Raw genomic sequence first — 72,089 nt, forward strand, 5'->3', positions numbered from 1 at the left:
ATGAGGGCTATCAGGTGCATTTTTTATATCAACATAGCCAGGAGAGGGGGAAAAAAATGTTTTCCATTTTCCAGGGAAACAGAATTATCTACTTATTCTGAAAAAAAAAGAATAAATATTAAAATTAGAAAAGGGACTTTGTGCTAGCTAGCAGATAATTGGAGATTGGTTCCTTTAGTTGATTAATGTATTCCAATAATCTATTCAAGTACTTGAGTTAATTGTGACATGGTTCTGGAGAAGTTAGCTGGTTTAGCCAAAGGTGTATAGCTAGTTGGTAACTCAGTGAAGACTAAAAACACTGCTATATTTAAAATACATAACCAACAAAGACCTACTATATAGCACATGGAACTCCACTCAACATCATGTGGCAGCCTGGATGGGAGGGGAGTTTGGAGGAGACTAGATCACAACATTGTTAATTGGCTACACCTCAAAACAAAATAAAAAGTTAAAAAATAAAATATGTAAGATTCATTAACATATGACAATCCCTTCAAATACCTTTATAAATCTGTTGAGTGTTATGAAGAGTTCTGCTCTGGGAGAGTATTCCACTGTCAACTGAAAAATAAAAATAAAAACAAGAAATACACAACCTAAAAGTTGCAAGCTATGATTTATTTGGTGACCTTATTGAGGACTATTGCCTGGGATGGTGATGGACAGGGAGGCCTGGCGTGCTGTGATTCATGGGGTCGCAAAGAGTCGGACACGACTGAGCAACTGAACTGAACTGAACTGATTGCCTGGGAAGGCAACCTCTCAAACAGTTCCTTGGAATTGTTCCAAAGAGGTAAGAGTGAAAATGAAAGTGAAGTCGCTCAGTCCTGTCCGACTCTTTGTGACCCCATTGACTGTAGTCTACCAGGCTCCTCTATCCATGGGATTTTCCAGGCAAGAATACTGGAGTGGGTTGCCATTCCCTTCTCCAAGGGATCTTCCTGACCCAGGGGTCAAACCCGTATCTCCCACATTGCAGGCAGATGCTTTACTGCGTGAGCCACCAGGGAAACCCAAGAGGTAAGACAGGAGTCTCCGTTTATGAGTTTTTGCTGTGGAGGGGAAAAAGTAGTAGGACATCAAAAGATTACTGCTAATCACAAAACCAAACAACAAACAAAAGCACACATCTCAAGTTAATGATTCTAGTGCTTTTCTACCCACGGGAAGATGCAAGAGTCTGTAGTCATTGAAATTATTTCTTTATTATGCATCTTAATTATCTAGAGCCAGTATCCTGTTTTTCTCCATCCTGAATTCCCCTCAGGACACACCAATGGGCAGACTCCCGTGACTGACGGAGTGCAATATTGTTTACTAAAATGGCAGGCAATTTTTTTTGGTCACACAACAATAAAAATAAGTGGTGCTAATCTACAAGGTTTAAAAGAAATAAGGAAGGGTTAATCGCATACCATGAAAGAAAACCAGAAGGAAGTAAATAAAATTTGCTTCAAACTTCTATTCTTGCTCTTAAATATATGTTACTTTTTTTTTCTTTTCCCCCTCCTGATAATAAGATCAATAGTAGAGAACAAGAGTTAATACCTAAAAGGGGATACTTCTTGCTGGTATAGCTGGTTGGAGCTTTATTTTCTCTCAATTCCTTTGACTTTTCATTGTCTTCTCTGTCTTATCCACATTGATGCAGTTATACCTAGGACATTGTATGAAAATACAGTGTTTGATGCTGCTTAAGAATAGATGCTTCAGAAAATCTTCAGTTAAACTGATCTCACTGCTGCTCTGGGAATTTCTGTATTGTTCTCTTGGGGTATCTTTATTGCTAAGAATAGCCATTTAAGGTCATAATTGCGCCTATTATGATATATCTCATATGTTTGTTGATGATTAATGGGACAGGCAATTAGTACCTTAATGAAATACTGCTTTTCCAATATTATAGAACAAACTACTGATTCTTATTATGATCTTTATCCTAATATTAAATGTAGGAATGGCTAAATGTGAGAATCTTTCCATTAAAGACTTCAACTGAAGCACTGCTTCTCTGTTAAACTGTAATCAGTGAGTTGGCACAATGACACTCATGCTGCTAGAGTATAGCCACATAGGAACTCAAAATATATATTAATTAGGAAGGAAGGAAGGGAGGGAGTGAGGGCAATCCTGCTTTTGCCATCCATCGTATAAGAGAAGGGTGAGTTATTTTTAGATTCAGGGATATCTCTCCAAAGCATCCCAAAGGCACTCAATCATGATGTTTGGATTCCTGATTGCTGAAGAGTCATAGAGGAGGTACCTAGGTCACTGAAAGGAAGCGAAGGAAGGTAGAGTCCTACAGACAAAATAGGAAACATGTCAATGGACAGAAGATAATATCCTGAAAGATGATGTTTACAGAAGGGGGGAGGTGTCAGCATGGGGGAGGGGGGTGGTGAACAGGGAGTAGGGAAGATAGAGCCCCATGGAGGCAATATAATTTGCACATCATAGATAAGAAAACTAAAATTTAGAAATATTAGATAATTTGTCTCAGACTACGGAGTTTCTTGGGTTTCCCTGGTGGTTCAGAATGTAAAGAATCTGCTCCAATGCAGGAGACCCAGGTTAGATCCTTGGATCTTCCTGATCCCCTGGAGAAGGGCATGGCAACCCAATCCAGTATTCTTGCCTGGAAAATCCCAAGGACAGGGGAGCGTGGAAGATTACAATCCACGGGGTCACAAAGAGTTGGACATGGCTTAGGGACTAAACTACCACCACCACAGAGTTTCTTAGTAGAAAAGCTGTTAATAGAACCCAGACTTTGCCCCAAAGTGCATATTCTTTCTACCACAACATTCTGGGCAGGTTTGGAGCTTGGGAAAATTCACATCTCAGGCTGTTAATTTTGGTCCCCTAGAAGTAAGACCATCCTCAGCAGATGTGTATAAGGCTGGATACCTGACGGCTGGTTATTTTCAGTGGATTCTCACATCAAGCCCTTTCTCCTTCCCGGTATTCTGAACTCCAGAGATCATTTCCAGATGATCTTTCTGGGTCATAAATAAGCTTTTACAAAGTGATCCTATTCCCTTCCCTGTAATTTCTGTCTTCAAACCTCCCAGGTAACCCGGAAGGCATAGAGTCGTTTAACTTTTATTACTTTATAAAGTTTTCTACTCTAGCACACATGTGCTCTTCAGTTATTCAACAACTGCTTCATGATAATCGTGATGAAAGGCCTGGTTCAAAATTCAGTTGATACAATTAGAATTACTTTATATTCTTATACTATTACATGCTAAACAATTTTGCCTACTTCTTCAAAACTTATTCCACTTTCCATAAGCTGTGGTACGACTTAACCATTTGTTACCTCACAATTTCTAGTTATCAGCACAAAGGAAGGCTCCTCCTTGAGGGCAAAAAACATTATCTGTTATTTTGTTTTTAATATCCTACTCACCTGTGGTTGTATACCATCTTTATTTTTTAATAAGGCTTATATTTTTGTTTCTTGATTTTTTTCTTTATCTTTTCAATAAATGTTTTTTCTTTTTTGATCAATTTGCCTTGCTTTTTATTTTTCTATTTTATTAATTTCTGTTTTTATTTTCAAGGAATTAACATAATTTTGTGCAGTTTCTTCTAAGTTTCTTGGTTTGTATGTTGTTTTGCAATAAATACATTGAAGATTGTAAAGCTTTTTTATACTCTCCTGATTTTACGTAGGATTTTTGTTTTTCTTCTGTTTCTAAAGAGTTTGTAGTTTCCCATTTGTGCTTCCCTTTAATCTAGGTTTAACACATTCTTAAATTTTTAATTGTGCTATATCAACCAAGGGGAAATGTGCTGTTTATAATCTCTGCCACTTAAAATGTGTCCATCTGGAGAAAACAGTGTTGACAATGGATAACCAGCAAGGACCTATTATATAGCACATGAATCTCTGCTCATTGTTATATGGCAGCTTGAATAGGAGAGGAGATTGGGGGAGAATGGATACATGTACATGTATGTCTCTTTGCTGTTCACCTGAAATTATCACAACAATGTTAACTGGCTATACTCCAATGCAAAATAAAAAGCTTAAAAAAATAAATGAAAAAGAAAAAAGAAAAGGGTGGATCTTTATTTGTGATCTAGTTAAGTTTTGAGAATGTTCTGTTTGTATTTAAAAAAAAAAACATTCTCCATTTGGGGGGGTGCAAAGATATGTGTGGTTATATTACATACATCATTTAAAATGATTTTTAATGGTATAGATGCTTCTGCAAGAGATACCAGTTTCTCCCCACCCACAGTTCAAATAATTGCAAGGTCTCATTGCCATTTCAAAAACCTTCGACAGAAAAAGAGAGACTTGTTTCTACATTTCCACAAATGTACAGTCACAGGGAGGATGCGGGGAAGCTGTCAGAATTTGATAAGAAAACTAAACAATAAATAATAAGACCTAAAAGCGAGTGTAAATAGTATTGATCCCACCACAAAATGGCTTGGTGACCTTAGACAAGTCACTCCTCAAGGTTTCTATTTTCTTATCTCTCAATGGGAATGGTCACACCTGTGCTCCCAACTTGATGAGGTTTGTCAGGAGAAGCCAAGAGGTAAGAAATATGAACATAAAGTAATAAATAAAAAATATTAGCAGAGGTTGCTAATATTTCGATACAAGATAGAAGATAACAAAATGTAAAACGGCCAACACAGACTCCAAGGTGCTCATTTTCTATTGGTTCCCTTCCCTGGCCCCAACACCTTCAGGTTCCTTTGAGGACACCTTCCTCCTGCCTGGAGAAACCCCCGCCCAATTGTGTGAGTCTCTCTGTTCGTTGCAAAGGCAGGCAGCTTGGAACCTACTGGAAGCGCTTTGTGGAAGGAGCAGAAACCTGCCCGCAGCTAAAATTCGCGCTTCAGCACAATGAGACCGAGCAAGTACGGTGTCTCTTCCTTAGGCTGTGGGGGTTGACTGGCAGCTGTTGCCCAAAGACTCGTCAATCAAAGGACGCTTTCGCCCCGGACTCCCCCAGGTCTTGGGCATAGTCTCAGCTACGGAGATATTTGGGCTGGAAGCTTCAAGGGCCTCTGAGATCTCATCCAGCAATCGCGGCATTCTGTCTAAGCACTATGGTGTTCGGCATGAGGGTTATCAGGGAAGATGCTCCTCACGGTCCCGCGCCTCCTGGGGAAGATAATTGAGCGCCGAGAGCACGAGCGCTGGGTTCGGTGGTGCCGGAGCCGCGGCAGCCTGTGCGGTGTGTGTGGGCACCCAGCCTCCTCCAAGCCCTCTCTCCCCAAACTGCCTTCCTGCCGCAGTCCGGGCCCAAATTAATTCTCTTCCCTGGGCACGATCCTTCCGTTTCCCGATGGGATCCAGCCTTTCAACCATTAACCTCCCAGCTACGGGGAGGAGGGGACGTGCAGGATGGACGGAGTGAAGGGTGGGAGGCATTTTGCACGTTCAGAGGCACCAAAATTAACTGCCAAAGCTAAAAGAGTCTGCTTTCTTCCGTTTCTGACAGACGAATGCAGTGGGATGCCTGCTGGGCCGACTGCCGCCCCGGCCCGGAGCCCTGGGTTCACTTCGCAGCCTGCTGCCGAGTTTCAGACCGCAGTACTCAGCATCCACCCGGCTTTGCCCCCTTGCCGAAGTCTGCAGATCGATAGATGCCGGGCGTAGGCTTTTCCCTAGGCTAAAGCCCCTAAGCTCCCACCTTCACCTTCTATTTATTTGCCCGCTCCCACCACTACCATCGAAGTACGTGCCCCTCTGGTAGTGCTGGCGCTGAAACCCGAGCGAGGGAAAGGGCGCCTCCCCATCCCCTCCTCCCCATCCCCGCCGCGACTCGGGGTTTTACTGCGGCAGCCGGAGGTGACAGCTACGCCTGAGCCTCCTCCGTTGCTCTCAGAGCCCCGGCTTCCCCAGCCTCCGGAAAGCGCCTCCTTCTGAGAGGCTGGCCCTAGAGAAGTGCTAACGTGCTGCAGGAAACCAAATTTAAAAATGTAGAAGTCGCTGGGCTACATTCCTCCGAGGACGAGCCTGATCGCCCAGGACCGAGAGTGGCAGCGTGTGGGAAGTTGGGACCGTAGGCAAGGGGGGAGGGGAGTGGTGCAGCCGGCATTCCCTCTGAAAGGAGTCGCTGGGAGCAGCGACCGGTTGGACACAAGTTTGCCTGGGAGTGTTTTCCTTTCGTCAATAATTAATCACCGGAATCAGGCTGACAGAATTGGAGTTTTAGCAATAGTGCAGAGGGCGGGGCCGAACACCTAACTCCCGGAGCTTTGAGGTGCCCAGCGCAGTAGGAAGCTCGCAGCAGTTGGGGAGGAGCCAAAGCGCTGGTGCTCACCTAAGCCGCAGGAGATATACCCAACCCAACCAGGAGGTAAGCATCTTCCAAATACATGCTTGAACGGTAACGTAGCTTTTAAAGGATAGAATTCCTGTCTTTAGAAGGAATAATAATACCAAGCCATAAAGCAATGTACCAGCTTATTATTTAACTGCACTAAAAATTTTAAGAATTGAATGGGTTTTTCCATTTGCCTTTAACTATGTTAGAAACTAAGATGTTTCAGTCAACAGAAGCCAAACTTTACTACTGAAACTTTCCCAGCCAAAAGAAGAGAAAATTACTTTGTTAATTACTTTTGTTTTTTATCTTTGTATAATGCAGTAATATAATTCAGAGAAATGTCATTGGGTTTTGCTTGATTTCATTCTTAAATATTTTGTTTATCTTGTTTTATGTTTTTATACAATACTTTTTGCCCATAAGCTACTTGAGGCAATAATACACACAAGTCAATTGCCCCCAAAGTAAAGAATTTCCAACAAGGGATACATTTTAACATTTTATCATGATTATTAAACTGTATTGCTGTTTGTTTTAGTGGACAAGTCTTGTCCGACTCTTTTGCAACCCCCTGGACTGTAGCCCACCAGGCTCCTCTGTCCATGGGATTTTTCCAGGCAAGAATGCTGGAGTAGGTTGCCACTTCCATCTCCAATTAAGCAGTATGTATTTTCTTTTCTTTTCTTTTTTTTTTTTTTTTGTCTTTTAAAGGGTTTTATTCTTTTTTTAATTTTATTTTTACTTTATTTTACTTTACAATACTGTATTGGTTTTGCCATACATTGACATGAATCCACCACGGGTGTATACAAGCTCCCAATTCTGAATCCCCCTCCCACCTCCCACCCCATATCATCTCTCTGAGATGATGAAGTGACCACTTATAAGTAACTAGACTTTTAAACCCAAGGAGAAAAGTACATATAGATAACTTTGACAAGGGGGTGAGGGTATGGCATAATGAATGGATGGAAAAGAGTTTAGATATGAGCAGAGATTCTAGATCTGTGTCAACTAAAATGACATTCAACTGATTGGCAATTAACATATGAACCCAGCCCTTGATCAAATAAAGAATTTGAAGAATTATTAACTTTAAATTTTAGCCCTAAAACTACAAATAAATGCACCAAGAAAGTTGGGGCAGTTGTTTTCCTATATGACTTTGTGGTCTGGTCGTTCTTTTGAATTAAATAAATGTTAAGAAATGAATGATTATTTTTGCTTGTGAGTTCTATAGATTAGTGTGTAAAATTAATGAAGTTTTAATAACTTAATTTTCACTTCTGAATTATTCCTATACTTTTTAAAAGACATCTTTTTATTGTTTTTTTTTAATTGGTTTTTATTGGAGGATAGTTGCTTTACAATGTTGTGTTAGTTTCTGTTGGAGAGCAAAGTGAATCAGCTATAACTCCTCTTTTTTGGATTTCCTTCCCATTTAGGTCCCCACAGAGCACTGAGTAGAGTTCCCTATGCTACCTGTGTTATCTATTTTATAAGTTGTTGTTTAGTTGCTCAGTCGTGTCTGATTCTTTGCTATCCCATATACTGCAACCCACCAGGCCCCTCTGTCCATAGGATTTCCAAGGCAAGAAGTAGTGTATATATGTCAGTCCCAATCTCTGGATTCATCCAATCCCCCTCTTCTACCCCTGGAATCCATAAGTCTATAAAACAGGCATCATTTTGATGATTGTTTCAATGGCTATTGATGGTTTTACACATCGATTACTAGAGCAACAGCAAACATGTGAAATGTACTATCACCCTCATTACCCAAAGATTTCTATACAACTATTTGATAACAACAAACTAACAATGGTTTGCCAGCCAAATTCATGGGCATTCTAGAAATGTAGTGGATATAAAATTGAAAGTCAACCAATCCTCAACTTCAATTAGCTTTCTTAATCCACTGTTTGTAAATTTGCAAATACGTAAAAACTGTCCTTTGTAATTCTATATCTACTGGGCTTTTATGTCAGCATAAACTATTTTACTACCAAGTATACAAGATGGAAAATCTTCATTAAAAAGTATCCAGATGGGACTCAACTTCCAGTATGGTGGTATGAGGAACTCTGTGAACCTACCCTCTCTAGCAAAACAACAATAACTTTAAAATTACTGTTGAAAATTGTACATAAACAACTATTTGGTCTCTAGAAATTGTCCTGAGGAAATAAAACAAATGAAGAAAACTTTGTTAAAGACAATCTGTTAAGTTTCAGTAAGAACAGCAAGAGCTTGGATTCTGAGCTACAACCCACTTCCTTCACCAACTCCACCTGGACATGATGGTGCTCTACTCTGAGGGGGAGTGCAGCCAAGAACACTGGGCTCACTTTCAACCTAGATCACAGTTGAGGGCTATGTTATGTCCCAAGAAAATAGGCCACCAGCATCTCATCCACCACCAGGGTTGCAGAAGCTCTATTTTAGTTAAGAGCAAGTGAACGGTCTGAGGCTCTCTTCTTCCAACCATCCCCCATTCTTAAGGCAAAAGAGAAAAAACTCAACAACTAAAATAGAACTAACGCATTTTACAATGGGCAAGGGACTTCAGGCATTTCTCTAAAGAAGGTGGGTAAACAACCAATCAACAAATGAAGAGGTGCTTACCATCATTAGGGAAATAAATATCAAAAACACATGATACCACTTTATACCGACCAAAAAGACTCTAATCAAAAAGAAAGATAATAACAATTGTTGGAGAGGGAGTGGAGAAATTAGAACCAGCATATATTGCTGGTGGGAATATAAAATGAGTGAGTTGCTGTGGAAGATAGGTTGTGAATTCCTCAAAAAACTGAAATTTGCCATTATAGTCTAGCCATATAACTCATATAATTTCACTAAGTATTATCCAAGAGAATTGAAAATCTAGGTCCATGTAAGAACTTGTGCACTGATGTTCACTTCAGCATTACTTATAATACACAAAAAGAGACCATAACTAAAGTATCCATTGACTGGTGAATGGATAGATAAAATGTGATATGGAACGGAATAATGGAATCTTATTCAGAAATGAAAAGGAAAAGATATGTACCACAACATGGATGAACATCTAAGACTATACTAAGTGAAAGACCATATATTGTATAATTCCATCTATATAATATGTCCACAACAGGCAAACCTAGAGACAGAAAGTAGATTTTTTGTGTGTGTGGTTAAGTATGACTGAAGGAGGGGAGGGGTGAAGTTGAGCAGGAATGGGGAGTTACTGCTAAAGGGTACAAGGTGTCTTTATGGGCTAACAAAAATGGTCTAAAACTGATTAGTAATGGCTGCATAACTGTGAGTATACTAAAAACCACTGAACTGTGTGCTTTGGGTGAACTGTATCATGTTTTAATTATATCTCTTTATTGAGCTGTTTTTAATAAATTATACAAGGTATTAAAAGAATATATAGGTTCAGAATTTGGAGTTCATGAATCTTCATGTACCACCAGACCAATAGTTTACATGAACCTCTTTCCTAAGGGCCACATTGAAATAGATGAAATAATTGAGTGATACACGTGATACAAATCTGATTTTCAGCCTTGGAGAAGGAAATGGCAACCCACTCCAGTGTTCTTGCCTGGAGAATCCCAGGGTCGGGGGAGCCTGGTGGACTGCTGTCTGTGGGATCACAGAGAGTCAGACACGACTGAAGTGACTTAGCAGCAGCAGCAGCAACACGCCTGCCCAAGCTTTTCTCTGTTTTGAAATGTCAAATGTCTTTAATGCAGTCCTATAGAGAACTGGTTTGCAATACCCTAACTTTTTTAACTCATGCACTCATTAGATTAATACAAGTTCAGTGAGACCAGTCCTTCTTCCTGTTTCTAGATAAATCTAGTCCTTTATCAGTTCTTCAGGCCAGTTGTTGAGAGAAGCCACAGTAGGTGAGAGAAGGAAGGAGGGTACCTGAATCTCAGCCCAAGTGTACTTGTCTGCCACTTAGACAACCCCAGTTTCACTTACACTAGAATGGCTCAGAAGTAGAAGTCTTCAGGAGAAAGGAAGAGCTGGAGCAGCCACGATAGTACTCAGAGCACACTGACATGTCACTGCTAGGAAGCATCTCTAGTGGTTTTAACAATCTCAAATATAGAAGATTCCAATAATTAATATTCTCCTCTACTCAACTTCTATATTTTGAGTTTCTATAAACTACCTGATCCTGTACTAAAAGCCATAGAATTGAGATAATGTTTTGTTTAAAAATGGAAAGATAAAATTAGTGAGTCTGAGTTTCAGAGGGGTAGTCGCTAACACCTGAACTTGTTGCCAGGAACAGGTATGAGCACACTGAGCCAAAGCATACCCTTAGCTTTAGGGATTCAAGCAAATCCACCTGCATCAGGAAACCTCAGGATTTTCCATTCTCACCAGGTCAAGCTTATCCTTCCATATATCTGTTTAGAAGAGCATACCATGCTGATGAAAATGGGTTCCACGCAATTTTTGACCATTGAAGGTTTTATAGAGATCATATTGTCATGTTTTGTCAGATTTCTATAAAATAGTTTTAAATGTCCAACCAAATGTCTATAAATTAAATCCATGAAAAATCTGATTGTAGTTATTATTTATTAATATTGCTTTGATCAGGATTAATGATTCTTTTATTCAGCATATTTATGGTGCATCTACTCTGTACCAGGACAATTCTAGGCCCTGGATGAGTAATAAAACAGACAAAATTCCTACTCTTAAGAAACTTAACATTCCAGAGGTGCTGTCATATAAATATGTAATTTTAAGTGAATTATACAGTGCATGAGTAGGAGATAAGGGCTCTGGAGAAAAATTAAACAGGGAAGGGAACAAGTTACAATTTTAAACTGTGGCATCAGGCTAGGAAGTACAGTTATGTAATTAGATAATATAAAGATCATGTATGGGATGGGCCATGAGGATTACCTGCTCCAAGTTAATTTTTTTCCCCCGGGAGCTTCATTTCCCCTTCCTGTCAGCATTGTTTTATTACCTTGAATTTACTGCTGTTTCACCAAAGAAAATATTACATTAGCCCTAACATTCCAAGCAAGCACAAGGAAGACAGAACTTCTTGCCTTTTTTAAAGAACTACAACCCAAATAAACACCGCCTTATGACAACAAAAATTCTTGTTAAGGAAAATCATTAGCCTGGTCTTTCAGTTTCTCCTGGCCTTTCTCTCTTGCTGTGCCCTGGATTCTTTTTTTTTTTTGGTCACCCTGCTTTTTTTTTTTTAATTTTTATTTTTACCTTATTTTACTTTACAATACTGTATTGGTTCTTATAGTCTGTAAGAGGATTGTGTGGTCAATGATTAAGAACCACTTTCCCAAAGTTAACACCTTTTGAAAGAGTGAAGAGACTACGGGAGAATTTGAGTGGAAGAAAAATTCCAGGCCTCTCTGGAAAGGTGAAAGGAGAAGGATCTTTCAGAACTACAGAACATAGGAACCCCACTGATCAACTGGAGAAAAGGGAAAAAGCAACCTGCTTTTCCAGACCAACCCACAGTCTCTCCTCAGGATTAAAGATACCTGAGATATCTGATATTTGATACTTAAAAGATACCTGAGAACACACTGTTCTAGTAAAATATAATGGGTGTGGCAGCTCGCCTGAAATAGGACTTTTAGAAAATGGCTTAAAAGGGATCAGGGACTTGATTATTTTTTTAAGTCAAAAGGGAACATTTATTTTAGGCTTGGATGAGAAGTGTTTAAGAGTCAAGTTAGAAATAAATCAAAAACCTCCTGTTGTAATGGAGTTGTTATGGAGCTTTAGAAGTCTCATTTATTTAGTAAATATATTTTAATTGAGCAGCCACCATGTGTCAAGTACTGGGGGAACAACACAGGCCTTGCTTCAAAGACCTTTCTTTCTGGTTCCCTTATATGCCCTTTGTTACAAAGTAGTCAGAGCACACAATGATGAGGACAAGAACTTTTTGACCTGCCTTTCCTGACACTGGCTCCTAGTTTAGATTAGAGCCTCCTTCCATGCCCCAGAGTACCCTCCACTTCCCTGTCTTAGCACCTATCTCAGTGCATGGGATGCCTGTGTAACTGTCTCTCCTCCTCTCTAAAAAGTGGTCTGAAGAGAGTATGTCAGTGTTATTCACAGTTTATATATCCCTAGTACATGCTTACTGAATATCTGTCTAGATGGACGGATGGATGGATGATTTACCAGAGGTCTCTGCCAAGAGAGGCAGTCTGGAAGAATAGTAATTAAGAGTGTGTTCTCAACATTAACTGTGAGACTTTGGGTCAATATTTAAGTTTCTCAGTGCCTCAGTTTCCTCATTTGTAAAATGGGTATAGAAATAGTACCTCTGCTACAGTGTTGTTTAAGTGAACTAAGGTAATACATATAAAATTCTGAGACATAAGTTGCTCAATAAATATCCACTATTATTACCAGTACAGAATGGTGGTTTCCTTGGTGACCATTGGCTATCCAAATATCACATCCCTGCCCTTTTGGCTCCATTATAAGCTCAAAGGATGTCCATTAGGGCTAAAGTTATCACTCTGGGTTCAAGATCTCAGAAAAGATTAAAAGGAGAATTTGGAAATGAATATAAGTAGAAATTGAACAAGAAAATTAAAAAAGGGAAAGTGCTCAAGATGGCATGTCCAAAGCAATTTTTCTGGGGCAGTAATACCTCTGCTTCTCTCACATCCACCAGCCAACATGCCAGTTCATCTCTGTTCTAGAACATACTTGTGCCTCATAGGATGTCATGCCCAATAAATATCAGTAAGTGTTTACTGATGCAGAAGAAGAAAGAAAAGGGGGAAAAATTTTTATTTGAAGTCAAGACTTATCTAAACCTAAGAGTGTTATATAATCGTTTTTGTTTCTTTTGAAAGTTTAATAATCTTTTTTGCGTGAGATCTGTAGTCAGGATTATCTTGGTACTTCTTCAAATACTGTGTTTATTACCTTCTAAATAAGGTGAAATGCCAACTTGTAACTGTCTGTGGAAACCTAGTAATTTTAATGTTTCCCTCTACTGCTATTAAAGAGAATTCTTTTGGCCTCTTCCCCAATCATAGGGGAAATCTCTCTCTCTCTCTCTTTTTTTTTTTTATCTTCTCCTAAGAGCAAACTGATTCTCCTTTATTAACTCATCCATTTAAGAGTAATTTTTAAGTAAAACTAGCTTAGAGTCATTTTATGGATAGAAAAAAATTAGAGTAAGAATTTGTAACAAACCCTGATACTTCAATTACCAACTCTTTATTCCTTGAGGCTGCAGATATTTTACTCCATAAGGGAAAGCTTGGTCATTAAATTTTTAATAGGATATCTTATTGCCTAAAACTTTAAACAAAGGAAAAATCAATCAGGTTGGCCTAGTTCTGATCTTGATGGGCAGGAAAATCATGTTATAATTCAGGACAAAAAAGTGGTTCTACAGGTTTCCTCCAGTTAGGAAACCCTGATGCAAATGTAAAATAAATGATATGGTACCCCTCCCCATGACGTACAGGGTGAATTCTTTCTCCCAGACTCATGAGAGTCACCATTTTACCCAGTTACATCATTTGTGCTTTATGAGTTCAAAAGAGTCACCTAAAAGGACTCTCTTGGGAGAAACAATAAAATGCATGTAGAAAATAAGAGGAACAAATAATATTCTGATAAAAGTTACCATCTTTGAGCCATTATTAAAACCAGGCTCCATTAAGTATCATTTACCAACATTGTGTAATCTTCACAACAACACAGAAATAACTAATCATCTCTGTGTTACCAACACTTAACTGATGTTTATAGAGGTTAATCAATATCCTGAATATCACATGACAGCAAACTCCAGTTTGCCAATTTCAAAATCCATATTCTCTTATTATGGAAAAAAATTAATGAAGCAAATCATTCTCCAATGGGATATTGAATTCTGTTATGGAAATAGCACCTTAGATTTGATGAGAGCTTAGTGATCTCTTCTTCAACCCTTCCTCCTGATTCTTAGCAACCCCCAGAAGGTATTATCCAGATTCTGTGAACAGTTCCCTAATGGAATTCTCACTACTTCAATCAGCTAGCCCTTTCCCCTTTAGATTACTCTTACTGTTTAAAGTTTTTCTTGAGTTTTTGTTTTTGTCTTTGGCCATGTCACACAGCTTATGGTATCTTAGTTCCCCAACCACGGATTGAACCCAGGCCGCCACAGTGAAAGGGCTGAGTCCTAACCACTGGACCACCAGGGAATTCCCCAGTTTTTCTGAGATTAACCTCTGAAAACAATAAAACAATTCCAAACCTTTCCCTCCATTATAGCTTATAACACCATTTAAAGTCTCTTAGATCTTTTAAGACTTCCATAATACGTTCCTTCCCCTCAAATCCTCTTGCAACCTTTCCTGTTGGAAGCCTTCCAGATTTTCTCCATCTGGCTTCCTGAGGACATGGTCAGCTTCCTGGAGTGACTGTTTTCATCAGATGGAAGAAGGATGCTAACCAAAGCCAAGAGCTGTGGCCCCCTTTTCTTATCTGTGGCACAACAATTCTATAAATATAAAGAATATTGGTGCTATGGTCTGAATTTTTCCCCTCAAAATTCATATGTCAAATCCTGACCCCCATAGGAGATAGTATTAGGAGGTGGGTCCTTTGAGAGGTGCTTTAGTTGTGAGAATGGGATCTTCATGATGATATTAGTGTTCTTTGGGCTCTGGAGTGATCCCTTGTCCCTTTGACCAGCCAGAAGGTAGCAACTAGGAATAGAAAGAAGACTTGGCCAGAACACAACCACACTGGTGCCTTGATCTTAGACTTCCTAGTCTCCAGAACCATGAGAAATGAATTTCTGTTATTTATAAGTCACCTAGTCTATGGTATTTTGTTATAATAAATCAAACAGACTAATTCAATTGGATCACTTCTTTGTAAACCATTTCACGACACTATTGGTTCATAATGAACTTGAAGTCAAATAAAATTCCTTAGTCTTTATTATTTGAATTAATTGTGGTCCACATTTTCCCCTATCTTATCCTTGGACAATTAACTTTTTGAACTGAAGAACAAGACTTTGTATTTTTCTCAAAGTTTTACCCTTGGTCATTCTTGGGACTCTGTAATCAACTAAGTCTTTTATAACTCCATCCCATAACTCTTATTCATCTGCAAATTTGACCACCTATACTTTCTCTGGGCTGGATGAAGTCTGGAATCAAGACTACATGGAAAAATATCAATAACCTCAGATATGTAGATGACACCACCCTTATGGCAGAAAGCAAAGAACTAAAGAGCCTCTTGATGAAAGTGAAAGAGGAGAGCGAAGAAGTTGGCTTAAGCTCAACGTTCAGAAAACTAAGATCATGGCATCCAGTCCCGTCACTTCGTGGCAAATAGATGGGGAAACAGTGGGAGACTTCATTTTTGGGGGCTCCAAACTCACTGCAGATGGCGACTGCAGCCATGAAATTAAAAGACGCTTACTCCTTGGAAGGAAAGTTATGACCAACCCAGACAACATATTAAAAAGCAGAGACATTACTTTGCCAGCAAAGGTATGACTACTGGTTTTTCCAGTAGTCATGTATGGAGGTGAGAGTTGGACTATAAAGAAAGCTGAGTGCCAAAGAATTGATGCTTTTGAACTGTGGTGTTGGAGAAGACTCTTGAGAATCTCTTGGACTGCAAGGAGATCCAACCAGTCCACCCTAAAGGAGATCAGTCCTGAATATTCATTGGAAGGACTGATGTTGAAGCTGAAACTCCAATCCTTTGGCAACCTGATGTGAAGAACTGACTCAGTGGAAAAGACCCTGATGCTGGGAAAGATTGAGGGTGGGAGGAGAAGGGGATGACAGAGGGTGAGGTGGTTGGATGTATCACCGACACAATAGACATGAGTTTGAGTAAACTCCGGGAGTTGGTGATAGACAGGGAGGCCTGGCATGCTGTAGTCCATGGGGTCACAAAGAGTCGGACATGACTGAAGTGATACTTTCCCTGACATAATTCAGATGGACAAAAATGCTACCATGGTCAGGACAAGATGCAGAGCCCTAGAGCTCATCACTAAAGTCCTACTCACCATCTTTATAAATGCTTCACCAATTATAATACAATTTCACAAATATCATTTCATTTAATTCTTATAATTCACCTGTGAAAAAATATTATCATCATTCTATTGTGCTTGTACTCAGTCATGCCTGACTCTCCATAGCCCCATGGACTGTAACCTGCCAGGCTCCTCTGTCCATGGAATTTTCCAGTCAAGAATACTGGAGCATGTTGCCAGGTCCTCCTGCAGGGGATTTCCCAACCAGGGATTGAACTCTTCTGTCCCTTCTGTCTCCTGCATTGGCAGGCAGATTCTTTACCTCTAGCACCACCATTCTGTACACGAGGACAGAGCTTCAGAAAGACTATCTGACTTGCCTGATGTTATACAGCTAATAAATAACAAAATAGGAAACAAGCCTTACAGCTTCTGTCTCTGCTTCTGGTGCTTTTTCAAAGATGAATGTTTAAATACAATGATTAACCTAATCTTTTTCCTTTTCCCCTCATATAGATATCAACAGAGACTAATTAAAATTATGAAATATTTCTATTTTCTATAAACAAAGTCTAGTGTTTTTGTTTATAGAAAATATAGAAAACCCAGAAACCTAGTGTTTAAAGCAGATTAAAAGCAGTCTACTCCAATATAAGTGAGGTGGGGGCTCTTAGATTCTCTCTCTTTGTCCCACCTGGGGCCTCCCTTTAACCCCACCATAGATAGTAATGTGGCACCTTATAGTCCTCAGAGTACATTTGGAAGTCACTAGTCAATGGCATGTCCTCAAACTGTAACCTCTAAAATAAATTTTAAAATAAGGCTAGTTTCTGATACCTTGTTTTTATTAATATAATACATTCTAGAATTCTATGGGAGATCATCTCTCTACGGTTTAAAGACCTTTTATATAGAATAGAATTGTTTTAAAGTTTGAAGTCATCTTTGAGTTTGTTTAATTCAAATCTTAATTTCACAGATGAAGAAACTGCAACCCAGAGAGGAGAAGTAATATACACAGAATCATTCCCCAGGGGAAGCAAGGACAAGAAACCAGACCTGGACTCTCCTAGGTAGGTAGATTCTTCTGGTTATATCATGGAGTATTGTTTTCAGAAATCTGCCTGTTTTCCTTACAAGATGACATCTTTAACAAGATGAAGTTTCTGGTTCTCTCTTAAGCAACCGTGAGACATTTACGATATATTTGATTTTACAAAGGCACTTAGATGATATATAGGACTGAAATGTGCAATTAGCTTTAATAATGAGGCTTTGAAACAGTGGTTCTTAACTTAGAGATATTACAGGCTCCTTTGAAGGGGCTTCTCTGATGTCTCAGATGGTAAAGAATCTGCCTGCAAGGCAGGAGACACAGGTATGATTCCCTAGGTCAGGAAGATCCCCTAGAGAACAGAGTGGATACCAACTCTAACATTCTTGCCTGGAGAATTCCATGGACTGAGGAGCCTGGCGGGCTACTGTCTATAGGGTTACAAAGACTCAGACATGACTGAGAGACTAGCACTTTGAAATGGATATCAAAAAAATGTTTCTGCAAAACTTGAAAACATTTCAAGAGGTTCATAGATTCCACATCCTCCCCCCTCACACACAGCAAGTTATTGGCTTCCTGGTTAAGAACCTCTGGCCAATTCTAGTACAAGTGCCAAGGTAAGGATTACATAGCACCAACTACTATCTTATTTATGGGTCTGCTGGTTAAAGCTGCTCTGTTTCTGCATCCTTCATTTTTTATTTAAATGGAGCAGTGTCTTATCCTGGAAGACTTCTGATACAAGAAAGGAATAAATGTTTCAGTAAGTTCTCAGTTAACCAAATTAAGAGAGAAATTTGATAAAAATAAAGACATTTTCATACAAAATGTTAATGAAAGTAAGGCTGGTCAATGTTCATATGGGACATTCATTTTCTTTCAACTTATTTTTTAAGAAAGAAAGGAAAGGAAATGGATGGATAAAACCTTGACTACCACTGGCCACATACCCACTTTTATTAAATCTGTTTTGTAGTGGTTTAGTTTCTAAGTCGTGTTTGACTCTTATGACCCCATGGTCTGTAGCTCACCAGGCTCCTCTGTCCATGGGATTTCCCAGGCAAGAATACTGAAATAGATTGCCATTTCCTTCTCCAAAGTTCACACATTTTGCCTAGAAATGATCTCATTCTCATTTATTCTTTGCCTGGTATTCATAGCTTCAGCAATAATATATTAGTGTAGCATATAATAATCGCAACAGCTAATATTCACTTAGGCCTTCTTTCTATGTTTTATTCTAAATACTTTACACCTTTTAATATTCCCAGAAATTGTATGAATGAAGTTCTATTATCGGTCCTTTTTTTCCAGTAGAGGAAATTGAGTCTGAAGGATTGAGCAACCTAGCCAGGGCCAAACCCAGACAGGATCCAGAGACAGGGCTCATAAACACTCCACCCTGCCTCTTGGCAGGATTCTCACGTGGATTCTCACCCAGCTCCTCACGTAGTTACTGTGAGACTTTGGGCCTCAGTTTCTTCATCATAAAATAGGAATCATTTAAGTTAAACATTTAGCCAGTGCCTGCCACAGTGCTGCTTAATACATGCTGTTTCTGTTCCCTAAAGAGAATTCCACATGATACGATTCTAGTACCTTCAAGGAAGAGATCTGAATTCATTTCCTAGGGCTGCTGTAACACTGGACCACAATGTCGGTGACTGAAAGCAAGAAAATTATCCTCTGATAGTTCTGGAGGCTAGAAGTCTGAAATCAATATATCAGCAGGGCTGCAATCCCTCTAAAGACCCTAGGGGACATTCTACTTTTCTTCTTTCAGCTTCTGATGGCTTATTGCCTTATGGCTACATAATTCCAATCTCTGCCTGTCTTCGCTAGCCCTCACTTCCATGCCTTTCTTCCGAGGACGCTTGTCATTGGATTTAAGACTGACCTGGGTTATCTAAGATGAGCTTTTTCAGAGATCTATAACTTAATTACTTCCACAAAGACACTTTCCCCAAATAAAGTTATATTTACAGGTTTCTGGATGTGGATGTATCTTTTGCAGGGTCACCATTCAACCTACTACAATATCTTAACCCAAATATTTTTCTGTCTTGGCAGATTTCCTCTGGTATTCCTGACAAACAAGCCCATATTTTTTCAAAGAGGGCAAAGAACGTTTCATCTCATCCAGTTTGAGCCTAGAGTTAAATTGGTTACAAATCTATTGGTTGAAATATTTTTCTTAATATGCTCAGTTGCCATTAGCCTTCTCCTTGAGAATCAACAATGTTCTTTGGAAACAAACAACTGTTACTTATTTAGAAGAATAATCTTAGAGTTCAGCCCTTTACTTCTTTTCACTAGAAGCATGCAGGTACCCATGCACCTGGGAGCAGCTAAAGGAGAATGAAGCCAGCATAATATGTCTATACCATTCTTCCCAGAAGAATGAGGAATCCACTGGGCTAAATTGTCACTGATGCTTTTTTCTTTTAGTATCTCACTTAAGTAACTCACTTCTAAGTATCAAATTACAAAATCTAATTAACTTAATTGCCTAAAAGCAGTGATATGTTGAGGTAACTCTATTACTCCTGCCCCTCCATTCTCAACTCTCCCTGTCCCACCCTAGAAACTGACCTACACTGCTAACCAACCCGGTAGGGAAATCTCCCCTGAGCTGGGGGTTAGCAGAGAGAACACCTCGACAATGCTGTATCTATCTCCATGAGCCTTGGAGTCAGCCTAGCTCTCCATTCGTTTTCTTAAAAGCAGTGATAACTGAGATACAAAAGCAAGTCAGGTGAGGGTAGTAAAAGGGCACTGAAAAAAAAAAAAAAAAACCAGTAAGACTATCTTACTGTTCTCACAAAAAAATCACACCTATGCAAGTTCAATGTTCAGTTCAGTTCCGTTCAATTCAGTTGCTCAGTCGTGTCCGACTCTTTGCGACCTCATGAATCACAGCATGCCAGGCCTCCCTGTCCATCACCAACTCCTGGAGTTTAACAAAACTCTTGTCCATTGAGTCGGTGATGCCATCCAGCCATCTCATCCTCTGTTGTCCCCTTCTCCTCCTGCCCTCAATCCCTCCCAGCATCAGAGTCTTTTCCAATGAGTCAACTCCTTGCGTGAGGTGGCCAAAGTATTGGAGTTTCAGCTTTAGCATCAGTCCTTCCAAAGAACACCCAGGACTGATCTCCTTTAGGATGGACTAGTTGGATCTCCTTGCAGTCCAAGGGACTCTCAAGGGTCTCCTCCAACACCACAGTTCAAAAGCATCAATTCGTTGGCACTCAGCTTTCTTCACAGTCCAACTCTCACATCCATACATGACCACAGGAAAAACCATAGCCTTGACTAGACGGACCTTTGTTGGCAAAGTAATGTCTCTGCTTTTGAATATGCTATCTGGGTTGGTCATAACTTTCCTTCCAAGGAGTAAGCATCTTTTAATTTCATGGCTGCAGTCACCATCTGCAGTGATTTTGGAGCCCCCAAAAATAAAGTCTGACACTGTTTCCACTGTTTCCCCATCTATTTCCCAGTGAGTGATGGGACCAGATGAGATGATCTTCGTTTTCTGAATGTTGAGCTTTAAGCCAACTTTTTCGCTCTCCTCTTTCACTTTCATTAAGAGGCTTTTTAGCTCCTCTTCACTTTCTGCCATAAGGGTGGTGTCATCTGCATATCTGAGGCTATTGATATTTCTTCCAGCAATCTTGATTCCAGCTTGTGTTTCTTCCAGCCCAGTGTTTCTCATGATGTACTCTGCATATAAGTTAAATAAGCAGGGTGACAATATACAGCCTTGACATACTCCTTTCCCTATTTGGAACCAGTCTATTGTTCCATGTCCAGTTCTAACTGTTGCTTACTGACCTGCATATAGGTTTCTCAAGAGGCAGATCAGGTGGTCTGGTATTCCCACCTCTTTCAGAATTTTCCACAGCTTATTGTGATCCACACAGTCAAAGGCTTATTGAACTCATCACCAAAAGCTTTCCAGACAATGCAATAAGATATAAAGAATAAGCCATAAGAATGAGGAAAAGAAAGAGGAGGAGGAGGAAGGACAGGAAAATAAAAGCAATTGAATGTTTTATGAGTAAATCTATTCAATGTCATCCAAAAAATTGCCCCCAAAGGACCAAAAAAAAAAAAAAACACCCAGAAAATTAGTATTAGAAAATACTATTAGAAGAGTCTTGGTTGACCAACTGCTTATGCAACCAGATTTCCTTTGGCAGAACACTGGGAACAAATGCTTAGCAAGTATGCTTTTGACAAATCAATATTGTAGTAACTCACCTTCCTTGCCTTCAGATCTTCCTTGGGAAAAAAGTCTTCTATATCTGAAGACACATGGAATATAATGGCAATAGGCAGGGATGAGACAAAGGCTTGATTTTTCGTGCTCCAGGCTTCTAGCTCCTAAGGAAACTGAGTCCTTAGAAATGAACAGTAAGCGGGTATTTCCTTTACCAAAGTATAGGTTTGATGGTGAAGACCTGGGGATGAAAGGAGAAAATCAGAATTATTATGATGCACATGGCACATAGTTGCCAGTAAAGGGGTCTATAATGACAGTAGAAAAGTAATAGCTTCAGTCAAATGATTTAGCCACTTTTCCACTTACTTTTAAATATTCTGGGTTTGGGGGTCTTATGAGCCCCTTATTTCACAGTCTTGTCAAAAACAGGTAAGCATATCACAGAATTTATAATTCCCACAAGTACTATAGGAAATTAAACTATGAAAATTTCACAGATGCCAAGAATCAACCTAAATAGACCAACCCTCCTCTCAGAAGATTCTTTGCATTTCAGCAGTTTCCAATTTTCCTCTTATATCCTGAAAGCCAAGGAGAGGAAAACCCCAATTGGGACCTTAAAATGATTATTTGAAGATATTTTAGGGTTATTCATTTATTCAATTACAGATGGTCCATCCAAGCAATTTTGCTAGACTATTAGTGCCCCACTACAAATTGAGACTCTCAATGACTTTTAAAAGATATTGTTTTGAGTATTTTTAATGTATCTTGCAAAACTGAAATTTCATACCCAATAAACAAGTCCCAATTTCTCCCTTTCTCCAGCCCCTGGTAATCACTATCTTACTTTGTTTGCTTGAGTTTGACCACTCCAGATATCTCAGATAAGTGAAATCATACAGCATTTGTCTTTTTATGACTAGTTTATTTCACTTGGCATAATATCCTCAAGGTTCATCCTGGTTACAGCATGTGTCACCATTTCTTTACTTTCTAAAGATAAATAATATTCCATTGCAGGTATGTGCTATTAATACATTTTGTTTATCCATTCATCTGCCAATAGACATTTGGATTGCTTTTTGGCTATTGTGAATAATATGCTTTAACATGTGTGTACATTTAATGACATTTAAAAATGACTGTTCATGTCTTTAAGTCAACTGTTAGTGTTGTAGCTATATTCACGTTTTACTTCTAAAAACAAAAAACAAATTGGTAAGCTTTGGAAACAATATCTGCAGAAGGAAAATACAACCCAGAAGCTGTATTTTTTCCTTCTTTCCTTAGGGTAACAGGGTTTTTCTTTCTTTTTTTTAAATAAAACAATAAAGTAAAGAGGTTCATCCTAAGAAGTGACATTAGAGTTAAAAAGTTGGTCCAGAAGTCCTACTCTCCATTCCCAAGTTAGCAGAAATAAAGAAAGATACTTGCCCTGTTTCTTTTTTTTGCTGTTTTTTTTTTCTTTAAGAGGCTTTTTTTTTTTTTTTTTTTTATCCGCACATGGCTTGCAGAATCTTAGTTTCCTGACCAATAACAATCCAGACATGGTGAAATCACACCATCCTAACCACTGGACCATCAGGGAATACCCCTTGCCCTGTTTCTATGAGTCGATGACAGGATACCAGGAATAACAAAATCATCCCCTATTACAAGTTTCTCTTTCTATTCATAACATCTATTCAGCATTAATATATGTAATGTTTTTATTTCTTGGTTTTATTATGTGCATCATCTTTTTAATAGCCACATGACATTGAAATTTATCTAATCTGAATTTTGTATTTCCTAAATGATTATGAAATTTTCTTTTAAAGTGAAATTCCAAATTTCCTTTCCCAGAGAGAAGTCCTTCATTCATAAATTCCTCTAGAGTCTGTGATAAAATGTGAAACAGCAAGGACTGCTTTGAAATTAGTATTTCAACACACACTGTGTTGCCCGGTGGCCTCAGCTGATAGTTGGACTAGAAATACGTGTTTTCTATTGTTTTGCTTTTGTTGGTCTTAATGGAAATTGGAAGCCAAAAGTTTGGTTCCACAAAAATACTCTACTCTTGTGTATTATTCAAACTAACACCATACCTACAACAACTGGGCTAAATTGTTGTCGAGACTTTTTCCTCTTAGTATACTATTTCAGTAACTCACTTCTAAGTATAAGACTATAAAACTGAGTAACTTAGCTGCCTAAAAGCAGAAACATGCTTCAACTAAAAATTGTTTATTTCTTCCTCTTTGAGGAGTCTATAAATTGTCCATCTAATTCATGAAAGTATAAAGAAAGTTCCTTAATTGCCCTATAGTTATTTGATTTGCTTCTCACAAACTTTTAAGTTTTTTTTGTTTTTGTTTTTGTTTTTGTTTTTTAAAGCTCCCTCTGAAGACCTGGACTTCAAATCCATCACTTCTGGTCTGATATCCAATATTCACCTTGGTATCTGACTTGCCAAAGAGTGACTGGAGAGTATTTTAAGATGAAAAGGAAATTCTCCAGAAAATGTTAAGCAAAAATAGAACCTTCTGTGGGATACAGAAAAAACTGGAGTCACCCACAGAAAACTTAGAGCCAAACTTAGAGGAAGTCAATAAACTATTGTTATGTCTGATTCTTACACAGACACAATGTGAGCTTTTTCCTTTAATAATACAAATCTGTACCTCTGTCAATCAAATTGTGTTCATGTAAAGAAGCAGTCTGTGGTTAGGTCCCTGAGATATGAACAATGACACAAGCTTATGCAACACACAGTCCACACAATGGTATGTGGTGGCCCTGCCCAAAACACATCTAAAAAATTATGTGAAGATTATAACACCTTTCAAGTAATAGTTTGTGACAATGACTATATACATGTGTTGTTTTATTACAGTTTCTTAATGTACTAGGCAATTCATCTAGCAAACATAAATAGGAATGAGGTTTTTTCCCGAAGCACTCCATTGTTGAGATGAGCATTATAGGCTATTCTATGAAGAATCTTTGACTCTAAATTATAATTTAATAAAATCTTGCAAATAGTTTAAAGTTGTACCAATCCACAAGGTACAACAACAAACATCTATTACTATGACTCTTAAAAATATTCCTGAAGAACTCACAGACTATGCCTATATTCCTTACTACATCACTGAGACAGAGAGAAAATTACCAATTATCTTCATTTCACATAGAGAGGCTGTGACACAGAAAGACTTTGGAACTTTCTCAAAGACACAAAATAATGAATGGATTAAGAGAAATAAAGAGAAAAAGAGATGAATAGAAAAAAAAAAGCTGTAATACACTTCAGGTCTTCAGATGTTTTCATCCTGGAATTATTCCCATTAGAACCACTTTCTACCTACCAATCTTAAATTGTTACTCACCTAGAATACTCCCTTGTAAAAAGTCATTTTAATGGGATTTAAGACAACTTTAGAAGTGTTTTTATCTCCCCCACAGAGCCCATGAACTTTGAACAGTACTAGAAAACTAAAGAGCATTTGTCATAATAAAAAAAATTAGTACCAACTCCCTTCCATCTTACAAAAAAACAGATTACACTGAATTTGACAGTACTTAGAAAACAATGTCTAAAACTCATTGCCTGAAAGCAGATAATGAGAATTCATAAGTTCCTTTTATGTGCCCAGATTGTGCTACAGAAATATTAAATAAGTACAAGTGTGGTCCCTGTGCTCCACAACCTTCCAATTTAGTAAGTCAGTCAGTCAGCCAACCAGCTCATGAGCTGGTGTATAAGTATCCCACATTCCAGACACTGGGGATAGAGAGATGACTGTGGCTTATCCTCAGTATTTAAAGACCTCATAGTGTAATGGGGAAACATTGTATTGAATATGTGGGTAATTATAATACAGCATAATTGCTACAATGGTAACCCATAGAAGAAAGCAATATACATTTCTTGGGAAAGGTAGTCTTCTGAGAATGTTTCATAGAAGAGAGAATATAGGAGCTACATCTTGAAAACCAATAAGATTTTCTCTAAAAGAAAAAATATTTCTAGAAAAGTAAGCAGGTGAACATAGAAACTTAAGAGTGAATGGCATTTAGCAGGAAAGTTCAGAGAGGTGGAGGTCTTAGATGAATGTTTCATTTCATAGAAAATGGAGAGCTATTGAAGGGTTTCAACCAGAAAAATAAATCTGTTATTTTAGAAAGTTAATTCCAGCAACAGCATGGAAGAGTGTAAGGTGAAAAGAAGACAAGTGGTAGATGGGCTATTACATTAGTCCAAATAAGAGATGGAGAGAGTCCACAGCACTGCCCAAGAAAATTTTTTTGCAGTGATGGAAATATTCTATATCTGTGCTGTCCAATATGGTAGCCATGAGCCACATGCGGCTACTGAGCACTAAAATTTTAAATTGCTACATGTCGCTAGTGTTTGCCAAACTGGACAATGCAGAGACATCTTGAGTTAAGCCTTAAAGGAGAGTTTTTCCAACTGCAGGTTGCAATTGGTGGGTTAAGAAATTGATGTGGTAGGGAGTTCTCCGGTGACCCAGTGGTTAGGATTCTGGGCTTTCATTGTCATGTCCCAGGTTGGATCCCTGGTCGGGTAACAGATCCTACAAGCTGTGCAGCACAGCCCCCCCAAAATTGATGTGGTAGTTCACAATTGGTATTTGTAATGAATGAAGACAATAACACAGAAGACAGCAGAACAGAAATGAATGGAGTAGAACAGAATAGGAAATAAAATGTCAGCATGCACTGAAGAATATTATTTTGAGAGATGTTTATTTCAGTTAAAGGTATGTGTATGTCTGTGTACCACGGATCACAGTGTAAAGTGTACTTTTCTTCTATATTGTGTTTGAAAATGTTTGAAAGTCAGTCTTTTGTGGAAGGCTATTATTTAGCTACATTCAGAGTTATGAGGAAAAGGGAAAGACAACATAAGCAAAATTCACTGGAGTTTGGAGTAAGGATAACTGGATGTTTTAGGACTTTCTAATTTTTTATTTTTATTTTTTGCTGTTGTTAGAACATTAGAATATTTAGAACATTTTTAGACCTACAGAAAAATTGAGACAATAATACAGTGAATTACCATATGCCCTGCACTCAGCTTCTGCTATCAACATCTTACATTAGTATGACATGTGTTACAATTAATGAGCCAGGGTTGATGTGCTATTATTAAAGCCAATACATTACTCAAATTTACTTTGTTTTTAGCTAAAATCCTTTTTCTTTTTTCAGGATTCCATCTAGGCTAAAATACTACATTTAGTTGTCATGTTTCCTTAGACTGCTTTGGGCTGTGACAATTTTTCTGTTTTTGCCTGTTTCTGATGACCTTGAGAATTTTAAGTGCTAAGAATTTTAAGGGCAGGCTTTTTGTTAGAGGCTCCTCTGTTGAAAATTTGCCTGGTGCTTTTCTCATGATTAGACTGAGGCTGTGAGTTTGGGAGAGGATGACAGTAGAATAGTGCTATTTTCATGCCATGATATCATGGATACATACTGTCAGCCTGAGTTATCACTGTTGATAGTGGCCTTGATCAGCTGACTGAGCTTATCAGTCTCCTCCTCTGTAAATTTACTCGCTTTTATCACCACTTTTCACACTGTAGTCTTTGGAAGGAAACCACTCTGCTCCTTCTCTAAATGAATTAGTTAATTAAAGGAAGGCTTCAACTTGAGTCAGTCATATTGAGCTCTTTCTAAAGAAAGCTACTTCCAAGTGCAGACACAATCTCTTTTTAGATACAGCATTTCCCTCTGCGGCAGCAGGCAGGATACTTTTCCCACTTCTCAGGTTTCCAGGTTCCAAATATGAAGCACAGAAAAAGCTGAGTGATTGAGATAGAATTCCAAAATAAGTTGGGAAGGAGCTAGCCCACGATCAATTGTAGATCCTTCTGACTTTTCTCTTTAGCCCCAGATTCTGACATTTTAGAAGGCGATTTAAACTAAAATGTGTTAGGTCCCACACCCACCTAAGGAGGGAAGATTCATTTTTAGCCAATGTTTAGAAAGGAAAATCCCTTTCTTAGAAAATCCAATCATTTGGAGTCCTTTCTTAAGGCAGAGGAGGGCTGCAGGATCAAGTCTTTTGCAGTATTCCCCAGGTAAACACCACCCTGACAAATCATCAAGTACTCATCTTTCACTGTGGTTGCCTAACTTTTTACCGCTTCCATTCCCATGGAGAGGGCCAAAACCAAAAAGCCTCCTGAGCAAGCCCAGCTTCTACTTTTGTCCCCACCCTGAAGGTGCCTTTAACAGTGTTCTCATTTCGTGACTCATGTATTACATGGCTTTATGAGAGCATATGTTTTTTTTTTTTTAATTGCTCTATTTATTCTAACCTTCTTCTCTGCTCAGGCCAGAAGAAAGTTTTGTCCCTGGCTAATGTGGATCCCACATCCCAGGACTTTTCCCTCTCATTGTGAGAGACGAGATTAAAACTTACCTTTCCTCACTGTATACAATCTAGTGAGAGAAAAATCACTCAGTGATCATATTCAGAAATAAAAAAAATCATTAGGAAATTAAAAACAGCCACTAACTCTCCAATCAGTTATGATATAACTTCTTAGCGGAATTCCAAGTCCTGTTTTCTACTGTCACTGTGTCCCCATTCATTCCCTGGGTTCCCTGCAGGAATCTCTCTCTCCCTCTGAGACTCTCTTAATCATTCTCCAATAATCTTTCTCCCAGCTTTTTCTCCCCTCAACTTGGCAAAACTCTACTTTGGCTCTTTTATCCATGCTAAGTTGTACACTGCTAATAGGAACCTTGGCTTTTGCCAGTTCCCAGTAATATCTGCAATAAGTGGGCATTCAGACCTTTATTTGACTGGAAGAGAATCTGGGATTTCAGGAGTCTTGAGTAAGAGAAGAGTAGAATCTGGGGAAATTGAGAGAAGGTGGGGCTGAAGTTCTTCCAGATACCTACACACTTGATACCAATGTCCTTGCTCAACTTTGAATCTTTGAAGATCACAGAAACCCTCCACTGGAATGTCTACTTCTTTCATCCAACATCAGTTCACAAAACACAGGGTATTTACCACCTGGAATAACCTAGTCACTTTAATTCGGTTTGACAAACCAATTTGACATCAAGCAGTTTAATATCCATTTAATGTTTAGCCTCATAGGCTTGACCCTTTTCTTTAAAATTAATGACTGGGTCTAGGGGATTCTACAGTCCATCCAGCCACTAACATTCTAGGATTCCACTTTAGCTACTTAACACATGGTAAATATTGTCTAAAATGCATAGATGTGGACTATATCCAGCTAAATTATAATTATCATTCTGGGGAACAGTGGCCATGATTGTCTCAGTCACTATGGAATCTCCAGTTCCTAGTGCAATTACCAGGATGGTAGTAAATAAAAAGGAAGGTAGAGAGAGAGGAAAGTCTGTCTCTGGTTAGATTCCATCTTCCTATCTATGTACTTCTTCCATATACAAATCCCTTTACCTGATGCTTTGCTTGCATTTTTGCTAATCCTCACAGCAACCTTAAACAGAAGGAATGGTTATTTCCATTTACAGATGAGGAACTTGAGGTCCAGAATAATTAAATAACTGTGCCAAGGTTACATGCCCAGCAAGTAGAGGAATCAGAACTTGAGCCAGTGCTTAGGCTTAGTCACATATACATACATCTATATGCATATATGTATATATACATATATTTACACACACTTACACATATAAATACACATAGAAATTGAACCACTGCTATACACCTGAAACTAACACAACATTGACAACTATACTTCCATTAAAAGAAAGAAATATTAAAAATCAAACAATGGCCCAGAGAAAGCTTTTCCTCTGGCCTCACAATCCATCCCTCCAGGCAACAGTGCTGGCCTTTGTCCCACCCCCATTTTTTACCAAGAACTTCACTGACTTTGTGTCCTGCAGGGCCTCCCAGTCCTCCCCACTCACCTGAAGGCATTATGCACAGCTTCAGCTCCTAGAGCCAGACCCATCTAGGCCACTGTACTAGTGAACACATACCACCATGTGCTTAGGCAGCGTCACCTTTGAATGCACAACCTCCTTAAACATTTAAGAGGGTTTTAAAAAATCATCAAGTTTAGAGGAAAAATTAAAAGAAGGAGGAGGAAGAGAAAAAACAAACTACTTGCTCCCTCTTTTCCATATACAGGAAATCATCTTTCAAAAAACACATAATTAAAAACAAGGAGATGCATAGTATGCTTAAATAGAGTAAGCATTTTATGTCTTTTTTTAGCGTTACTAGGATATGCCATCAGGTCTTTAAGGGCAAGTTAATTTCACACTTCACAGTGAAAATTAAGACATTAAGATGTTTGCTGTTATCTAGTTCTAGGTTGGGCTTTCCTGGTGGCTCAGTGATAAAGAATCCTGCCAATGCAGGAGATGCAGAAGATGCAAGTTCAATTCCTGGTGAAGAAGATCCCCTAGAGAAGGAAATGGCAACCTAATCCAGTATCCTTGCCTAGGAAATCCCATCGACAGAGGAACCTGACAGGCTATAGATCACGGGGTCACAAAAGAGTTGAACACAATTTAGCAGCTAAACAACAACAATAACATTTCCAGGTTACCTGTGGATAATTAATTTCATGCCATTTTTGTCAGCTTATTTCCCAAATTCACCCTGTTTTCCTAGCTTGCTTCTTAGCATTTTCCATGCCCTTTCCCCTCATTTAGTGCTCATTCCTGGCCCTCATCACTGCATGTTTGCTACGTGGTCCAGTTTGCTGCTGCCAAGAAGAGCATCTTCTGTCTGCAATGCCATTTTGGAATAGATTCCTTTTGAAGCTGTTACTACTCAGAAAAAACCACATAGCAGTACTCAAAGTGCAGTTGTTTAATGAATGAATGAATTCTCCTTCCCACATTACTCATCTTAAATTGTCTAAAGTGGTTTTCTTAAATCTTGCATGTTGTCCCATAGGAAATTTAAAAATAGACTCAATAGGAAGGAAAAACATATTATCTAAGCAAATCTAGAATCTAAATATAGTGTATATTCTAACAATAGGTTGTAGCAGATGGTTTACCAATAATAACCAACTCTCTTCTCACCTTTTCATGACCAACAGTAAATAGATAATCTTTAAAACTGCATCTCATTAATAAGGGGGAAAAGAACCAAAGGAAAGGGGGACATCAATGCTTTTTATTGACTCTCCTACTTTGTGAGACTGGAATGAAATGGGACCATAAAAGCATGTCAGAGGTGACAACTGAGAGGGCTGGGAAATGATCCAGGGCACTGTAGAAATGGGTGAGAATAAAAAAATTCAATCTTATCCTTTAACTTGTTAGCAATATGTAACCAAGACTTTACCAGGTATCCAGCTTTGGTGTGATGCATGTTGGTATGCTTTAGAGCTGTTGTTTCCTTGATTGTTTGACTTTAACAGCTAAAAACAGTGAACACTGATCACCTCAGGGTTTCTGTGGCTTAGAAATTTGGGCACAAGTTAGCTTAGTGCCTCAGCTCAGGATCCCTCACAAGGGTACAGTCAAGGTGTCCAGTGGGGCTACTCAAGCAAGAAATTTAATTTTTTAAGAGAAACCAATGGCTAGGCAATTAATTAGTACATTTTTAAAAGCTAAAATGTATAGGGAAGAAAGTCAATGATTTTCTAAAAGAGTGATTTATCTCATTTATAAAAGTAAAAAGAGTAATTGAAAATATTTTAAACAGATTTTCAGTACATGGTTGATTCTGAATGACTAATTCCTATGGGAGGGCAGAGGCATAGATTTACTGAAAATTCAAAAGCATTTCAACTTGGCTTTAGAATACAGGGAAGGCAACACGTCTGTATAAACTTAAAGCCTCATCCTCTCAAACCCACTACAGCATTCCCGTATTAAAAACCTCTGGAGCCCCCTCACTCATAGGTTCAAGCTTAGAGTGTGTGGCCTCACTCTGGTCATTTCCTCCTCTTCAGTTTTCTCATACTCCCAGTCTCCCTCCCCAGATCTCTGTGCTCCATTCACTGCCCAACCCAATCACCTATCAAACTCCTTCCATCCTCTAACTTTTGAACAAACACAACTTGATTCTTCTGTCTTGGCCATTCTCCCCACCTGACTTATCTGTTAGACTCACAATCATCTCTTGGATTTTACCTCAAATATCTCTTCCTCACAGACATATTCGGGCTGGATTAATTTCCCCACAGCCCCTTCATACATTGTTCCTGTCCTTTAGGGCATAATGCAGTTGATAATTGTATATTTATATATATTGTTTGATCGCTACTTGTGTTCACAACCAGATCAAGCTTCTTAAGGGGAAGATCTGGGCTTCCCTGAGCCATCATTCTCCCACCTTCACCCAACACAGTCTGGAGCTTCATACCTATGAATGGACTCTCACATTCCTGGTCACTTACCTGGCACCACCCTAAACTGTCTAGGTAATGAAGAGGGAGCAAGTATGGGTATCCATGAATGAGATTCTTAAAAATCAAATTTAGTTTGAAACATACAGTTGTCTAATGAAACAGCCTAAAAGCTCAAATAGTCATATCTCCTAATTTTCTCTGTGAGTCTATCAATGGAAAGTCTTGGTTGCTTGGATAATATTATTCACTAAAATTATCACTCCTTCTGTCACTCATTTTCTCTAAGACCTTTCTCTGGAACTAGAGTTAGGAATGAAGAACACTGGAGGTAACTCCTTGCTGAAGTCCAGATGCCAGGGCAATGCTTTTATATCCAATTATTTAGTTCCCAACTCCAGCTTCTAGAAAAGATGAGAGGCTCACTTTTCTTTTCATAGGAAAGTAAAAACAACTTCAGTTTGTATTATCTACTTATTTGGATTATTTCTGACCATTATTACAAATAATCATGACCTAGTAACACAAAGGCTTTCCCATTTTAAGTTTTTGTGGAAATTATCCTTATCAGAAAGGGTTACTTATTATCAAAGCCAAGCTACTGAAAATCAGCAATAGCCAACTGTATCCCACTTAGGTCCAGACTATGAGTCCTCTCTATTTTAAGTTAGTTACATGTTATTCATTCATTTACTTATTTGTTCAGCAAGTATTCACTGATGACTGTCTCTATGCTAGGCCTTAGGATCATGAGAATCTCCCCATAACCTGAGGAGTCCACGGTCTTATGCAGCAAAAATATTTTGCTTTTACTCAAGTGAGGATCAAAGAAAAGAGAGATACGTTCATGTCAGAACATAGGAATGATCTTCAAAAGATGTAACTGTGATTTTAATAGTAAAAGTCATCAAGGTGGGCTTAGATGATGTGGCACCATGATATTCTTAGGAGTTAGCAGAACAAGCACAGGTCAGCTTGTATCTACAAGGACACCCACCATGTCTATGAGTGTCTGATGGCCTTCCTTCTAGGAAGTTTTAACTGTGATCCTATCTGAGGGCCAACAAAAGATTTTTTTTGGCTTTCATAAGTTCTCTACCCCCAAACCAAATGAACACCCAAAGGTACACTTTCGGCCTCCCCTTTGTTTCCGAGGTTCTAAGACCAACCACATGTCAAGTGCCTCACTAGAAAGACTCACAGGACTCAGCATATATTCACACTCACAGCTAAGGTTTATTGTAGCAAAATGATAAACAACAGGATCAGCAAGGAAGAGAGACATGGGCAGAGTCTGAAGAAATTCATTTATAGGCTTCAGATGTTCACTCCTTCCCATGAGTGGACACCCAGAGCGTGCTTCTTTCTTTACCAACAAAAAGTACCGTGATAACACATCAAGTTTCTGCCCAGGGCAGCCCATTAGAGACTCAGCACCAAGATTTTTATTGGAGCTGGCTATATGGATACTCTCTGCCTGGCAATTACAAAAATTCCAGGCTCCCAGAATAAAGCAGGTGTTCACCATAAATTACAGTGTTTACACAGTCTAGGCATGGTGAATCATCCTTATCCATTAGGGAATGAAGAGAACATTCCAAAAACCAAGTTCCCAGATGCCAGCCAGGGGCCCTTCTAAAGATAGCAGCCTCAGGCTTGCTATATTAACTCTTTCCTGCATACTATTTTTTAAACTTCTTTTTCCAAAATACAGTTGTAGGAAATAGAAAATTCATGTTTATTTCTCTCGATGTACAGGGCTAAAGAAAATGTGGTTAGCCTCAATTGTAAATACTACTATCACTAGAATTAGTACTAGCATTAATGATTTTTAGATAAATATTACTGTTAATAATATTGCTATTAATTCTAGTAGTAATTATTAGTATTAATGACAATATTATTAATTCTATGATTAACATGCTGTATATTATTTCCATGTAATATTCCTATTAGTAATTCACTCAATGATCATTCAGTTCACTAACCTTTGAAAATTTTTAACATGCTGAGATCATGAAAATCTAAGGCGATTCTGTGTTCACTACCTTATTTATGTTTTGTTCTAATCTGTTACCTTTTTTAACAGGACAGACTTTCTGCAGCTTGAAGGAACCAGCCATGGATTTCAAGCGTGTGAAGGACTATTTATCCTGGCTCTACTATCAGTATCAAATCATTAGCTGCTGTGCTGTCTTGGAGCCTTGGGAGCAATCTATGTTCAATACCATCATACTAACCATCTTTGCTATGGTAGTGTACACCGCCTATGTTTTTATCCCAATCCACATTCGCCTGGCTTGGGAATTTTTCTCCAAAATGTGTGGCTATCACAGTACAATTTCTAATTGATCTTTTCTGCATTCTGCAAACTGGCATTGCATATGTGTATGTTGCTTCCAACGCATTGATTTAGGTGAATACTGTGGCTTCTTTCACTGTCTAACCTGAAAAGCTCTCCCCTCTCTATGCAGTCTTAGATCCTGCCTGAAATTTGAGATAAATGTCTCTTTAGATTCTTTTGTACACACCATGTTGTGCATCAGACCATGGATAACACAATGACCTGACCTCACGTACCATATTCTTTCAACTTAAATCTATGAGTTTAGATTTTGTTTTTAATTGGCAAATTGCCTATAAGCTTTTTCTGGAAAATAGGCTCGTAAGAGATCTATCAGAATCATATTTAAAATGCTCCCTTGATACCTATTCTATAGTTAAGGATATATTTTTTAAAAATTTGTTCATAAGCTACAGTCAAAGTATCCTATCTTTGTTTACAATATACAAAAAGATCTGAATAAATTATATAGACCCCTAAAGTCTTATTTTCTAGTAACCTGCTGATACCTAAAATTCTTTTCCTTCAAGTGCAAAAGAATTGAAGGCATTGGTTGAAGGCAATTAACTCCTTTCAGACATGGTTCATGAATTGTTTCAAATGTCTCTAAAAGTCTGGCTTTGTAACAGTTTAAAATCAACAATGTTGATTTTTGATAACCCAGTAAGTATTATAATACAAAATAATTTTAAGCATAAGAAAAAATATATAATCAAAATAAATTCAGATATTGTGATTGTGATGCTGCCTTGCCTTGCATGATGCTGGGGGGAAAAAGAGACAAGAAATTGCATCCTTTCTGTGCTTTCAATCAGTGGAGAGGGGGGTAGGGATCATATATTGGGCTACAGGAAGAAAAGCTAATAAATAGGCTGGAAGTAATATTCTACCAGCAGGAACTCGACAGCTTCAGTTAAATGCTTTGATATAGTGGCTCCTTTGCAGAGCAAAAACAAGATTTATCAAATTTCCTTCAAAGTGTTTATCTTAGAAACAAATACAAGTTTTTAATTATACTGTTGAGTCAAATATGAATGCCAAAGAAAAAACCTTGCAGTTTTCCTTTCCTCTCAATAAATATTAATGTTAGTAAATATGGAGGGTAAAAATATAAATAGTTTTTGGACAATATTTGCACCTTTCTTTGTGTTATGAAAGAAAATTTCAAGGAGAGCTAGAGAGAAAGATGTTTGGCATGCCAAATTACCTTGCATGTTTGTTAAAAAACAAAAACATGTTTTGAAGCTAAAACAGATCTGAACATGTATTTGTTGATTTTTCAAAATAAAATTAGGTTTAATTTTATAAATAAAATATCCACCTCCAGATTTGCTTTTTCCTATTGCACTCAATATCTAGATACTTACATCCATACTTCTATGCAAACATCATTTCTTACTAATCCAAGGTGGCAACTGATCTTAAGATGGTAAGGTAAGACTACATTTATCAAGAGTCTTCTACATGGCAGACATGTTTTATATGTTCAAATAGGTATTAAGGTCTCCCAGTTACAGATAAGGAACCTAGAACTTAGAAAAAGTACATTTCTTGTTTAAGGTCCTTTAACTACTTGTGGCAAAGCCAGGAAACAAATCTAGGTCAGGACTATACTGAGCCCTGAAATATTTGCCACGTAGAAGCCCATGGGAGGACAGTGTGAGCAAATGAAAGTTAATTGGCTGAGGGTCCCTGACATGCTAGAAAGAAGAATGTCATCAATAAAAGGGGTGAGGGGCTGAGGATATGGCCAAGATCAGAAGAAAAACAAACCCAGATCTCAGCTCTGCTTCTACTGCTTATGCAGCGCTGTGTTCGCCATTTCTATGTTGTCCAAGCCCATGGGCCTGTTTTAAAAGAACGCTTTCCCTTTTAAATATTTCACAGAGTATTCTCAGTTAAGCATAAACTTGGATGCATTCCCAGTTCACAATGATTCAACCCCTTATATACATGGACCCCTGCTAAGTACTCTTGGAATTCAATCACTGACCTTCTTAAATGCATTGACCTTCTTAAAATCCTCCTTCTAAAAATAAGAATTAAAATAAATGTGAATAGACACAGTAAAGCTTAATAAAGGATATTGCGAAGCACTGCCCGAGGATGTCACTTCAAAGGTAAGCATTTCCTCTGAGTAATCAAAATAATAAATGCAGGGTCCAAAAGATATAATCGACCGTAGTTTGAAAAAAAAACTATTTGCATGCAGAAGGAAGAAAGCTCTACCTGCTCTTCTCTGTCAATTTTGCAGACTAGGCAGAGATGCTCTTTACCTTGACCATAGTTAGCCTAAATAAGCAATACTTTTTATATGTTTTCCTTTGCTTCTATAATGTGTATATTTCAATGGTATGTACAGAAGTTAAAAAAAAAACAAAAAGCTAAGAGTTTCATGGTTCCAATGGGCTTGCATTTGTCACTCACTGAACTAAGAATCATAAAATATTCCTTCATTGGTATTGGCCAAGTCAACAATTGTTTCTGCCTACTTGTGCAACAACAAACATAAAAGGCCAAGAAATCGGGCAGTTTTAACATTGAGATAGCACTGGTTGGTCTTTATTAACAAGTCATGCATGCAAAAAGAAAAAAAAAATCTCTATTCTACATTCTCTACTTCTTTCTTGTTCTATCAGATACTAATATATCTGGATCTTCTCACTATTCAAGCATGTGCCCCTGAAAGGCAGGAAATTTGTCCTTATTTCTCATTTTTCTGGCCTCCTCAGTTTTCTAGCCCAATGCCCAGTACAGAGCTAAACAGATACATGTAGTGTGGAACATAACATAGTTCCCCATACCCTGTGTCCACACAGAAACAAGGAAGTGTAGTGTTTGTGTTGAGTCACCTTAGGACATACAACTTCTATTTACCAAAGGGTAAATTTTTCATTTACCCATTCATTCAACAAATGTATTAAAAGTCAACCATGTGTTGATGGGTAGATAGAGGAATGGAGAGATGGATAAACACATGATGAAGAAAGTACATAGAAACTAGGGGTTAGGTATTCAGGTGTTCGTTATAAAGTTCTCTATAGTATATGCTTGAAATTTTTTATTTCAAAAATGCTGTGTGAAAAGTCCATCATCTCCATTATTGCAATTGCCACTAGGAACCAAAGATGAACAAGACAGAAATATCCCTGAATTTATGAATCATACAATCTGGGCAAAATGATATAATAAAAAATAAGCAAATGAACTATTTTCAAATTATTGTAAAGTCTTTTGAAAGAAACAGCAGAGTGCTGGAGAGAAAACAAGAGGATAGGAGAGAGGGGACTGCATTAGAGGAATTCAAACTTCTCTCAGGGCAAGTCTTTCAGCAGGTGAGCAATGTGGGGTGGGAGGTCGTTTACACTCTAAGATGAGGGCACTGGCTGTTGCATGTGAGAAGATGGAATGAGTCTGAGCAGGTGGAGCCAACACAGATGAGAGCCAGACTAAAATGGTGGCATCAGAGACAGAGACACAGTGTAATGTGATGTAATTTTTGGAGCTATAAAAGTCAACAAATAATAACGTCAACATATCTTGCTTATGGGTTGGAGCAAAGGAATAATTTCATTAAATACATAAAGTATTTTTTTAAATCATCTATAGGAAACTTCCTCCTCATTTTGGGAAAGTTATTTGCCGAGCGATTAGCTGCCCTAAAGAAATGTCTTTTTGAGAGGTCCAAGGAAACAAATTTCATATATTTTCTGCCGGGGTCCAGCCCCTGTAGATCCAGGGTAATTTGAAGCAGGGACGGAGTCAGCGAGGAAAAACTTATTTATTTAGAAATATAAAGAGAGATTAGGAAAGAATAGTATAGTAGGAAAATTAGTGGAGAAAAGAGGCTGAATAACTTGGTTTATGTGGAAAACCAATAAAATTCCAAGACAAGGAACTTGCACCATCTACATAGGCCAACGGCGCCCGCTTGAATAGCAGAGGGTGCCCCGCCTTGGGCTCCCTCTCGCGTGGGTCTTAGAAACCAGGGCAAATAAGTAGACATGGTGAGCCTCCACGCTCCAGATGGGAGTTCAGCCAGAAAAGGAAGAAAAGAACGACATGGGGGAGCCAAGCATTGGTGCCAGACCCACAACTTTATTTTCAAAAGTAGCTTATATACCCCAAGTTGTACATAAAGAAATAATGGAATATGCAGAGTTATGCAGGGGCAGCAGTCCTGACCCTTATTGAGACCAGGCTTTCCTCTTGCATACCTTCCCGTATACAAAAGGTCCCAGGTGGTTTTACATCATCTTCTGGCCAAGGGGCCTGTTAACATTTTGATGGCTATTTTCCTAGATAAATGCCTATCAACCAGAAAACTCTTTTTCCCTTGAAGTGTTTTTTTTCTTTAATCTGCATCACCCTCAAAGTACTAAATAAAGTTACATTCTTGTAGAACAAAGGTGCAGTGGGTTATAACAAAGAAAGTACTTAACTCAAAGATCTAATGTTGCTAATACCAGGTCTACTACCTGTTTTTTCTACATGCCAACTATATCTACAAATAAAAGATATGAAGACTTGGCAACAAGTATTGGCTCAACAAATGAAACCCTTAATCAGTCCTATTCTAATGATTTTTGACTCCTCGGAAGCCCCTACTTTCCTAGGATGTTGTAAGCGTCCTGTGCCTCTCATGGTTGGGAGACTGTGAACAATCACATGTGGCCGGATGAGCCTGTCAGGCAAGCTACAGAACTTTCAGAGGAGTTTGTAAGTTGAAACACGCTTGTCACGCCCAGGAACTTATTAACTGGAGCTCTAGTTAACTCCTTCTCAGAGAGAGGTGGTGGGGGACAGCCCCCCATAAAGTCAGAGGTGTAGGTGACAGCATAAAGCAGTAAAGTAGGCAGACTCTGGTTTTGGGGGTAGATGCTCGGGAACAGGGCGTCTCCTGAGGCTCAATCCTGCCTTTGCATATGCCGAGCCTCCTTCCTCATGACCGTTGCTACAGGCAGAGTTCCTCACGCTGGCTCCCGACATTTTCACCTACTTTTTCTAGCATTTGAAGCTTCACTGTATCTCATCAAGAGTCCTTATACTTCTGATTGAAAGGAAAGACTACAATTTTCCACCATGAAATAGAATGTTATTCTCTAGGTATATTGCATCATCGAAGTTGACTAACCAAAACACCAGTAGCATCACTATTCCTGCAGATTAAATTAAACCAACACTAAATTCTAGAGCTTGAAAAGGCTTTGAGAGCAGACTTCAGGGTTTGGGTTCTCTTTGATTCATTCTTGAATTATTATGTTGATAATAATGAATGTGATCGTATTGAGGAGATTTAATGGTGGGGTTAGCAAGGAAGAGAGGACCAATTTTTTATTTCAATTATTTTCTTGGAGATTATAAGGAAAGAGAAGGCAAAAGGAGTTCCAAAATAAAATTACAGTTGCTTTTACTGTAAGGCCAAAGTCTATTTTTATAGCAATGATGACATATTCCATTGATAATGTTCATACTCCTAATCATTTCCATATGAAATTTAAAATTCAAATTGCTCCTTTTTATTGTTGAATTTCTACTTCTAACAGAGGTAACACTTAACCCAGATGTCTGATTGTGGGGCAGAGGGAGACTGCAAAATGGAGGCTAGAGACCCCTATGCCCCACCTTCCATCCTCTGCTGGCACAGCCATCCCCACACACAGCAGGTGAGTTCCTTGGGTGGCACCATCTACATCACTAAGGAAGCACTGATTGGAGAGAGGCTCATGTCACTCAGCATGGATTGCCACTCAGTGATGACACTGGACTGGAGAAAGGGAAGAGGAGAGAAAATGTGGGAGAGTAGTGAAGAGGGAAAAGGAAAAGGAAGAAGCATTATCCTCTTGTTTTCAGAGCTTACATGGGAAGGCCTCACTTCTTAAACAGCATATTAAAAAGCAGAGACATCACTTTGCCAACAAAGGTCCATCTAGTCAAAGCTATGGTTTTTCCAGTAGTCATGTATGGATGTGAGAGTTGAACTATAAAGAAAGCCAAGCACCAAAGAATTGATGCTTTCAAAGTGACAGCAAGGAGATCAAACTAGTCCAATACTAAAGGAAACCAACCCTGAATAATCATTGGAAGTACTGATGCTGAAACTGAAGCTCCAATACTTTGGCCACCTGATGCGAAGAGCTGGCTCATTGGAAAGCACCTTGATGCTGGGAAAGATTGAGGGCAGGGGAAAAGGGGGGTGACAGAGAATGAGATGGCTGGATGGCATCACTGATCCAATGGACATGAGTTTGAGCAAACTCCAAGAGATAGTGAAGGACAGGGAAGCCTGGCATGCTGCAGTTGATGGGGTTGCAAAGAGTCAGACATGACGTAGTGACTGAACAGCAATATTTCCAAGTAAATTGCAATGCTGCCCCTCTGTCCTTATCTCTCCAAGAACTACCCTAATCTTTTATTTTTTTTCTAACATAAGTCATAACTAAATGCTTCACATCTGGTTCATATTAATATTTCAGTTTCCTTAGTTAAAATAACTCAATTTTACCCAATGTTAAAACCTGAATAATCAGGCAACTGATCTCTCCTTTATCCAGTGGGTCTTTGATCTTCCTTCTCTTATAGCCTGGCCTATAAGGTTCTCTCTGCCTCACCTCATCTCCACCCCCACTCCATCACTATTTCTCAAGGTTAGCTCTTCATTAGAAAATCAGAGTGGAGTAAAGTGTCTCCAGTGACTTTTCCAATTGAAAAGTCTACAGTCTATGAAAGTCCAGCTTCAGCTTCCTGAAGCTTTGGTTATTGACAAGCATCTGACCTCTCTCTGAAATCCTATGGCCTTCCTAACCCCAGCATTAACCCTCATTGTTATGGAAATAATATAGTCTACAAATGAATAATTATACAAAATCCCAAAGAGCAATCAATCTGTCTTTTACCTGAGGCTGAGGTGAGAAAATCTATTCATTCAATGCATAGTGGGTTTATGCGAGAGGCCTCTCTGGGGGCTTCAGCTCGCATTTCAGTAGCCACACCTAATCCATACCCCATCCTCCCAATCCCCCATAGCCCCTCAGTCCTTTTAACCTCCTCCTAGCCCTCACCCTGTCAAGTATTATATGTAGCCCCAGGAAGGTTTCACTGTCATTCACTGCAATCTCAGTTGTCACCACCAGGTGGGAGAAAAATGAGGAATCAGAGGTGAGGAAGTACAGCTCTAAGCAGACTTAAAAACAAGAGGGAAGGGGGTTCATGCCCTGGTCTAGCCAATAGACAAAAGATCCAAAAAAATCAGCTGTTGAATATGATCTTCTGTTAGTTTACCTCTTGCACCTTATACAAAGGCAGTACCATCCTCCCCGCCCAAGTTACATTTTCATGAACCATAGAAAGTACCTGGCTCCAAAGGAGGAGAGGGAAGAAGAAAAGTCCATTGCTCAAATACGCATATTTTGTGCCTCTCCTATGATATTTTCCACAAAATTATCCAGCTGTCATTTCTGGAGAGTAGAGACTATGCTTTTTTGCCCCATGTATTCTTGCAAAAGTTCATTAAGTGAATTTAATTGATGAATAAGTCATTTTTACGAATCCATGTTAGGAAGCATAGAGTCATATTCCAGATATGATTTGTCATTATAAATTGTATTGAATGATTCATCTATAAGGAGAGTTTCCAAACTGTGAACAAGTAGGTGATGGTTTTGAGAAATTATTCCCCATCTTTGTATTTTCCTACCTGTTGCTCCTTCTCTCCGCTCCTACATTTATTCTCACAGCAATCCCTACACAAGAGTTGTTTAAAAGGAGGATCAAAAAGAAAAAAAGCTAATTGATTACATTTGCTCCCCAAGGACCACATCATTGCTTCATGTTTTAGGCTAAACATTAGAATCATCTGGGAGCTTTGAAAACCACCACCGCCTGGCCCCACCCAAAAAACTAATTCACAATCCCTAGAACAGGCCCCCAGCATGGGAGGGCTAAAAGTTCCCAGGTGAATCTAATATTCAGCAAAGATTGAGAACCACTTTACCAGGGTTTCAGTAATGCTAATTAAATCACTCACATTCAGCTTAGAGCCAGACACTCCACTTACTTTCTCCCATTTGCCAGGTTCCCTGAACATGTCTACAATATGGTCAAGTCTCTACTGTTGGTCTAGATTCACTCTTAACTGTAACAAACACCACTTCCCTACAGTTCTTTAGTAAAAGTACTTAACACTCCCATAAGGGCTTGAAGTGCTAAATCATTAAGAATATCACACTCTCTGCTGGATATTGTTCCACGTAATGATGTCTTCAATCATTTCATCATGCATCATTTAAAAGCTGTAAAATATCACAATTTATGCTTATAGGCACAAAGCTCTAAGTATCTTCAGTCTGCTGTTGATGAGCCTGGTGGAGCTTTTCAATTTGCAACCTGAGTACAAGATCATGTCACAATAATTTGGTTAAGCCAGACAGATAGTGCCATCAGCACTGCTGCAGAGCAAGCAAGGCTTATGAATTTCACTACAATGGTGTCAGGCATCTCCTGGATGAATGAGTGTATCATGCTTTCTATTGTTTTTAATTATTTGCATCTACATGTCTTTAATAAATATGTGATATTGTCAAAATCAGAAACAAACAGAGGCCAGCCTGGAAAACTCCCTGAGCTGAAAAAAATCAGTTCAATCATACAAGCAAAGCTTAATTTACTTTATTTTACAAGACCGACTTGACCTGGGTCATTTCTTGCTTATGCCTCTGAAAATCAAAAGCAAAACTTACAACTGTTTCCCCAAACAGATTATGCAGCAACCACTAACCCAGTTCCCTAACATTTAACAAAATTCTAATATTATAACCAATCATGGTGAAGAATAAAAAGGCACTGTCTTTCCAATGAATAATTTGTTTTTTAGCAATACACTTTAAGCCTTATTCCATGTTTTGGTTTGAGGGCTCCTGGTATGTGAACCATCTTTGTGATATGAGCACAATAAACTTTTACTGATTACCAGTTCAATGATTCATTGGTTTTACTTCTGTTACTGATGATGCATATACACATACATACACATGTATTTTATATATATGTATATTTAACCATTTATTAATAAAATTACATCAATGTACTTGGTGTCAGAAGCCATTCTAATTAGGAACTAAGCTAACCAACTGATATGTTAGGAAAATAAATACCATTATATATGATGGAATGACAAATATCAACCAAAGAGTAGAAAAGTCCAAGTTCCAGTTCTCACTCTGGCTGGCTGTGTAACACTTGGGCAAGTCGCTTAACTTCTTTAGACTCTAAGTCTCTCTGTGGTGAAATAAGGACTCACCAGGGAATGCGGTATGTGGTTTTATCTTTTTGGTTCCTCCAATCATTGGCAGGGAGTTGCATTCTAAGGTTGCATCTTCTCATTGGAAAGAACACCATTATCAATATATCAGAATCTGTTATGAGCTCAGGAGTAGGGAAGTGGAGTGTAAGTTCCACTGGGCCAAATACCGAAGGATTACTTTCCCAGACCACTGCAGTGAATAGAGACTAGTAGAAATAAAATGAAAACAACTATTTACATCACCTTAACCACTAGTATTTATAGCCTTAGAAAAGTGTGTTCCTGAATCCTGGTAAAAAGTTGTCTTTATCCAACTCACTTATCCTTGAGCTCCATCTCAAATTCTACCTCTTTTACTAGACCAACCACATGCCAGAATAATAATTGGCAATACTTCAGTAGCATTTACAATGTGTCAAGCAGTGCTGTAAGCATTTTGTACCTATAATTCATTAAATTCTCACAGCAACCCTCTTGGGTAGATACTCTTTATTCCTATTCTACAGGTGGAGAAAGGTGAGGCACAGGTCAAGTGATTGCTCAAGATTACAGTCAGTTATCTTGAGCTGAAGTGTGAACCAAGGCAGTCTGCTCTAAAGAAATGTGTTTAACCATTGGATGAAATGGTACCTTCTGAATATTCAGGTCAACCATCCCCTATACCATACTTTTTTTTGCATTCTATCATTTTCTGATTGTGTGAGTACAGGAGATCTATTAGTATGGAAAGCACTCTGAGACTGAGACATAATTTTACAGAGGGTGAGCATACATTCTGGTTTTCTGACTCTGTGTCTTTGGAAGGAGGTGGGGAAATTCAGAGAAGCCTTCCTACGTGAAGTGATGCCTGAGTCACTGAGTTATTTAGGGATAAATACCAATTAGTCATGTTAAAATTGGGAGTTAGGATCAGTTTGTTCTCTAATAAAAAGATTGTCCCTTGCCAATTGATCATATTGTTTGGACTCCAGAATACATCCTTTTGTAAATGAAGTTGACTATCCCTTCCCCAAATTCTGAGAAAACACTAAATTACCTGTAAAAGAAGCTCAGTCCTAGGGTAGTAACGTTACCCCCCAGAGCTGGAAGTGCAGACCCGGGAGAGGACGTGGTGAAGAAGAAATCTCTAGCCACTGCTGAGGAGAGCAGCAGGAAATGCTAATATGTCCTGGCAGAACTGGAGAGTGTCCTTGGACATGTAGAGGGTCTTTTTGCCTGAACATTAGCACAAGTGCTGATGCTCCTTGGGGGCAATGCCCGAAGTTCCAAGGAGTTCTATTTTAATCAATAGAAATTGATTAAGGGCCAGATGAAGAACTCAGGCAGTGCTTTATTGGGACTCATGCTGCTTCAAAGGGAGACAAAATGAAGAACAGGTGCCCTTGCTCACACTCTCCAAGGAAGGCATGCTGGTTCCTTAAATGGGGGGAGGGGAGAGGCAGATAGGCGGGTCAGGCTAGAAGGGTGGCTTAAGTGGTCTGCTCACCCTCTTGGTAGCGCTGTGTGCAGGTATCATGGATAGGACCCTGCTTTTGCTCTCAGCACATCAGAAAGCTTAGTTGGTTTGTGGCATTTTGTATTTGATTGTTCATAATTTGCCCTACCTGCCCATGAGCACAGTTATGTTTATGTTCTGTTTGCAGGAGATATGTGTTGAAGTACAAGTGCAAGCCCTCCAGTAAAGAGTCCCAGGTCCCAGCCTGTCTCAGTCCTACCACCTTGACTTGTCCTGCTTGACCATCAATAGCATGGACCCAAGATGAAGCACAGCAGCTTGTTTTCGCCGACTCTTGCGAGCCATTTTCCTTGTGGATGCCTTCAGTGAGCTGCAGCAACTCTGCTCATGGGCACCATGATAACAGCACAGGGCAACTGTGACTGTGGAGATTGGTCTGGACCCAAGCTCAGCTAGAGAGTGCCCAGCCAGGGTCACAAATTGACCTTGTTCTGTAGATGACCCTCCATCCCAACCACAGCTTGGAAAGATTACATTTGGCTCCAGGCACTAGTGACACTAAAAGTCTTCCATGAGTGAATTGGAATGCTTCTTAATCATGAACACAATGGCTAAATTATCTTTCCTCTGGTGGCACCAAGTGACTCATCTTTTGTTTGGAACTGGTTACTTCCTCGTGAGAGGAAGTTTCTGTCCTTCAGGTTGCCTGCCTGTCTCTCTTCCTCAGACTTCCTGGTGGGCTGTCATAGAACATCTTTTTTGAATCAAAGACTAATTTTCCCAGAGAGTGTGGAGTTAAGTATTTCTATTCGAGGTAGGAAAGCAAACATGGACCCATAAATAGACACTCATATGCTCCTTTTCTCCTATTTTCTGTGGCTTTTCATAATTTTTACCAGGGACATAATGTGGATATGACTCATGAACCTAAATATAATGCGAATGGATTCATAGTAACTTTTCCTGAAACTAAAAAAAATCAGTCCCATCATAATCATGGTAGCTTACTTTACATGTGTAAAGTTTTAAAAGGTCACTTCCAGGTGATGTCCTTGGGTTGTTAGAAAGGGAGGGAAAGATTTAATGAAACTCTTGATTCCAAAAAATTAGGAATTTTTTTGGCTCCAAAAAAAATTTGGAGCCAAACATTTCAGGACACAAGAGAGTGAGGGAAAGTTTCTTCTTACAGTCAAGACTTCAGACTCTCCAATAAATCAAAGGTAATGAGCTGGTAACTCCATGAGGATGTGAGGGAAAAGATGCTACATTTTGGTGAGTTTCAGACAAATAAAAATTGATTCTACTTATACTATGAGACCTAGTTTAGGGAGAATTGGGCTAATAGGAAAGCATGCTAATCAGAGAAAGAATAAGAGGGAACCACAATCTTTATTTCTGGTTTGGTGATCATGACTTTAACAGTTATATATTTTCAAATTTATTATAATAATGAGTAATTTTCAACCTGACCACAACAGTGCCTTATTCCATAGCCAAGCGGAGATACGAGCCTTGTAAGACACATTTACCTGAATGCGTTGAGAAATTCTGAGAAGAAAGGCAGGAAGGACACTTTTCACTTCTCCAAAGCCACACCAGGATGGCTCTGAGTTAATTACCATAAGAGGACACTCAAACCCAGCTCAAAAGTCTATCTGCTTTAAAGATGATCATATATCCGGGAAACTTGAAGGTGCCTGCCTGCCAGGTGATGGGCAAAGGCAAAAAATTTCAGGAGGGTGGGAACCTAACTCTTCCACAGACAAAAATCTACTTATAAACAAGAAACCGGTCAGAGGTGATTTCAGTTTACCATCAGCATCTGGGCAAAAGGGAAAATAGTCAGGAGCTAGGAGAACAGAAAGAGGGAGTCCAGACTGAAGTGAGAAAATTCAGCATCCCTGGAGTAGGAATACTGCCCAAACCTCCCCAGTTCCCAGCACTGGTAAGGGGCATCTGAAGGTTCTAAGTTGCAGAGAGGTTGAGGAGTGGGGGATGTTTGGTCAAACTGATCCAGTGTCCAGTGCCAAACACCAGCTTCACCACTACTGGAGCACATTCTTGGATTCATTTCTGACTTTGAAAAGGTACCGCTCATGAGTGAAAACATCTAGGAGGGCAGCAGAACAAGTCTCCACCTGAAGTCATCTAACATCAGTGTCCACAATCAAAGTGGCCCTAAAAGTAACAGCAAACCCAGTGTGCCCATTTGCATCAGTTCAGTTCAGTTCAGTCACTCAGTCGTGTCCGACTATTTGTGACTCCATGGACTGCAGCACGCCAGGCCTCCCTGTCCATCACCAACTCCCAGAGTTTACTCAAACTCATGTCCATTGAGTCTGTTATACCACCCAACAACCTCACCCTCTGTCGTCCCCTTTCCTCCCACCTTCAATCTTTCCCAGCATCAGGGTATTTTCCAGTGAGTCAATTCTTCACATCACGTTGCCAAAGGATTGGAGTTTCAGCTTCAACATCAGTCCTTCCAATCTATATTCAGGACTGATTTCCTTTAGGATGGACTGGTTGGATCTCCTTGCTGTCCAAGGGACTCTCAAGAGTCTTCTTCAACACCACAGCTCAAAAGCATCAATTCTTCGATGCTCAGCTTTCTTTATAGTCCAACTCTCACATCCATACATGACTACTGGAAAAACCATAGCCTTGATTAGACGGACCTTTGTTGGCAAAGTAATGTCTCTGCTTTTGAATATGCTATCTAGGTTGGTCATAACTTTTCTTACAAGAAGTAAGCGTCTTTTAATTTCATGGCTGCAGTCACCATGCAGTGATTTTGGAGCCAAAAAAATAAAGTCTGCCACTGTTTCCAGTATTTCCCCATCTATTTGCCATGAAGTGATGGGACCAGATGCCATGATCTTCGTTTTCTGAATGTTGAGCTTTAAGCCAACTTTTTCACTCTCCTCTTTCACTTTCATCAAAAGGCTCTTTAGTTCTTCTTCACTTTCTGCCATAAGGGTGGTGTCATCTGCATATCTGAGGTTATTGATATTTCTCCTGGCAATCTTGATTCCAGCCCAGCATTTCTCATGATGTAATCTGCATATCAGCTAAATAAGCATGATAACAATATACAGCCTTGATGTACTCCTTTCCCTATTTGGAACCAGTCTATTGCTCCATGTCCAGTTCTAACTGTTGCTTCCTGACCTGCATACAGATTTCTCAAAAGGCAGGTCAGGTGGTCTGGTATTCCCATCTCTTTCAGAAATTTCCAGTTTATTGTGATCCACACAAAGGCTTTGGCACAGTCAATAAAGGGGAAATAGATGCTTTTCTGGAATTCTCTTGATTTTTCCATGATCCAGCGGATGTTGGCTATTTGATCTCTGGTTCCTCTGCCTTTTCTAAAACCAGCTTGAACATCTGGAAGTTCATGGTTCACGTATTGCTGAAGCCTGGCTTGGAGAATTTTGAGCATTACTTTATAGCGTGTGAGATGAGTGCAGTTGTGCAGTAGCTTGAGCATTTCTTTGGCATTGCCTTTCTTAGGGATTGGAATGAAAACTGACCTTTTCCAGTTCTGTGGCCACTGCTGAGTTTTCCAAATTTGCTAGCATATTGAGTGCAGCACTTTCACAGCATCATCTTTGGGGATTTGAAATAGCTCAACTGGTATTCCATCACTTCCACTAGCTTTGTTCATAGTGATGCTTCCTAAGGCCCACTTGACTTCACATTCCAGGATGTCTGGCTCTAGGTGAGTGATCACACTGTCGTGATTATCTGCGTCATTTTTTGTACAGTTCTTCTGTGTATTCTTGCCACCTCTTCTTAATATCTTCTGCTTCTGTTAGGTCCATACCATTTCTGTCTTTTATTGAGCCCATCTTTGCATGAAATATTTCCTTGGTATTTCTAATTTTCTTGAAGAGTCTTTCCCATTCTATTGTTTTCCTCTATTTCTTTGCAATGATCACTGAGGAAGGCTTTCTTATCTCTCCTTGATATTCTTTGGAACTCTGCATTCAGATGCTTATATCTTTCCTTTTCTCCTTTGCTTTTCACTTCTCTTCTTTTCACGCCTATTTGTAAGGCCTCCTTAGACAGCCATTTTGCTTTTTTGCATTTTTCTTTCTTGGGGATGGCCTTGCTCCCTGTCTCCTATACAATGTCATGAACCTCCATTCATAGTTCATCAGGCACTCTCTATCAAATCTAGTCCCTTAAATCTATTTCTTACTTCCACTGTATAATCGTAAGGGATTTGCATATTTTTCTGCAAATTGGAACATTTTTCATGAAGATGTCATGGCCTTTCCTCTGTCAATTTGTTTAGCAGAGCTTTTTTTCACAGGACAAAGTTGAACCAGAGCACCACCTTATTTGAATGATCACTATTTCCCATACTAGAATGCTTTCTTTCCTGTAGCAGTTTTTCATAAGTGTGACATGATTTATTTAATGTGAATTCTCCCTTCAGACAATAGTGCCAAGAGTGAAGGAACTGTGACTGCTTTTGTCCACTATTGTATCATTATCACCTGAAGTGCTATCTGCCACCAAGAAGCCCTCAGTAAATGTTTGCTGGAGAGTTAATATCCACTCAATAAGTCACGAGGACTATAAGAGAAATATATATTTGAAGTACCCATTCCGGTGCCTGGTAAATGAATCCATATTTTTTCAGTAGAGTGAACAAGTGGAGATTTTACTGCACTAGTTCTTGGTGCCCACTCTGGTTACCTTCCCATTGTACAACTTTCTTTCATTACACACTTTTCAAATGAGTGCTCAATGCTTCTATTTCCTCTCTAGTTACTGGCCAGCTTCTTTCCACTTCACTGAAATAATCCCCTCGAATCTGTTTCAAATCCAAACAATTGGCAAACTCTCTCCTCCTTGAAACTCTCTCTTGGTGTCTGTGACACCACTACAGACTCTCCAACTTTTCCAGTACTTTCTCTGTTTCTATCACTGACTCTCAACTTTCTCCTGTTCTCTCAGTGAGAGTATCAATGAGACTCACACCTTGATCACCTGCCCTTTTTTTTTTCATTAAAATTGGACTCAGTCGTTCTTAGATATCACTTACTACTTCTTGCTAATGACAAAAAATTTCACATCTTTCCTATTTTGCCTGAGCTACTAATATAATCCTATACTCCCCAAACCTTGGGGAAATTGTACCTCCTTTGTGCCCCTAGAATCTTTTCATCCTCCCTACAAACATAGCATGTATGTCTGTCTCTACCAGATTCCCTAAGGATAAGCCCCATATCACAGGTTTGTTTTAATCTTCAACACCTTATTCTAAATCCTAGCACAAAGCAACTGTTTGTTGAATGAATGAATGTTGATTTAACTATAATTAAAACATTTCCATCTGAATCTCTTGCAATTTCTCAAACTTTATATCAAAATGATATCCTTTTCCCCTAAATTCCTTTGCCTCCTGATTTTCCTGTTGTCAGTGGTAGTGGTATCCACCCATCTGAGACTAAAAGCTTCATGTCCTCTGTGACTCCTTTCTATTTCCCTCACATCTCATATTCATCAAATCTTAATGTTTCCTATGATATTCTATGCCATATCCATTCTCCATCCCCAATATCAACATGCAAACCTAGCATGGTTTCAGGTCCCATCTGGGTTAGTACAACAGCCTCCCTATTCCCAAACATGGAAAGGCTCTCTATTATTTGCAGCAGACCTGTACTCTAATATCCTTGACCTGCTTTTCAGGAATCTCCATAATCCAACCTCCCCTCTTCCCCTACTACTGCTTACTGATCCAACCTCAGGTCAACATCCACTGCCCACTCTAGGTAGGCTGTCCCTGTCATTGACCACCCCAGGGTGGTTCGTTCTCTCTCTCTATGAAATCTTTTCCTTCTCTACCATCTGTGGATTTCTGCCCACAATTTAAGACTGAGATAGAATAATTTATTTTTTAACAGCTTAATGGAGATTACCTTTGATATATAATTATATATATATTTAAGATGTATAAATTGATGCATTAATACTCAAATAATTTTGTGTGCAGGAAACTTACATGACCATTTCTGTCCCTAACCCCTTCTCCTCCAACAGTGCTTAAATCCTGTACCAGGATCTCATTCAGAGCTTCATTTAAGGTTTTGCCCTGATTTCTCAGTGTTCACCTTGTTTCTTCAAAGATGTTGTGAGCTAATAAGTTTAATAGAGGACAGCAGCTATGTTCTGAGTTCTCAGCAAGTGGTAAGTAGACACTTGATGATTGATTAATTTTATTAGATTTAGATACAACTGTGACTCATTTAAAAGATGAGATACAGCCCCTCAAAGCAGATTGTCATAGGTAACTAGGAGAATCAAAACTCATTTTGTCTTCCCGTAAAGTTGGAAATGAGTTCTCAACAGAAAAAATTACATGCTCAGAATTTTAAAAAATTACATTTAAAAAACAACACAATTTTTAAATCACACTTGCCAAGGAATAGCAAGATATTTTGATGGAGAATGAGAAAGGGAATACAAAATAAATCAGTAAAATTCCTCATGCAAACTACAATATACTGATGTTCTCAAAGAATTTTATCAACGTGCCTGATCCTCTAAAGTTAGGCCTAAAGATTTCAACTGTTTCTTCCCTTCTCAAGAAGACAGAATCTCTGTCCTGTCTTTATTCTTTTTAAACTTTCTATTTTGAAATAATTCAAAAATTTCAAAAGTAGTACAGTTTCCATATAGCCTTTACTTACTGTCTTCTGATGTTAACATGTTGTATAACCTTAGCACAAGTATCAAAACCAGGAAATTAATATACCAATAATCAGTCAATACAATTGACAACTATAGATCTTATTTGAATTTCTCCAGTATTTCTCTTAATGTCCTTTTGCTGTTCCAGGATCAATTCAGGATCCAACATTGCATTTGACTGTCTCCCTAATCGCCTCCAACCTGTGATAATTTCTCAGTCTTTCCTTGTCTTTTATGACCTTTAAATAGTAGTAGATGGCTATTTTGTAGAATATCACTCAATTTGGGTTTAAGTGATGTTATCTCATGATTAAAGAGAAGTTTACACTTTTTTTGACAAGATATCTGCAAAAGTGATCTTGTGTAATTCTCAGTATATTATATAAAGGGGTAGGAAATACTGTTATGTCTCAGTACCAGTGACATTGACCTTGACCATTTGGATTTCTTCATTGCAAATTACTGTTACAAGTTATCATTTTTCCCTAGGGAGAGACAGCTTTGCAATTTTGCTAATATCCTGTTTAGAAATAGCTTTCAACAACTGATTTTATCCATCAGTAGATCTTGCCTGCAATAATTATTACTGTGGTATTTGCCTAACGGTGGCTTGTATTTCCCTCATTCCTACTATATTTATTACTGGAATTCAGTAAAGAGGAATGTTTCCTAATATGACATTGATTTATGTTCCTCAGCAGATGTCTAGTATGGATAGCACAGCCCTGGGAACCTTGGAGATCCTAGTCTAGTAAGAGTGCGGTGCCATTGCCTTCTCCAAGTCTAGTAATAGCTCTGCTCTGATAACCTTTATCAACTTGGGAATGTGTCTGTTTTGTACTTCCAAACCAAAGAAAATAGCCAAAGGATGTTTTTTAGAAAAAAGAAGTAAGAGGAGGAGGAGAAGAGAAAGGGAAAGAGGAAAAGGAGAGAGGGGGGAAAAAGGTAAATTAACTTTTTGTGTCTTTTTCTTAACTACCAGGAACTTCGAAAACAAGGAGCATTTTAAAGGGACATTTAAATGAGATATTCTCATATTGAATTGCAAGGAAAGATCTAGAAACAAAAACACATGTCTGGCACTAGTGCCTCCTGGATGAGTTACACAGCAGGATAATACAGTTCTGAGGTTATTACCTACCAATACGATCACCATTATGATTTTCCCTGTCTTCTTTCAGAATGAATATATCTTGAAACAGGAAAAAGGGGGCTCAAGCCACAGTACAAACTAGTAGAGTGGTAACTGCCTCCAATCTTGATGACCTTTGTACTCCATGCAGGAAAGTATTCATGGAACATAGTGCACAGTGATTCTCAAACTGGGAAATGCTCACTTATACTAGAGTGAGGGGGTAGGGGTTGGAGGGAATGGTATCCACAAATACCTTCAGATTATTCTAATTCTGTATTCTCAAATTATTGAAACTCTTGAAAACATAACACAGTGACCCAATCTGGGTCACTCAGTACCAACAGCAGATGCTAATCCAGAGCTCATAATTTTGCACTGTGGTTTATAATCAGGTTATTATTAATTGATCATCTGAAGGGATAGCATTTAACTTCTATGTGCTAATAGGCATAACTGAATGCATTTGAGCTGGCATGTCCTAACATCCAAATGACAACATTCTATGTCTGATATTGTACCTACGTTAACCAATTACAAAGATAAATCTTTGGTTTGAAGTGATACTCAAAACTGAAAGACATTCTCATGGACTAAAACTCTATTTCTTAAGTAACTTAATAAACTGAGATTTTGCTATATATCATGAAAATTGCAGTATGTAAAACATACTCTACTGAAGCAGTCTAATGATGAAAGAATGGAGGCAGACCTAGAATGGAAATGAGGCACCAAGGTCAACTATAGGCCAAATTACCTCATTTTGTGCAGTCTAAAAGCTTAACTATAGTTTGAGGAGGGAAATGTTTGTTGAAGAGTTGTATCACTCTAAACAGACTAATCCAGATTAGTAATATAATCATTAGTACTGTCTAGGAAGAAAAGCCCTCTGATCTAATTAGCTTGCAAAAGTTCACTATCAGAACATGTAATTGTAGAAATACATGGAAAATGCTTTTGTTAATAGTCCTTCCTATTATCAAACTGAACCATTGACAATTTAAGGGCTTCACAGGTGGTGCTAGTGGTAAAGAACCTGTCTGACAATGCAGAAGACATACGAGACACAGGTTCAATCGCTGGTGGGGAAGATCCCTGAAGGAGGGCGTGTCAACTCACTCCAGTATTTTCACCTGGAGAATTGCATGGACAGAGGAGCCTGGCAGGCTATAGTCGATAGGGTTACAAAGAGTCAGCGACAACTGAAGCAACTTAGCACACACACATTGGCAATTTTAATTCAAATACGTTAAACTGAATTACATTAACATCAATAGTTTAATTTTTATTTTGAACTTTTGTTGGTTCTTAATTTATTCTTGTTTTATAGTTGTGTACCACCTAGAAGCACAAGGAATTTTATACCTAATTATGTAGCTATACCTATTTAAGCCACAGAATAATAACATAATTCAAGTCACTATGGTAGGCAGGGGTCCAAAGAGGAATAAAAGACCAGAGTAATAAGTTGAACAAATTATAAACAAAATGATCTTATTTTTGTAAAATAAAATAGCTATGTAGGTGCTTATAAATATGCAACTTTGTAAATATATAGAAAAAAGAGTCTGGAAGGAGACATACTCTACCATTAACAGTGAAAACTCCTGAGAAGGGACATGTTTGGGGGGACAGAGATAAAATTGAACTTTTGAATCTATCATTTCTGTACTGTTCCCATTTAATACAAATAAATTCATCTAAAAAAAAAAAGCATGGACCTTCTCTTTAGAAAACATGAGACTAAACTTTAATTCTGATGTTTCTTATGAGCTATAGGATTTGGGGCAAGTCATCTAATTTCTCTAAATCTCAATTTTCTTACTCTGCAAGATAGCACTGATACTAGCCATGGGACTATTATGAAGATTAAATAAAATAAAGTATGCAATGTGCTGAGTATACTGCCTGGCCCATGGGAGATGCCCAGTAGATAAAAGCCACATTTTTTTACTGTATCAATTATTACTACTAATATTAATTACAGCTGTTTTATGAGATTAGGTTGACTCTGAAGTAGCCAAATGGGCTACCTGGCCCATGCCATAATTCTCTGTTTCTGCTGAACATTAGTTACTTGCCTCTTCATGTCCATTCCTATCTTTTCCACCTGCTCAGCACCTTTGAAAAGCTGACCCTTATGAAGGCATCTATGGACTCCCATGCCTTCCAGCTTCCAGACAGGTGCAGCCAGTGGGTACACTGGCAGGAGATTAGGAGGTGGGGTAAGAGGAAAGTCTGGTATTTATCCTGTATTCATTCTCACAGCTCCCTCCTTACCAGGGAGCTAGCAGTTGGATTTCTCCTCTACCAATTCCCACATCTTCTGTCTCTAGCCCTCTTCTGGTTCTGATAAGCCCTCCCCCCCACTGCCTCTTCAGCCTAGGGTGGCCAGGTCTTCCCAAGTTATCTAGTCCAGGCTTCTGCACTATCCTTGGTGTTTTTCCTACTCCACAAATGTTCCTTTTCTTATACTATTTTCAAATTATGCTGTTGGAGTGTAGCATCTGTTTCCTCCCAGATACCTTTATATTCACTGTTCCATAGTTTGATCCATGAGATAACCTGAATAGATATCAGGTTGTGTGTGAGATAGCACAACCCAGACAACTTCACTGCAGGAAACTCCCAGTGGAAATTTCTGCAAATCTCACCAGACCAGCCATGTACATAGGCAAGAGGGCAGTTCTTACTTTGTGCCATTTCAGTGGAATGGAAAAAAATCCCTCTCCTGCTGGTTTGAAATTCCACTGCTGTAGCAACTACAGTTTGCTAACTGATAATTACAAAAGATGAAAGTTTTCTAATTACAGGTTATAATTCCAAACCACCCATTCACAATTTGTCCGTAGAGGCAAAGGATGGAATCTTGGAAATGTACATATCTCATTCTAATTTTCAAATTTTTTCTCTACAGGTGAGTTGCTCTTTAGCATTTCCTGTGCAGTCAGTTCACCTTGGGTCAATGAGAATCAGCCTCTTGACAAAACAGTAGCTAAATAGTAACTGGACCACTGGCCCTCCCTTTACTACCCTTTCATCCTACACCAAAAATGTCACTTCCCTGTTCAAAAACCTACAGTGGATTCTCATTTTATTAAACAATTACTGCTATAGAACTAACTAAGTGTTGGGTACTGGTCTAGTCAATTTATAATTTACTAGATTTACTCATTTAATCTTTATAATCTTCCTGTGATACCCGTTCATTTTAGATAAGGAAATTGAGCCACAGAGATATCAGGTAAGTTGCCCCAAGTTCCGTAGCCAGTAAATGCTAGTAAGTAGAACTGGCCTTCAAATCCAAATAGACTGCCTGCATACTCTGTAGTTTTAACCTCACCTCCCTAAAGCTTGTTTGTCCAAGAAACTAGTGCACACTTCTTACTAGATTTTTAGGTTTCTCTACAATAAGACCCCAACTAGCTCTCCCTTATTATTTCATATCATCTACTTAGTATCCATTTATCCAACAAAAAATCAACTGGACCCTATGTGGCGATGCAGCCTAGAGTGTACAGGTGCTAAACTGCTTCAGTCATGTCTGAAGTCACTCTTGGCGATCCTTAGACCATAACGGCCAGGCTCTTCTCTCTGTGGAATTCTCCAGGCAAGAACGCTGGGGTGGGTTGCTGTGCCCTCTTCCCAACCCAGGCATTGAACCTGCATCTCCTATGGCTCCTGCATTGCAAGCAGAGCAGCCTAGAGGAATGAGAGATGTTAAAAAAGAATTCATCAAATTAAATAAGTTATGGCAGCCTCCAACAATGGAATGCTATATAGCAGAGAAAATGAACAAGCTACAGCCATAGGCAACAGTATGGCCCAGCTAAGACTGAGGCAGCCAATGCTGGTGCAGGACCAGCAGTTTCAACTAAAGGTAAATGTACTCCAGGAAAGTGCTAGAGAAAACATGGCCTGTATGGGACAGGTGCTGCTTCCAGTGTATCCTGAGCCATCCCAGCCCCCCAGAGCCAGGATCCCCCAGGATGAGATAACTTTCTCTACTTTCTCGCTTTGCCTATTGTCTGTTTTAGCAGTTAAGTGCGTTACTTGTTGATCTTGCAGCTCATTCATTCCTCCCGAAGAAAAGAGCACCAAAAGGGTAGAATGATCCACCTCAAAAGAAAAGATTACACCTAGTGAATGAAATCAACAGTGAAGTCCTGTATCTTTATAAAGTAGTCTATGACAAATGTTGGCATTCAAACCCTATCCTGCACATATGCCTGTATTACGGCTCATGTAATAAACCTAATGAGGGAATTTCTTGGCAGTCCAGTGGTAGGACTCCATGCTCCCACTCCCGAGGGCCTGGGTTCAGTCCCTGGTCTGGGAATTAAGATTTGGCAAACTGTGGCAGTGCAGCCAGAAAAAATTAAAAAATAAAATAAACCTAGTTAATTGACAAAAGATAAATTAGTTCCGTCACTATCAAAGAAGACAGGAGTATTAATGATGATGAATTAGGATCAAACATTTTTGTATGCTACAAAATCTTATGACAATATTTTCTATTTTTTGTGCATCCAAAATTTGTAATAAGGTAGTCTAGATTATTACTGCTGGTTAAATAATTATTTTTCCCAGTTTTACTGAGATGTAATTAATATACAACAGCGTATATGTTTAAGGTGTACAGCATAGTGGTTTGACTTACATATACTATGAAATGAACATAATAAATTTATGTAGGACCCATAATCGTATATAGATACAGTTTTTTAAAAGCAAAACAATTTTTTTTGGTAATGAGAATTCTTAGGATTTAATGTTAATAATTTTCATATATACATACATTTTATATATATGCATACATATTATATATATACATACATATATATATATCAGACAGTAGTGTTAGCTATAGTCATCATATCATACATTACATCCTTTGTACTTACTTATGTATATATATACCAAAAGTTTGTACCTCTTGACCTCATTCTTTCAGTTCTACCTACTGCCCGCCCCCACCTCTGGTAACCATAAATATAATCTGTTTTTCTGTGAGTTCGTTTTAAGATTTCACATATGATTAAAATCATATTAGTATTTGTCAATCTCTATCTGACTTGTTTCACTTGGGATAATGCCTAAGGTCCATCCTTGTTGCTGCAAATAGCAGGATTTTCTTGTGTGTGTTTTTTTTTAATGGTTTAATAATATTCTATTACATGTATACTGTAACTTCTTTATCTACTCATTCATTGATGAGCACTTAGACTGTTTCCATGTCTTAGATATTATAAATAATGCTGCTAAAACAATAAGAGTGAAATTATCATTTCTAGTTAGTGCTTTTCTTTCCTTTGGATATATTCCTAGAAGCACAATTGTTGGATCATGTGGTAGTTATATTTTTAATTTTTTGAAGAACCTCCATATATTTTTCCATAATGGCTGTACCAGTTTACAGTCCCACCAACAATAGTAGGCAAGGGTTCCCTTTTCTTCAGATCCTCACAAGCATCTAGTATCTCTTCTCTTTTTGATGATGGCCATCCTGATAGGCATGAGGTAATATCTCATTGTAATTTTGATTTGCATTTCCCTTATGGCTAATGGGTTTCCCAAGTGGTGCTAGTGGTCAAGAACCTGCCTGACAGCTCAGGAGACATAGATTCATAGGTTCAACCCTTGGGTTGGGAAGGTCCCCCAGAGAAGGGAATGGCAACTTACTCCAGTATTCTTGCTTGGAAAATTCCATGGACAAAAATTTCCATCAGTTCAGTTCAGTTCAGTTCAGTTCAGTCGCTCAGTCGTGTCCGACTCTTTGCAACCCCATGAATCCCAGCACGCCAGGCCTCCCTGTCCATCACCAACTCCCGGAGTTCACTCAGACTCACGTCCATTGAGTCAGTGATGCCATCCAGCCATCTCATCCTCTGTCGTCCCCTTCTCCTCCTGCCCCCAATCTCTCCCAGCATCAAAGTCTTTTCCAATGAGTCAACTCTTCGCATGAGGTGGCCAAAGTACTGGAGTTTCAGCTTTAGCATCATTCCTTCCAAAGAAATCCCAGGGTTGATTTCCTTCAGAACGGACTGGTTGGATCTCCTTGCAGTCCAAGGAACTCTCAAGAGTCTTCTCCAATACCACAGTTCACAAGCATCAATTCTTTGGTGCTCAGCCTTCTTCACAGTCCAACTCTCACATCCATACATGACCACAGGAAAAACCATAGCCTTGACTAGACAGACCTTAGTCGGCAAAGTAATGTCTCTGCTTTTGAATATGCTATCTAGGTTGGTCATAACTTTTCTTACAAGGAGTAAGCGTCTTTTAATTTCATGGCTGCAGTCACCATCTGCAGTGATTTTGGAGCCCCCAAAAATAAAGTCTGACACTGTTTCCACTGTTTCCCCATCTGTTTCCCGTGGAGTGATGGGACCGGATGTCATGATCTTTGTTTTCTGAATGTTGAGCTTTAAGCCAAATTTTTCATTCTCCTCTTTTACTTTCATCAAGAGGCTTTTTAGTTCCTCTTCACTTTCTGCCATAAGGGTGGTGTCATCTGCATATCTGAGGTTATTGATATTTCTCCCGGCAATCTTGATTCCAGCTGGTGTTTCTTCCAGTCCAGCGTTTCTCATGATGTACTCTGCATATAAGTTAAATAAGCAGGGTGACAACATACAGCCTTGATGTACTCCTTTTCCTATTTGGAACCAGTCTGTTATTCCATGTCCAGTTCTAACTGTTGCTTCCTGGCCTGCATACAGATTTCTCAAGAGGCAGGTCAGGTGGTCTGGTATTCCCATCTCTTTCAGAATTTTCCACAGTTTATTTTGATCCATGGGTTACAATCCATGAGGTCTCAGAGTCGGATACGACTAAAGCAACTTATCATGCATGCAATGGCTAATAACATTGAGTATCTTTTCATGCACTTGTTGGCCATTCCTATATTTTCTTTGAAAATAAATGTCTTCAAATCGTTTTCCCACTTTTTGAGTTGGACTGTTTGTTTTGCTATTGAGTTATATGAGTTTTTAATATATTTTTTTATGTTAACCATCCTCTTGAATATATGGTTTACAAGTATTTTTTTCCACTCCATAAATTGTCTCTTCACTTTGTTGATTGTTTCTTTTGCTGTGTAAATAATTATTCATGGTCATTTATTTTCTTGCTACACTGCTATTCATGTTTGATACTTTGGCAAGCAATCAATTATGTATAATTTAAGTCTCAGCTAAGTCTTAAAAGAATGAACATTTCTTTTAAAAATAAAGCCATTAAATTTTTTCTGATTTTAATGAATTAATGAAATCTAAATTTTTAGATTTTAGAATATATCCAAACTACTTTTTTGAATACCAATATTTCCAACATAATATACACATTTTAAAAATCCCTCACAAACATGTATATAAGATGTAGCATAGGAAGATCCTGACTTATCTCCTCCCACAAACACAACATACCTATAACTATATAGAGAATAACTGGATGAACAGAGCTTCCACAAAAAAAGGCAAAAGAACCACACTGAGCTTGAGAGAAGAGGCAGAGATATGGGCCTCACTAAGAAAAAAAGTGCACATCCCAGTCACAGTGATCCACAATTAAGAGAGATCACAGAGGTACAGATCTTTTCCCTAAGGAATGAGAGATTAGAGTTCTACATCAGCCCCTCGATACTACACAGGATTAGTGGGAATATTTGACTTTGAAAATCAATGGTAAATATACCAAAGAAAACTATAGAGCTGCAAGTAATAGAAATCCACTCTCAAAGAGCTCATGTGCAGGCTAACTCAACCCAAAATCCAGCAGAAAAACATCAGGCTGAAAAGCACATGAACCACAGGTGAAGGGGACTCACTAATCTTCATACATCTACTTGAGAGGCAAGAACCAGTTGGGACACTCCCCAGGGACTGAGACACTGATGGGAGCCATTTTTATGAACTCAAGCTACCTTACTAATGCCAGCACTGGAGGGTGCCATTCTGGAATTCTCCTTAATCTGTTAGCATCACTGGGCATGCCCACTGAGAGTCCTGCCCATCCCTACAGCTCAGCCCGGCCTCACAGTTGGGGAAAGGCAGGCAATAGCCCAGCCCACCAGCACACCACAGCAGCTGTGGCCCCACCACAACAGGAAGGGGGACATAGACCACAGAAGGAGCATCTCTTGAGCTCCTGGCTCTGGTGGACCAGTGGGATTGCACTTCTGAACTACACAGGACAACTCCTAAATAAGGCCACTCCTTCAAGACAAATCAGATAGCTGATTTACCTAATACACAGAAACAAGCACAGAGCTGTATGCAAAATGAGGAGAAAGAAGAATATGTTCCAATCCAAGAACAAAATAAAACCCCAGAAAAAGAACTAAACAAAATGAAGATAAATAATCTCCTTGATAAAGAGTTCAAAGCAATGGTTATAAAGATGCTAACTGAACTCAGAAGAAGAATGGATGAACATAGTGAGAACTTCAACAAAGAGATAGAAAATACAAGAAAATATCAAATGTAAGTTATAACAGAACTGAAAAATACCCTAAAGGAGTTTAACAGCAGATTGAACGAGGCAGAAAAATAAATCAGCAAGCTGGAAGACAAAACAATTTAACTCGCCCAGACAGAGAAGGGAAATGAAAAAATAACTTTAAAAGTGAAGATACCTCAAGGGACCTTTGGGACAAAATCAATAGAATAAAATTCACATTAAAGAGATCCCAGAATAAGAGAGCAAGGAAGTACTAGAAAACTTACTTGAAGAAATGCTGGCTGAAATCTCTGGTCTGGAGAAGGAAACAGACATTCAGGTCCAGGAATCCCAGAGAGTTCTGAATAAGATAAGCTCAGAAACACATACCTGAGACATTATAATTAATATGGTAAAAGTTAAGGATAAAGAGAGAATCCTAAAAGCAGTAAGAGAAAATAACTTATTATGTACAAGAGAACAAGTTAAGTTATGTTATGTACCTAACTTGTTATGTATCAGTGGTTTTCTCAGCATAAACCTTAAAGTCCAGGAGATGGTGGGATGATATATTCAAAATACTGAAAGAAAAAACTGCCAGCCAGAAGTACTGTATTTGTCAAAGCCATCCTTCAGAAATGAAAGAACATAAAGACTTTCCCAGACAAACAAAAGCTGACAGAGTTCACCACCAATAGGAGTTTACCACCTTATTGAAATGGCAGGAAGAAATACTAAAGGAGTTCTTCCAGCTGAAATAAGATGATGCTAATTAGTAACATGAAAATATACAATACACTCTTCAACTATGTACAAAAATAAACTCAAAAAGAATTAGACTTAAGTGAAAGATTGAAACCACAAAAATTCTAGAAGAAAACATAGGCAGTTAGCTCTTTGACATTAGTTTTAGCATTTGGATATATCTCCTCAGATAAGCGCAACAAAAGCAAAAACAAACAAATGTGATTACGCCAAACTAACAAGTGTTTACACAGCAAAGGAAACCATCAACAAAGTGTCGAGGCAACCTATCGAATGAGAGATATATATGCAAGTGATCTATACAATAAGGGGCTGACATCCAAATATATATAAAGAATTCATACAACTCAATATCAAAAAATATCAACAACCCAATTAAACGGTGAGCAGAGGATCTGAATAGACATTTTTCCAAGGGAGGCACACAGATGGCCAACAGACATATATAATATGCCAGTAATACTACAGGTCTTCAATAAATATTAACAATTGCTAAACAAATGAACATATAAATTGTGTAAAAGCAAAGGACACAGTAGAAGACAGAAAAAAAAGGTGGGATGTACTTGAGTTTGGCTTCTCTAAGAAAACATTATTCCCAGGATGGCCAAGCAGACAAGAGGAGAAGCAAGACCCAAGAGCCGGAGGAGGCACATGTGTGAAGAGGCAGAGCTGGGACCAACTTGCTCACTCAAAGATCAAATGAGACTAGTGGGTATGGAGTGACAGAGAAGGGAGCTGCAGAACCCACACTCCCAAACCCACACTCCCAAACATGATACACATGTTTCTGCCTCATGCCAGTCTCTCTCTAGCAGGCAATCCTCTAACATTTTATTAAACATTCAAGACTCATCACCAATCCCAACCTTCTTAAGAAATCTCTCCTGACAACTCCAACCAAGAACTAGGTGCAGTAGTGTTGGGGGAGGTTATTGAAAAGACAGGATCCTTGAGCTGAACCCAGGTAATCAGAGGCTGCTTACTCACCCTCTGTGCTTGGAATGTACACTCTACCTACCACTTCCACTGTGGCAGCTGTTCTGAGGGCACAGCCTTGAGAAAGTGTGGAATCCTTGGGACAGTCTGGACAGAGGATGCAACTGAACCCAGTTTAGGCCTCTCTGTAAACTTTTCAGATTCTAGCAGATAGGTGCAGAAATCCACTTTTTAAAAAATATACATTTATTTATTTGGCTGTGCTGGGTCTTAATTGTGGCATGTAGGATCTAGTTCTCTGACTAGGGATTGAACGCAGGCTTCCTGCATTGGAAGTGTTAGCCACTGGACCATCAGGGAAGTCCCCAGAAATCTTCTTATCATGCTGCTGCCCAAAACAAGCCTCTTAAGTAAGTTCTCTTGCTTATTAAACCCACCACCTACCAATCTGGAATGATTTGCCTCTTTGTTGGGTCTCTCCCTGCTGTGTACGGAGGTCAGTTTTTGATTATACCCAGAAAGCTGGCTGAAAGCTTACTTGGCAAAAGTCAGGCAGGAGACTGAAGAAATGGGCTTTGAAAAAGAGGCATCCACGGGGGAAATCCTGAGTTGACCATCAATCTCTGTGTGGGGCTGGATGGCCTGTAAGTCAGATGCTTGTGGAATGCCACATAAGTATGGGGATGCCTGGAAAATGCCAGCTGGCATTTTGGGTTTGAGAAACTGCACATAGCACACTGCACCAAAGAAGGAAAATGAAGGGCTTCTGCAATGGGCTGGACTCTATATCCAACTCTATGTGACCCCATGGACTGTAGCCCACCAGGCTCCTCTGTCCATGGAATTCTCTAGGCAAGAATACTGGAATGGGTTGCCATGTCCTTCTCCAGGGGATCTTCCCAATCCAGGGATTGAACCCAGGTCTCCCGCATTGCAGGCGATTTCTTTACCGACAGAGCCACCAGGGAAGCCTAAAAGTGAAAGTGTTTATTGCTCAGTCTTGTCTGACTCTTTGCAAGTCCATGGACTGTAGCCTACCAGGCTCCTCTGTCCATGGGATTCTCAAGGCAAGGATATTGGAGTGGATTGCCATTCCCTTCTCCAGGGGTTCTTCCTGACCCAGGAATCAAACTGGGGTCTCCTGCATTCTTAAAGAATCTGCCTGCAATGCAGGAGACCCGGGCTCATCCCTGGACATCAAAGCCCCATTGGAGGCCAGAGCTTGAGTTAAAAAGTTGGAAGAAAAGCTGAGGTTAGAGAAAGATATGGAACTGTCCATTACTCTTAGGTTTGGGGCCATCGGACAAGATGGGAGAGTAGGACAATAAGTTTGAGACCTCAGCATACCATTGTGCAAAGATAGGAGGACACAAGTTGTCATGAATAGGTCCAAGTGCTTGTGATAAAGCCTGATTAGGACACTAAGAGGTGAAATCCCTGGGAATGTGAAGAGAATAAAGAGAATGCTATGGTGATTGATGAGGAAGCAGATGAAACACTTGATGCCATCCAATTACACAGGGAAATTTTAAATAGCAATTACCTCAAAACCCTAGCAGAAAACTCACATTTTTTTCTCTGCCTTTTGAAGTTGTAAATCTTTATCAAGTCTTTGAAATATAAACACCCTGGGAGATAACCAAAACACTGCTCACAGAGACTGGAAAAAAAAGACAGGGAAAGAGACTTTTAAAACTACAGACTGTTGTAGAAGTTCCTTTGCCCAAAAATCTAGTCCACAGCCTCCATAAGATCAAAAATATCAATAAAAAGCTCTAGCCATATGAGTGGGTACCTGACTCATAGCTAAAGATTTGGGATAAAAGCCACGGAGTTTCTGCTTTTGTCTGTATGTTTATGTAAGTCTATAGATGTATGTTTGTGTATGTGTGATCTTTTCCTACCTGCAGAAGGTATTACCAAAATTGTTTGTAAAAGAGCTAAGGACTATGTTATCAGTCATAACTTTAAAATGTATGTGACAGAAATAACCAAATTCTTTGATAATTACATTATAATGCATTATCATGAACTCTAATCAGACCTTTAACTTGGTCATTTTTTGTCTTTTGCCATTATTCAGGCAGTTATTGTTTTACTCTGATGCTTTGACAAAAGTGTACCTGCAAAAGTGCTTATCCTCAAAAAGATTTTTGGAAAAGATTTTGAAAACTACAGGTTTCTGATAACTAAGATCAATTTGTCTTCAAATAGGAGCAGCAACAATGGACCTTTCAAGTGCTTCCTCAGGGTTACCTGCACAGTCCCAAACTATGTCATGTGATGGTGGCCAAGACCTGTCCCTGTTATCCTCCTCCCCCACATCAGGAACATGGCCCATTACACTGATGATATGCTGTCTTGATTTGTTTGATGATAATATCACACTAACAATGTGAAGACTTGCCTCTGCTTCAGGACACTTTACAGGCTTTGCTAGAACCTCTGCAAGAGAGAAGATGGGAGTAAATTCACAGAAAAGTCATGGCCCAGGTACCACCATAAAGTTTTGACAGGAGTTGTTTAGTAGGGTAAGAACCCTGTGTTGTCCCAGAAGCTGTGTTTGATAAGATGCAAGCCTGTAAAATCCCTAATGTGAAAGAGATGCCAGCTTTCATAAGGATTTTATGCTTTTAGAGGACTTTTCTTCCCTACCCAGCACAGTGTTAAAGAAAGGGCACATGTGGGACCAGGGGTCAGAGCAGCAAGCCAGCTGTGAAAAGGTAAAATACCAGTGAAATCAATTAAAGCTCTGGGCATGTCCCAAGCAGAGCTACCCTTTGGGTTGGATATGTCTATGGGTCAGGCACCATGACAGAGAAAACAGAGGGAGAGAGTGCCCCTCTGATTGTGGTCCCAGCTCTGGACAATGGAAAGCAAGCACAGGTGATCCATGAGTGGGCCCCTGTGGGTCAGGATGTGTGGAAGGACATTTGGTTTTGCCCCAGAGGCAGTCCTCACTGTTTTCCGCGTCCTGGCTCATAAGGCACTGACACCCCCTGGCAATACAGAAGTTGATGCTCCAGCTCAGGTACGAGCCCTAGCAGCTGATCCTTTAATAGATACAGTGGATTTGGGTGTATAAAAGGGGTAGCCACCATAGTGCTTGGGTAGGACAGCATGTTGCCAAGGATGCCAAATTGCCCTTGAAGTACAGTGACTTGGTTAATGCAGTAACAGCATGTCCTGTGTGCTCTAAACAATGCCCAAGGCAACATTACGGATGATCGGGCCCATCTACCACAGTTCTCAACTGGGGAGGGATTGGTAAATTGATTATATTGGCCCCCTACAAGTGAGGGCTCAAAACATGTCTTGCTTTGTGTGGACACTGTGTGTGGTTTAACCTAAGCTATGCAAACCAGGCTACTACTGTTAGGGGATTAGAGAAGCTGAGGACCATGTATGGACACTCTCCTAAAACAGGCAGTGATCTGGGCGTCACATTTCAAAGGGCATCTGTGTAAGACTAGGCGAAAGAACATGATATTAAATAGAGGTTCTATCTCCCCTACAATATGCAAGACAATAGGACTGGTAGAAACAAAAAATGGAATATGAAGACAATACATTAAATTACTGTCAAATAAAATCACCTTGGCAGGGTGAACTAAAATACTCTCTCAGGCTTTGAGACATTTGAATAATCTGTTGCCCTATATGCCTGCTTAGGGATCCCTGCCAAGGCACCCAGTACTGTAAAGTTATGGAAATGGAGGGAAAAAAACATTGCCCAGGGTCTCACCATGGATCAACCTGTTATGCTGCTGCGAACACCAAGCCCCATCACTCCTGGGAATTATCTCCTGGAATTTGCAGTGGGACATCTCACCTGGATCAGAGACTTTGCACCCCTGGGTGAAAGGGAATTATTCAATCTCCTCTGGGATCCCATTGTCCTGCTGCAAGCTGGACCTACTGAAACACATGGCACCTGGGTTTGAACACATAGTATTGACAGAGGGGAGAAAGTGGGGGTCCTGATCTAGTATATCTCATCCTCAGTCCACCTCTTCATGCCTAAGTGTGGTGCCTACCCAGGCAGTGTGTATGGTGTGCACAAGCAGGCCAGCTTCCTAAAGCTGTCAACTCATGTCTCTTCAGGGCTAGGTGGGCATGTTCTGATTTCCACTGGTACAATCATGTTGTTTCCCACTGGTACACACATAGGCTGCTGCTGTCGCTTCAGTCGTGTCTGACTCTGTGCGACCTCATAGACGGCAACCCACAAGGCTTCGCCGTCCCTGGGATTCTCCAGGCAAGAACACTGGAGTAGGTTGCCATTTCCTTCTCTAATGCATGAAAGTGAAAAGTGAAAGTGAAGTTGCTCAGTCATGTCCAACTCTTTGTGACTCCATTGACTGCAGCCTACCAGGCTCCTCCATCCATGGGATTTTCCAGGCAAGAGTACTGGAGTGGGTTGCCAACACACATAGGAGCCCTTACTAAATTCACCCAGCAAGGCTTCAGTGATAGCCAGCAAGGCCTATTTTTACTAAATACCAAAAGTTCTCTAATAATGAGAAAGCTATCCTCAAATTTAAGATCCTGGTGGGTAAGTGGGAAAATCTACTCATCTTATGGCCACCCAAGACAAGCAATGTAGATTTATTCCCTTCCTTATTAAACTTGTCACCTACCAAACTGGAGTGATCTGCCTCTTCCCTGAGTCTCTCCCTACCCTCTGTATGTGGGAGCCAATTTTAGATTACACCCAGGAAACTCCCAAGGAGGTTGTGAACCAAAATATGCACTTGTGTCACTTCCCTCTGATTGCTCCATGACAACCTGTACTTCTTCCATAATACTGTCCTATTCTGCTTTGTGTTGCAATTATGTGTGCCTTTACCTAATTTTCCTTTATAGATAACAAGCTACTTAAAGACAAGGAATTTGTCTTATTCATTTTGTAGATGAAGAAGACCTTGCTCCATTTACCTTACAAATATTGTCCATCAGGAACTGAGTTGGGGTGTTGATATAATCTGACAAATGTGGGATGTAGAGGAATGGTGGGAAGCATTGTGCATATGAGTGGAGAGGTGGGATAAAGACCGTATCAACCAGGAACACCTTTGTCTGCAAGTAACAGAAAAGATGAACAACCATAAATTGAACAATGAAGAATTTATTTTTCTCATATAACCAAAACTAGGTTAGCTACTCAGCTACACCAAAAAGTAAAAACTCCTGCTATATTTTTGTTCAATATCCTTCACAGATTGGCTTTTGCCCCTCATGGCTATCTCCCCATGGGTACAAGGTAGCTTTTGCATATCCAGAAAACTTGTTGATTTCAAAGACAGAAGAAAGAGGGAATGGTCAAGGGCCAAGCCAACTGTGCCTGTTGTCTTTTATAGAGAAATAAAATAGTCCCTGGCTCATCAGCATCCTCCACCTACATCTCATTGGTCAAAACTGGATTGCATGGCTAGAAACAAGGGAAGCTGAGAAATACAGGAATGTGATTAAAATTTTTGGCATGGGCCTAGATACATGCACTTTGCCACCATAACAAACTCCAGAGTCTCACTGAAAAGAAAGAAAAGAGGAATGCCTCTTGGAATAATAAACAGTCTCAGGGGTAATCTGTGCCCCAAGATAAGACCAGTACAAAAGTTAAACTGGGCATCTTAAACCCAAAGTCTATGAGTGAGTAAGTGAGCAAAACAGGAAGGTGATTTTTATACAGGTCTATATTACATACCTATGAATCCCTAGGATATTTTCACTTCTAAAAGGAAATATGCTTTCTACCATTGTTCCTGGATCATATGGCATCTTGGTCTGCCACATTCTTCTGATACAGATGATGTCACAGGACATAGTTTAATATTCTATTAATTCTACCATCAGAGATCCAACCATCACAGGGATGGATGGATGACAGTTGACATTCAGCCTCAATGTCTGGAGGAAATAAAAGGGTGAGAGGGAAATGGACAATGGGGAGCTAGCTCCATCCCAGATGAGCAGCCACTATTCAGTTCTACTCAGTGATGGCTACTATGGTGGTATGCTATCCGATTTTTCAAGAGAAATGTGGTTTTGCATGTGAAATATCCTGATCAAATATTAATAATGAATGTAGGAAGTTTCAAATATAATGAAGGCTACATGTTTTGTCCCCTCTGAGAGAAACTTCCAAGAATGAGAGCTCTCACTGAAGGCCAAGGTCAGCCACCCCCCGGATCCGCTGCAGATCCCAGCATTTCCCATAGGCACATTCCTTTCCCACCTCCCAATGTCTAGATGTTTCCATCAACTTTGACAAACCAAACCATTTTAAATGAGGACACTTTTTATTCTAAAGCTGGAGCTTATTTTTAAGAACAACTTCTATTACTGTTGGAAAGTTCTTTTCAATTTTTTACTAATGTTAAACTATATACCTTTAACCTTTAGTAAGAATTTCTAAAATTTTATAGCATCAGGTTTAAAAAACAAAACCAGGTGTTTCTGGTCATCATAAAGAGCAAATATTGATGCACTTCGTGGTGAGATGACTGCTTTTTTGTTAAGTCTTCATTTATTTGTTTTCATTTAGAAAGTGCTGTTTGCTTTAGAAGTAAGACCAATGGTCTGTTTCCAGCTCAAGAAAATGCTGGACTTCTTTACTCTGTCAAATTTTCCAAAGTAAAACTTTAATAAATAAAACTCTGGCTTGTCATCAAATATTTTGATTTTTCTTTTCTCTTCTATTGCTTTCAGTTTTCTCATTTCACTCTGGCCCTAGGCCTTTCAGTTCAGTTCAGTTCAGTCACTCAGTCATGTCCAACTCTTTGCGACCCCATGAATTGCAGCACGCCAGGCCTCCCTGTCCATCATCAACTCCCAGAGTTTACCCAAACTCATGTCCCATCAAGTCAGTGAGGCCATCCAGACATCTTATCCTCTGTCATCCCCTTCTCCTCCTGCCCTCAATCCCTCCCAGCATCAGGGTCTTTTCCAGTGAGTCAACTCTTCGCATGAGGTGGCCAAAGTACTGGACTTTCAGCTTTAGCATCAGTCCTTCCAAAGAACACCCAGGGCTGATCTCCTTCAGAATGGACTGGTTGGATCTCCTTGCAGTCCAAGGGACTCTCAAGAGTCTTCTCCAACACCACAGTTCAAAAGCATCAATTCTTCGGTGCTCAGCCTTCTTCACAGTCCAACTCTCACATCCATACATGACCACAGGAAAAACCAAAGCCTTGGCTATAACAAAGCCAAAAGTAATTTGACAAAGACTATCCTAGCTTCACAACGTAATATTCTTGGTGATTTATGTTACTGTAACTAGCCAAGGCAACCATGCCCCAGTCTTAAATCTTATACTGTTTTTCCCTCATTGTGATAGAAGTACACCTTTCAAAGTTTGCTATCTGACCTTAGTACATGTATCTTTTATCCGCTTTTCTGGAATTGGACCACTGTACAGTCTTTTCCTTTTCCTCTAGGAAATCCTTTGGATTTTCTATGTCCTTTTCTTCTTCTCCCAGATATAAAAAAATAAAAACAATAAAGTAACTAAAGGTAAAATACATTTTTTCAACTATACATAACATCCATCAGCATAAAGTTAACTTCAGGGACTCTCCCCATATATGTATTTGTAGTTTATACAGTTCTTTAAATGATCTGTAAATGATCAGAAGTCAGTTTTTTAAATGATCCTCATTTTTCTTTCCTACTTATAAGCACAATATACACCACCTTCTCATGTTTATCTAACAGCTATTGCTCCTTGAATTTCTTAATTTTACCATCACAGTGATTAGGTTCACTATGGCAAAAGGCATTAATTTTCCTTAAACATGAAACAGATATGAACTGAAATTTGCCAAATATCTTTATTTACAAATTATGTTATTTGTAGTTCTAAAAAACATTTGTTATCACTTATAAAATAAAAATATGTGTGGGCTTCCCAGATAGCCCAGTGGGTAAAGAATCCACCTGCAATGCAGGAGACACGGGTTCAATCCCTGGGTCAGGAAGATCCTCTGGAGAAAGGCATTGCAGCACACTCCAGTATTCTTGCCTGGAGAATCCTATGGACAAAGGAGCCTGGCAGGCTACATAGGGTCACAAAGAGTCAGACACAACTGAAGAAACTGGGCATGTATGCATAATAAAAATACATAATCAGGCTAATTTAAAGAAAAATGAGCAGAAGTCAAAAATCTTTTAGAATCAGAATAAGATAATTATTATCCCAGAGCATAAAGTCTGGCTTGAAGTTTTCTGGCATGCAAAGGAAAAGAAAACCAGAAAATGATGCAAAACTCTGATCACATAATCAAATAAAGTACATGAGTTCTTCCTTCAATATGTAAATCCGCTTAATAAATATTTGTGGAAGACTTACAATGCCTCAGACACCATGCTTGCTGAGTAGATAAAAGATAGATGATGTAAAAATGACTTGAAGAGCCTACCATCCAGTAGGGTAGACAGACATAATGATGACAATGCAATTAATTAAATTTAGTGATTGAAATATGTACAGGATGTTACAGGAGCACTTTCTGGAGTCAGGATGTTCCCTCTCCTGAAGGAGAAGCAGGTGGCTGTGCAGGACTGAATCTACAGTCATGGACTGGATACCCAAACTAGAGGACAACCTACACAAAGAATATGTGGGATTTCAAGTGAGAAAACCAATGCAGTTTGTATTCAATAAACACAATCAATCTGGGTAAAATTTTAATTGTTTTCCTCTCTGTATTTGCCAGCATTGCAGGGGATCTGGGTTCGATCCCTGGGTCGGGAAGATCCCCTGCAGAAGGAAATGGCAACCCACTCCAGTATTCTTGTCTGGAAAATCCCAAAGACAGAGGAGCCTGGTAGGCTACAGTCCATGGGGTCGCAAAAAGTTGGACACAACTGAGAGACTTCACTTCACTTGTATATGTGGTGTCTCAAGTTCAAAATCCATTCAATTCAAAATGACTGGATGTGTACCTAGAAAAATAAAAACATGTTCTGGGCTATATAAAATATATTTAAAACATGGGCCATGCAGCTTTATTCAAGAGCAGTTCGTACAACCTGCAGTTTTAAGAC

General features: G+C 39.2%; 1 protein-coding gene and 1 pseudogene across 1 annotated transcript; both read left to right on the forward strand.

Annotated features, from left to right (window-relative positions):
• Positions 1–17,315: 17,315 nt before the first annotated feature.
• SPTSSB (serine palmitoyltransferase small subunit B) lies at positions 17,316–34,309 on the forward strand. Its single transcript, XM_068969164.1, has 2 exons — positions 17,316–17,411; positions 34,047–34,309. The coding sequence occupies exon 2, from the start codon at positions 34,079–34,081 to the stop codon at positions 34,307–34,309; it is 231 nt and encodes a 76-aa protein (XP_068825265.1). The 5' UTR covers positions 17,316–17,411; positions 34,047–34,078.
• Positions 34,310–36,407: 2,098 nt separating this feature from the next.
• On the forward strand, positions 36,408–45,637 carry LOC138076681 (MAD2L1-binding protein-like; annotated as a pseudogene).
• Positions 45,638–72,089: the final 26,452 nt, after the last annotated feature.

Source organism: Capricornis sumatraensis, chromosome 1 (genome assembly GCF_032405125.1).
Source record: "Capricornis sumatraensis isolate serow.1 chromosome 1, serow.2, whole genome shotgun sequence".
In the NCBI taxonomy this organism is placed as follows: Eukaryota; Metazoa; Chordata; class Mammalia; order Artiodactyla; family Bovidae; genus Capricornis; species Capricornis sumatraensis.

Bases quoted from the DNA above. Each gene is read 5' to 3' on its own strand.
- SPTSSB (XM_068969164.1), top strand. From the start codon at position 34,079: ATGGATTTCAAGCGTGTGAAGGACTATTTATCCTGGCTCTACTATCAG.